Genomic DNA, 70,603 nt, shown 5'->3' with positions numbered 1-70,603 from the left:
AGTGCGCGAGTGAGGCGCAGAGGGTGCTCAGGGAGCGCGCAGTTGGAGAGCTGGGGACGCGGAGAGCGCAGTAGGGGGACCCCGGCGCCAGGGCATGTGAGGCATGCCCGCGGCGCAGTTTGGAGTCTTGGAGTGGGGTGGAGGTGCAGGGGACCCAGCTGGGGGGTCTGGGAGTAGGTGGGGGACTCTGAGTGCGAGGCTGGATGGGACTGAGGTTCGGACGGGCTGCACTCGGACCTTGCGCAGCTCGCCTGGCTGTGGGCAGACAGACCGATGACGGGGGTGGGAGGGTGCGGGGGTGAGGGGGGCGGCCGGGAGGGGGCCGTAGCCTTCCCGCACCCTACCCATGTAGGCGGTGGCCTCGCCTCGGCTGGTTCTCCCGACGTCAGCAGCAGCAGCAGCAGCCGAAGCTGGAGGCAGCGGTTTAATTGGCAGGATTTTGGGTTAAGGACAGATGTGGCTTCGCTGGGTTTGGAGGCTGGGCGTGCGGGGGCGGAGGAGGATGCTAATCGGAGCGGGCAAAGCAGACTGAGAGAGACTCCGGCTAGGCGCCCCTGAAGAGAGGAGACAAGATAGGGGTGGCCCAAGATTGGGAGAGAGAAGCAGATGAAGAGGGACAGAAAATACAGCTGGGCAGAAACAGGCAAGATGGACTCTGGAGAGACGGCTGGAAGAGGGGCGCTGCGAGCCTGGCTTCTGCCCTCTGCTAGGTGGAGGCCCTCCCCCTTCTTGCCCGGGACCACCCCCTCCCTGTATTAGCACAGCCCCATCCCAGGCAGCAGTCTTCACTGGGGGGGACAGGGGGCTAACTTGGGGACATTTATTCATTGAATTTTATTATTGGTACTGTGTGTACAGTGTCTGCCAACTCCCAGGCCTTGTTGGTGTCAACCTAAAAATTGTCCTCTGGACTGGAGTTGCAGTTTAATAAAACCCAGGGTACTGTGCCCCTCCCCCCATAAAGACTGGTTTAAAGCAGCTGTGCAGGGGCCTTTTGGGTCCCTCTTCTGAGCTGCACTGGGCCAAGTGCATTTCTCCCTGTGAACACGGCTGAGGTAGGTATGGTGATTTTCCAGATGGGCAAACAGGGTCTCTGAGAGGTGAAGTGACTCCCATAGCTAGTGACAAGCAGAAGCTAGAAGGAGCGGCCAGCCCAGAAGCTCTACCCAGGGCCAAACCTCTGATTGCTGATGGCTATAATTTCATCAAGCTTCTGGCCCCAAGGGATGTTGAGGTGGCCACAGAGCTTTCCGGAACTGAACCCGGTCGATCTGCCTGGTTGGTGGTTGCTTGAGGCTCCGGGCTTGCTCTGTGCTCTGCACGTTCACCAGATGCCCAGAGCTCATTTCTCCAACCCTGGACCAGATGTGGTCATGCTAGATGCTGCCGCCTGAACGCTGGGAGTCTTATGCCCCATGGGGAAGAGTCCTTGTCTCCAGGAGAGCTGACACAACCTCATGGGGGCTGAGAGTGGGATAGGGGCACCACCCTTTCATCCTGGAATGTTCTGGAGTCTGGAATCAGGATGTTAAACTCACCAGCCTCAGAGGTGGCGGGAACCTTGAGACCTATCCAGTCCACCACATTCATTTAACAAATGGGGAAACTGAGGCCCAGAGAGAGGAAGGGACTTACCTAGGGGCACGCAGTCTGTGCACCTGAAATGACCTCTGCCCTCACTGAATGATTGCTGGGAGGTGTGGATGGCCCCGACCCCATCTTATTTCAGCATCGGGGGTGTGGATTTTACTACAGAATTGGGAGAGCGGCAAGATTTGTTTTCTGTGTGTGCCAGCCTTCTTTCCAGCCCTTGCTCCCCCTCACCCAGTGCTCTCTGCTGCCCTAGGACCCGACTTCCCCGGCCTAAGTATCTAGCTTGTAGGTATTACCTCTCCGAAGTCACCTATCTCTAGTCCTTACCTACACACATGTATTTTCCCAGGGGCCTTCTAATGACATCGCCTTAGAGTAGCTGTAGTGTGGGATCTTTAGACCCAACAAGGGCAGGTTTTAGGGGACCTGAGTGACCTTGGTCCAGGCCCTGTCCCTCCTGGGCCTCAGTGTCTCCGTCTGTAAAGTGGGGGTGCTGCGGACATTTGGAGGTTCCTAGCATCCTTTCCAGCTCTGACATGTCAGGACTGCCCACAGAAGGAGCAGCTGGGACCTGGGTCCCAGGCCAGGGCCCATCTGCTGCTTCCCCTCCTTGGGGCAGGAGTAGGAGAGGGTAATGGGGCAAAAAGAGTGGAGAAAAGGCAAAGGTCTCTGGGCCCCGGTAAGCAGCGTCTGAAGAAGAGAGAAAGGCAGGAGGATTTGTCACCCATTCTCCTCCTGTGTCTTAAGCCCCCTGGCCCCTGACTGCCTTTCTGGGGAGGGACAGGAAGAGGGGGCCTATATTTGCCTTCTGGGGATGATGTGGGGCGGAGCGGACTTGGTGGGCACAGGGGCAGTGAGCCTGCAGTCCCAGGACCTGAGCATGGCAGGGCAGTTCTTTGTCTAATGCGGGAGGAATGTAACGCTCAGTAACAAACACTCCCCTCCCCTACTTAGCCTGGTTAGCCTAGCCTTGCAGTACCCGGCACACAGTAGACATGGGGTGAATTCACAGGTGGAGTGAATGAATGAATGAATGTCTTGAATTAAAGAGGCCTGGCCCTAGAGTTGGGCCGACCTGGGTTTGGATCCTGCCCCACCAATTTCTGGCTGGCTGACCTCAAGCAGATTTCTTCATGTCTCTGAACTTCGGTTTCCTCATCTATAACATCGAAAAGATACTTCCTCGAGTTGTGAGGAGCAAACGAGATGAATCAGTGGGAAGGCCTTAGAATCGTGTCTGACATTTAGGACTCCCCAGATTAGAACTTCTGATTATTTTCACTGAAGAGAGAGTGACTGGGTCACCCTCTAACCTTGCACTTCAGCATGCGTTTACTGAGCCTCTACAATGGTCCAGGCGCCACAGGGGGCCTAGAGGTGATTGAAGCCCAGTCTCTGCTCTCAGATTGCTTATAGTCTGAGAGGGGAGACACCTGACCACCCAGCCTTGAAATACCCCTGAGAAGTTCTCATAATAGCTGTTACCTGGAGTATAAAGGGCTGTGGGAGAGGTCCAGTCTGCCCTGGGGCGGGGGTGCAGGTCAGGGAAGGCTTCCTGGAGGAGGTGAGCTCCACACTGAACTCTGAAGGACTTTGTTCCTGGTAAACACCTACCATACATGGAGAAAACATGGCAGACATGAACGGCTTGCTTGGGGAGCACTCAGAATCCAGTCTCGGCTCCTATGTCACTTTCTCAGGAAGTCTTCTCTAACTGCTCTCGGATACATAGCATCTTCCCTACTCTTTTTTTTTTCTTTTTGCGGTATGCGGGCCTCTCACTGTTGTGGCCTCTCCCATTGCGGAGCACAGGCTCCGGACGCACAGGCTCAGTGGCCATGGCTCACGGGCCTAGCCGCTCTGCTGCATGTGGGATCTTCCCGGACCGGGGCACGAACCCGTGTCCCCTGCATTGGCAGGCGGACTCTCAACCGCTGCGCCACCAGGGCAGCCCCTCCCTACTCTTTTATCCCCTTCCCCTATAACTGCGTCATTTTTCAGCTTTACCTTTTACCCCAATATATATTTATTTGCATTTGTGTTTCTTGTTTCTCTTTCCACTAGGGCATCAGCCCCATGAGTGCAGTATTATGGATTTAATTGAATCTCCCCCTGCCAAAAACGTCTTTGTATGTTGAATTCCTAACCCCTAGTACCTCATGATGTGACCATATTTGGAGACAGGCTCTTTACAGAGGTAATCAAGTTAAAATGAGGTCATTGTGGTGGGCCCTGATCCAATACGGTTGGTGTCCTTATTAAAAGGGGAAATTTGGAGACAGGGAGCATGCCATGTGAGGATGGGGATTATGCTGCTCCATGCCAAGGAACCACCAGAAGCTGGGAGAGAGGACTGGAACAGATCCTTCGCTCAGCCCTCAGAAGGCGTCAATGCTGCCGACATCTTGACGCCGGACTTCTAGCCTCCTGAACTGTGAGACAATACATTTCTGTTCTTTAAGTTCCTGGTCTGTGGTACTCTGTTATGGCAGCCCGAGCAAACTGATACAGGCCGAGACTTTGTTCTGTTCACTGCTGTATCCCCAGTCTAGAATAGGGCCAGCATTTAGCAGGCAACACAATTCATGTTTCTTGAAGGAACGAACCTTGGTTGTGATGTGCAGCAAGGAGGACCAGATCCTGGGTGACCCTGCAGGTTGAAGAGCAGAGCTGCAGGAGCAGAGCAGAGGTGTGGTGCAGACAAGGGGGGGCTGGTGGCTTCAGTCCCTTACAAGTCTCATCCACCCACTTTCTGTTCTTCTTTCCCAAAGTGGTGATCTTTGGCCTGATCAAATCCCATCTTTCTCTTACCCAGTGTGCAAAGCTCATGGGACTTGGGGGCAACTCAGATCCCCCCTTGGGGGAGTGGGGAAGAGAGCTGTCCTCATCCGATCACCGTCTGTGTACAGAGTCCTAAAACACGTGTACAGGAGCCACACAAGACTTGCCGCCGAGAGTGTACAGTCTGTTGGAGGAGACAGAGCCCTATTTGAGAAAACCCCTGGTCTGCTGGAGGAGGTAAGATATGTGCCCTTGGAGAGCCTCCAGTCTGGTGTGGGTACACAGCCCCTGCCCTGCGGGGAGAGATTGCCAGTCGTGATTGGGAGCTTCCAGTCTGATGGGGGAGACATACACACATACGTACACTAATAAAATATCCCATAAGAAGCTGCTCCTGGAAGGCCTGGAAAGACTTCCTGAAAGAAGTGGGTTTTCACGGAGTTGGGGGAAGGAAGGGGGGGGTTCTATATGGTGGGGGGAGGAGGCGTGGGCAGAGCAGGGAGGGACTAGGTAGTTATCTCTCCTTTCCAGTCCCAGGTGAGCTAGCCTGGTATCTGGACACACGGGTGAATACGTGACTGGCACAGCCTTTCAGTGGGCTTCCTAGCCATCACGAATCACCCATTTTTAGGAGAGAAAAAAGACTGTTGACAGGGGACGGGAATAGCTTCTAAAACCTCCCTTCATCCCTGCTGCTCCTGTTTTCCCAAATGTTGTCTCCCCAGGCCCTGGATCTGGAAGGCAGTGCATGCCCACAGCGCCCCCTGCTGGACGGCATCAGAACCGGCTGAGTGCCAAGGCATTTGTGCAGGCAGCCCCCGGGTTTCCTGCCAGGGAAAAGAGATTTGGAAATCAGGAATGAAGGAGAGACAGGCCGTGAGTCCGTGTCTGGGAGGGTCCATATCTGCAACCTGGAGGATTTGGAGCTTAAGAGTAGTGTAGGGGAAGGTTAGTTCTGCTTGTGGTGACTGAGGGAGCCATGAGAGTTAACTTGCCCCCCAGATCTTATCAAGGGCTCAGGAGCTGGGGGTGGCCACCACCCTGGGTAACCAGGACCTCTCCTCCACCCCAGCGCATGGGAGGACCCCCTCCTAGCAGATTACCGACGTCTCATTATATCCTAGAGGATGTGTGTCCCTCTCTTCCTCCAACCTGGCATCTGGGGTGGCTGGAATCGGAGTGGGTGGTCCGGATGCTTCCAAGAGGGGTTGATGGTTGAGAGACTCGAGGTGATGCTCAGATGGCAACAAGGCCCACTGTGCTGGATGGCAGAAGAAGAGAGCTTGGCAGAGCTAGGCTGGGACTCAACTTAGTATTTTCTCCCTTTTTCAGACCAGAATAAAGATGAATTGAGTCTAAGGGAGCTCAGGGGGCCAGCAGTGCCTTGGAGTGGACAGGCAGCCATAGGACAGAGGACCCAGGAGGACCAGAGACCCGCTGGGCTCACTTCCTTCTCTCCTTCTACAGAGCTCCTGGGGAGAACCTGAGTCCCTGCTTTCCTGTGCACGTTTTTCATGGTGTGAGAGACAAGGAGACCCTTACTGCCATCCCAGCAGGATGCGCACGCGCACACCCGCCCCACCCCCAGCTTTCGCAGGATGCACAATGCGAGACGAGGACAAAGCAGCAAGTTGGAAGTTTCTTAGAAAGGTGGAGGTAGTGCCCAGCTCAGGTAAGTCAGTGAGGTGCTAAAGGGACCTTGGGTCCCCCGGCAGCTTGGAGCTGTGGTGGGGATCAGAGAAAGGGCTTGTCTGTCTTAGTGAAGGCCATTACCTGGCTGAAAATCACCAATGAAGGCTGCCCGCGAACAGTATTTCTGTTGACCCTTTAATCTCAGCTTGTTGGCTCCTGGAATTTTTTCTATTAGAGGCTGTTAGCATGTTGTGGTGATGCTTTTGGCCTGTTGGGAATTCCTGTTTTAGTCCCTGTTTTCCCTGACTGCTGCAAAGGGATGAATGATTTTGAGGAAACAAGGCAGGCTGCTAGAGGATTTCCAGATGAACCTTGTGTTTGGTTTTGGGGTCAGTCTGTGTAGATTCCAAGACGAAATGGTGGCTGGTGACGATTTTCAAAGAAATATATTTCGTGGAACCACTGATGGCTTCTGAGAAAAATCTGAAACGGGGCAAACAGCTCTGCAGAGATATTGCAGCAGGTGCTCTCAGTGTCTGGCTGTATCCCCTCAGCTCCATTCAGCTCAGCACACAGGGGCTGAACACCTGCTGGCACCTGTCCTTTGCCAGTGGCTTTCTCTAGCTGCGGAAGTCAGCGTGGCTGGTGCACCTGTGGCCAGCCTCAAGTAATGCCCTTGGGAGGGAGGGACCCTCAACCAGTGGCTGAATGGAGCTGATGCACATACACTCCATTCCTTCCCTGTGAGCTTCGAGATGCATCTACTCTTGTTCCTAGAGTTCCCCAGGGGGATGAGGGTCCACACGCATCGTAGTAACCAGGTTCGTAACATCCCCTTTCTGCGTGTCCTTCCTGCAGCTATTCAATTCCTCACTCGCCTAGGGTGTTTCCTAGAATCACGCAAATACATTATTTGCACTGAATCCTTATCTCAGGCTCTGCTTCTGGGGGAACTACTGTGACCAGCTTGTCCCAATTTTCTTGGGATTGTCCCAGTTTTAAAACTCAAAGTCCCATGTCCTGGGACTCCCTCCCCCACCAAGTTCCAGGCAAACTGGGGGACAGTTGGTCATCTGAGAGAGACAGACATACGGCAGATGTAATCATACTAAGTGAGGTAAGAGGATCACTGAACCACTATTTTGAGAGCCAAGCACTGGCTTCGAGAGCAAAAGAGCAGACACAAGTATCATTTCGTCATATCATCAGGTTCAACAGTTTTTATGAGCTAAAAGCCTTTAAGAGAACAGTAGCCACCATTTACAAAGAAGCCATTCCTTTGAGAACAGGCACACTCATACAGCCCCAGGGTATGCTTTGCTAATTATTGGTGAACATTAGACGCTGGTGTCCAGGATTCCACAATGTCTACATAACTGGCTACCAGGCAGAAAGGCGATGTGTATTCCAAGAACAAGAAGTGTCACAGGCACCATGGGGACGTTACAGGTGAGCAGGCAAGGGGATGGGGTAGCCCGTTGTAGGCACTTGAGGCTCTGAGGGGGACGAGCACCGGCCATGCCACTTGAGCCAAAGCCATCTGGGCAAATAGTGAAACTATGCCGCGGGTGTGCCCACATTCGGCCACAGTGAGATGAGGCGCTTTGCCTCGAAAGCGGCTGTAAGCTCAAGGTCGCTGGCTCTGAGCCAAGGAGATTTGCAGCATGAACAGGAGAAATCCCACTTTGTCAGGCTACCTGGGAGGCAGTGCTGTCGAAAGGCTGGGGGCCGGGTGAACACGTGGGTCAGGGAGCTCCACAGTGGGGACTGGAGGCCTGGCCAGGAGATGCCGCCAAGCTCCTGACCTTGGGACGGATCTCTGCGGATCAGATTATCCAGCTGCAAAATGCCGCCCGCGCCCCTGCCCTGTTTATTTTTACACTGACGCTGCAGAGCGTGCTACAGCTGAGGAGTGTGCCCATTTTCGTTGTTTTCTCTAGTCCTTGCTAGATTGGTGGGGAATAAAGATCTTCCAAATGCCATGGCAGTGAACACACAACCTATTTCCTGGGGGTAGCAGAGCCCTTCTCTTTCCCTTCCCAGGGCACTAAGGATGCAGAATGCATTTGTGTCTGGGCACCACCTATATTCCAATATGAAAGTAATGAGAGGCAGCATTTGGACGCTGCTACGGCAGGTGCTGCAGTGTCACACAGGTTCCAGCCAGGCAGGTGAAGGAGGTGACAAGTCCCTTGGGGTAGGCTGCACACAGATCTCGGGAGACTCCTCCAAATAGGAAACTTGAGAGGTCTTTTCTGACAGCTGTTCCACGTGAACAGCTGGAAGGGAAGAAGAGGAACCCTTGCTTTCTCAAATGTCTGAGGAGCAGGTGAAAACCCACCAGCAGCTAGTCTTGGGACCAGCTACTCCATTCATCAGCCCTAGCAGTGGAGGATAGTGGATGCCATTGGTTTGGTCCACAGGCAAGGGACAGGTTGAGAAAACAACAGTGCCGGCTGGAAACTTATGCTGCTTATTTCCACGTCCAGTGTAAGTCTGCCTACGTGTGGGGTCCAGTTTTCCTGGGATCTGGAGTTGGTCTCCTCAGCTGAGGGGTCTGAGAGCGAGGGCTTTGCCTCTGGGTGTAGCCGCAGGTTGGACCCTTGAGGCAGGGACTCCCCCCGCCCCCGCCCTGCTTCCCTGGACACGGAGGCCCACAGCTACCTCCGCCCTGGCTGAAGTGGTCAGTTTTATTCACACACCAATGAGTGTCAGAAAGCTTAGGGCGGTCTTCAGTGCCAATGGTGCCTGAGGCCACACCCACAGAGGGCAGGACCACAGGGTGGGGGTGTGGCCAGTGAAGACACACCCACCTGGGTGGCCAGGAAGTGAGGAAACAGTTCATGGAGCAGACATCCTTCAAATGCTTCTCACCAAGCTCCAAAAAGCACAGGAACACCACCTAATATGTTCACTATGCCACCCCAGTGTGCCTGGCATACAGTAGGCTCTCAATAAAGGATTTTTGAATGTCAGTGCCTGAAGAACCCAAAGGGAGATCTAGACCAGCATTTTCCCTACTGAATAACTCGGGGAGAGAGACCTGAATCACCCGTTGGAGACTGACAATGCATATTTACATATTCATGGGACTGAGTTGTCCTGACTTCAAGAAATCTGTTTTCCTAGTGTTTTCCCAACATATTTGCCCGCCAGACAGTTTCTCATGAATTGCTAATTCATATATCAACCAAGAAATAGTGCTGAAAATGCTGATCTAGTGTCACCTCATCCTTCTACAAAATATGAAATGGGGCCCAGAGAAAGCAAGCAACTTGCCAGAAGTCACACAGCAAAGTAGTGGCGGAGTTTAGACCAACATGTAAATTCCCCAGCTTTTAGCTCCACGTTCTTTCCACTAAAGGCTGGGCTCTTTTGGACAATGCCATTAAGCATTTGTACCCTCCTGATTCTTCAGCCAGGCAGGGCATCAAGGTCCTTCTGCATGACCTAGAAAGCAAGGGCCAGGTTAACAAAGACTCCAGATTAATCCAAATCCATCCCGATGTCTGGGGCATCGGTTCACCTACTCAGGAACCCTTGGAACCACTTTAGCTTCAATATATGTGCTAATTACCTAAGATTCTTCTCTCTTCCTTAAAGCAAGTCCCTTTGGTCCTCTGCTTGGCAATCCTGGGGCAGATTCCTGAGACCCATGTCCTCTCAATACCACTGGAGTTTTTAAACAATGTCTCTTACCCAGATGTCCCCCAAAGCCCTTGGGTTATCTGAAATCAAGGAGCATTTGTTCCTCTGCACCTTTGGGTGCGGAGCAGGGGAATCAGGGAGTGCACAAGTCAGCAACTTGCTTGTGTATCAGAGTCATCCAGGGCTCCAGCAACTGCTACTGGGGCAGGGTCTGAGACAGGTCCCTGGAGAAGGGGGTGGTGTGCCCATCGCTCTGCTGGGCTTCTCAGTTCCTCCTTCCAGGGGTCTTGCAGCACTGGTTTTACACTGGGAAGGTACTGGGCAGGTACTGGACCACCTGAGCTCCGGTCAGTGTCCACACTGAGCTTGGAGACCCAGAAGCAGGTTAAGCAGGAGGCTGGCCAGCTCAGTCCCACCTGGTTACCTTAAGGGGGAAAGAGGCCCAGAAAGCACATGGGACTTGTTCAAGGTCACACAGACAGTCAAGCAAGTCCATGGTCACTAAGAGGGAAACACCTCAGAGGCAGAGATCTGGGAATATCAAAGCAGGGGGAACCCCCCAGCCAACCCCGGCTCCAGGGCACCCAGAGAGGGATAGCCACTTGCCCAAACCAGTGCCAGCCATTTCAGCTCTCAGCCTGACAATATTTCCATTCCTGGGGGGCCAAGAAGGGGATGCCATGCCCCTTCCTCCTTCCCCTGAAGCTGGGGCTGCTGGCTGCATAGCTGCACAAGTGTTATTTTGTGGGGGAGGACGCATGCAGGGAGATGACAAGGTCTGGAGCCAGAGCCTCGAGCCCTCATCCCTCTGTGTGGGCGGCTGCCCGGCTGGCTTCCTCCCCAGGGCGGGGGTGTGGGGGGGTCTGAAGCAGAACAGTCAGTCAAGCAGCAGATGGGACTTGGTCTGAAATCTCCAGCCCCTTCCCCTCCACGTGGGATGGGTCACCGGCTTTTTGAGGAGAGCCTCGGAAGGGCTGGGGAGGTGGAATCCCCTCGTGGGAGGTTTTGCAGCACAGCAGGAGGGTTGGGCAGGGCTGTGCCTTGGGGGTGGGTGGCGTGCGGGGTAGGGTACCGCATCCTGGTGGGGCTGCCTTTTCTCCATACGTGATGGGTGTTCTGCTGAAACACCCCTCTCTCTCACCCGCTGCTGAAGACTGGGCATTTCTCTTTTCTTTCTTTCTTTCTTTTTTTTTGCAGTACACGGGCCTCTGACTGTTGTGGCCTCTCCCGTTGTGGAGCACAGGCTCAGGACGCGCAGGCTCAGCGGCCATGGCTCACGGGCCCAGCCGCTCTGCAGCATGTGGGATCTTCCCGGACCGGGGCACGAACCCGTGTCCCCTGCATCGGCAGGCGGACTCTCAACCACTGCGCCACCAGGGAAGCCCAAGACTGGGCATTTCTTGAGTCTTCATGAGTCTTCATGAAGGTGTTTGATCCATGGGGTCCTCCACATATCCCTGAAGGGGGACCTCTGGGAGGAGGGTGCTTCTCGCCAGGGCCCTGAGCCAGAAGGGAATCCTTTCCTTGGTTAGGAAAGGTTAAGGCCCTGGAGAGGGGGCTGGGCAAGGGCATGGATTCAGTGTGGAGTCCCAAGCTGATGGACTTCCTTGGTGAGGTCCAGACCCACTTCCAAGGGAGTCTGCAGGACAGAGGTGATGGGGCCCCAGCCACGAGGGAATCTGAGGCTGGGACACACCTGTCCCCACATGGTACACATGGTGGGCCTGAGAGAGGGATGTCCCCAGGGGGTCTCTGCTTTGAAGCTTCAAGAGTCTTTCATTTCATCGAATAAATCACGGCTCCCAGTGGAAGCTGCACTGCAGATGCACTGCAGCCAAGCAAGGTTCTCTGTTGCAGACAAAGCGCCTCCGTCTCACAGTGCGCTGTGGCCACTATCCCAAAACGCAGCCGACACAGGGCGGCTCTCTAGCCCCTCAACACAAGGGGATAGAGCTTGCATTACGCAATCCCTGAAAGTGTGTAAAATGACTTCAGGTGTCGTCTGGTTTCTCCACTGGCTTCTGTGACCGTGGCTCAGAATTCTTCGGGGACTGGTTTTGCACAGGCTGCAGCTTAATGCTAACACCTTGGCTTGCAGGGTGCCTCCCCTTGTCCTGTCCATCTCCTCTTTTTAGATAGGAAGTCACAAATAGTCTGCAAACCAACACTAAAATACATGAAGGGCTTCCAAGCCAAAATAAAAGTTCCCCGGGTGACTCTTTTAAAGTGCTGGGAAGGACGGTTCTCCGGGCAGTTTGTAAGTGGGATATAGGGTCTGTCACCATGGAGACAAATGCTCATCCCACAACGCAGCTGGCAGAGGGGGTCTCCCTCTGCCTGGACGCAGGCTTGCGGGTCTGGTTACTTTCAGGCTTTGGGGCCGCTCACCCACCCTTTATTTGAGGGGGTCATTGCCCATGTGACCCTCCTCCAGAGAGATCTCAGACTTAAACTGTATTCTCTCTCCCCCTACCCCCCAGTGGCAGTAAATTCCACGGCTCTCCGGATGTCCGGGCAGAAAGGAACCTTTGAATGTTCTGGGGTTCTAGTCCAGCTCCCTCACCTCACCCACTTATTTTACAGGTGGCGAAAGCGAGGCCCAGAAGGGAGGGAGGGAGGAGCTGGCCTAAAGTTGCACAATTAGGTGGTAGCAAAGTTGGCACTGAACTCAGGCCTCCTGATTGCCAATCCAGGGCTCTTTCTAGCAACCAGTATATTGGCTACAGTTTCAAGAGTCCCCCTACCAGGCCCACGTGGTCTCCTCCCTCCCCGCCACTGCCCCAGCCCCCTTCTCCCCCTCTACACATAATTCGGGTTATAGCAGAGCATATTGAAACCTAGGCTCTCATCCCAGTGCCGCAGGAGCACGAACAGCTGGCGGGCAGCAGCCTTGAGCGCGCCCCGCGTGCGGCCCTCGGGCACCTCCTGCTGCTCCAGCCACGAGTTGGCCTTGGCGGCCACCAGCTCCCACTCAACGAAGTAGGAGGCGGAGCTGTGCTCCAGCCACGCCAGCGCCACCACTGTGGCCCACAGCTGCCCTGTGTGCTCTACCGCAGCCCTGGGCTCCCAGCCCGGCGTGCCCTCGGCCAGAGGCTCCAGGGAGAAGCTGTCACAGGAGGGGTGCCGAGGTGAGGGGCTGGTGCACGTCTGGGGACTCGGGGGCTGGCGGGCGGTGAGGGACACTCGGTGGCAGGTGAAGGGTGAGGTCCACTTGAGCTTCTCCATGGGGATGTGGGTGGCCTCGCAGAAGGCTTGGTTGAGAAGGAAGGCTCCGGAGGCCAGCTGCAGAGACACCTGTGTGTGTGGGAGCCCCTCAGTCGGCCTCAAACTTTTTAGCCCACGGAGCCCCAGGCCATGCCCAAATCTGGGTGCACACAGCCCGCTGGTTCACACCTCCCCCCGCCAGCTCGCCCCACCTACCCAGGGGATTTGCGGGATACCCAGCCCAGCCGAGCACCGCCATGCTTTATCCCACTGGTACTTCACGCTGATGACTTTCCAGGCCCAGCTCAACATCCTCACTCCAGACCTGCTTCTTGTCCTGGGCAGGTGGACCCAGCTCGGCCACTGGGACCATCCACTGCCATCCAACAGACTCTGGGCAGCTAACTACCCTCTTCCTCCCTCCATGTCAATCGGTTACCAAGTCCCAACGGGTCCCACTTTCTGAACAGCTCTGCAGCCCACCATCTGCCACTTCATGTTGTCCCTGCCTCTACTTCCCTCCCCTGTCCCCCCACCTTCACTCCATCTTTCCTGCATCCTGAGGGGTCTTTGTAAGGCAGAGGCCTTGTCACTTCTTGGAGGCCACCAGCTCAGTAGTTTCAATTTTCTCCTAGAATAAATCCAAGCTATGATTTCCAAAGCGCTGGTTCGTCCCTGACTCCTTCCCCTCCACCCACTCTCCAGCCCCCAAGCTCGCTCTCTCGTGTGTAAACTGTCGGCTTAACCATGTAACTCCAGCATGTAAACTATGGGCTTAAGCATTACATCCTTCCAGAAGCCATGCGTCATTCCTCCCTGACCTCAAGCCTGGAGTAGGTTTCTCCCTCCCTCCCCATCTCCCCCACCAAACCCAACTGCTCCCTCACAGCACCTAACCATCAGAATTGCCCGGTTTCCGTGGCAGTGCCGTGAGCGCAGGGACCATGTTCACCTAGTTCAAGGTTGTCTCCCTGGGGCTAGCGCTGTGCCTGGCTCGACAAATCCTTGCTGAGTGAATACATGCCTCCTGCTCTATTGCCCGGGATATTTGGAAACTCCAAGTGACACTAGGCACTTGGGTGTGCAGGGTCTGCAGCGGGGCAGTGAAGCTCTAACCGTTTCCCTCCTTTCAGCACCTCTCGCTCCCCAAACTTACTGAGCCCCAGACGTGGCAGGACCAGGCTCCCTTTCTCCTCGATTCAGAGACACCCACCCCCGACCTGGGTTTCTCTCCCTGCCCCACATGCTGGGGCATCTGCAGAGCCACTTGCTAAACACGTTGCATGTCCCTGGGGTGTTCATTTTACTTGCATGTGAATCATTTCAAGGCTTATTTTTATGTATTGAAAAACAGACACACAGAGGTGGTGGAGTGGAGTGCAAGATTCCCATGAATTTTTAAAGCGAAGGTGGCAGATTGCAAAGAATTTTCACGGTGCTGGTGCTGGCTTTTAGCAACACTCCTAAACCCCAGATGGAAGACTCAGGCAAACTCCCTCTGCCCGGCTGCTACGTGGGTGGGAAGGTCTAGGTCTTCTTCCCTTGGTGGAAGGGGAGCAGGGCAGCCCCTCTGCTGAGTGTGGGCCTGGGGTCTGGGGTCTGGGGCACTCACCAGCGGGATGTAGTCCAAGCTCTGGCTCCCTGGGGCTGACTCTGGAGCCTTGGTCAGCGGCTTGCCCAGGAAGCCCTTGGCCGCTCGCGTCAGCAGCCTGGACTTGTTGAGATTCAGCCTGTGTGGGTGGAGCCGGGGAAGAGTGACCACCGCTGCCCCAGTGGTGTCCCTGGTCATCCCACCCCCCCGACAGCCCACTCAACAGCTTCTGAAAGTCAGGGCTGCGAGGGGCAAGGTAGTGTTCTTTTTAGGACCCTCTTTTGATAGCATGTTCTTGTTCAGCCCAGTGGTCAGAGAGTCTCATGCTAGCCCTCTCAGGGGGACTTGCATTTGCGAAGACACCGTGAACCCGTTGGAAGTGAACTTGGGGCGGAGGTGGTTTCAGCAGGGTGATACCTGAAGACAGTGCTATCTCTGGGCAGGGGTCCTTCTTGGCATCCTTAAGATTGTTCATTTCTGTGTAAATGTCAGCCTGGGCCTGCCTTTGGCCTTCCAAGCTAGGGACAGTCCTGGGAAAACGGGTGGCGGTAGAGTGAACCCCCAGTGGAACTCCCATGTACCTGGATCCAAAGAGAGCCTCTGAGGCCTTCAAGGAAGAAAGGGTGTTGGTGGCCAGACTGCGCAGGGGACCTGGAGAACCACAGAATGACAGTTAGGGCTTGACAGATGACCCTGTCCAGCTGTTCACTACCCAGATGGGGAAACAGAGGCCCAGAGAGGGCCAGGGACTTGCCTACACCCCTAGGGATCTGAGCTAATGATCGGGCTGCAGGGCTGTTTCTGATGCAGTTGGTATGGGGAGGGGAGAAATATGTGGATCCGTGTGTAAAGAAGCAGGCCTCCAAGTTCCCTTGGCTGGTGGCCCCTGGCATCTTCTGGAAGGTTACCTGTGGGGACAGTGACAACTTCACATCAACCCCCTTCAGCCCCGAGTAGGGACATTGAGCTTCCTCAATGGGCACATTGCTTGAAGATTCTCAGCAGAGTGAGGTGGTATAATGGTCCCTCCGCTGGGAATTGGGATGCCTGATTCCTGGCCTAGCTCTGTCACCAACTTGCTGTGTGACCTTGGGCAAGTCACTTCACCTCTCTGGGTCTCAGTTTTCTTCCTTTAAAGTGCGGATACTCCTATTTATCGTACATGGAACTGTTTTGAGGAATAAAAGAACCAACAAGGACTTTGTTGGGTTAAGACACTCTCTTGGCCCAAAGATCTATCACTATTTTAATTAAAGGGAGAGCTGGCAGACTGCCCACTCACCTTCAGGAGTAGCGTACTTCTCGCGGCCCGGGGATGTGTTCTCACTGAAGGACGCAGTGGGGCTTTCCTCCACATCTACAATAGAGGAAGCCAGTGAGGCCTGAGCTCCCAGCCCTCCCCCTTACCTCCCATCCTCCCAAGGAGAGTGCTGGTCTGAATTCACAGTACCTGGGGATGGGCTGGGAGAGCAAGGTCAAGGTTCCCATCCCTGTCTGGATGGGCCTTCATCTCCCAAAGATACCACCTGCGCTCCACTGTAAGGGTCGGACATGCCTGGGTTCAAATCCCAACTCTCCCAATGATTAGCTGTGTAAACCCAGGGAAAGTTACTTGCTTTATAAGTTTCAATTGCAAATCGGGGATAATAGTATTGATCTGTGTTTTTGTAAAGATTAAATGAGATAATACACAGATAGTGCTTAGTGCCTGGTCCATGGTAAGTGCTCAATAAAGCCGCGAGCTACAGACCCAGCAGGGAAGCAGGAGCAGGTCAGAGGCCTGAGCATGGTGTTTGGAGGTGGGCGGAAAGGTGGGTTCATGCCAGCTCTCCAGGAGGGATCAGAACATGGCATTGAAATGTCAGAGGGCTCTGAGCCTCAGTTTCCCCATCTTTAAAATGGGGATAATACTTGCACATCGTTTGTTCAAAGTATATAATCAGGATGATTATTCTTACGACTATTATAATATTTCAATGGCTGGAGAGTGACGGGCATATATACTATATAGGAATGATCCAAATTATGGAAAAATGCACAGATTCATTCTGCAAAGCCTCTGTCTCCCTTATGAGACCATTAGTAGCTTTGTGAGAAGCTCTGATTATCACTGGGTGCTCGGGGGGCAGCACAAGAGTGAACCAGTGACTGAATGAATGAGGCAACCAGCAGGCAGAGAGCATGGTGGTTAATTAACCTCACGGACTCTGGAGCCAGACACGGCTTGTTCAAATCTCGGTTCTCTCGTGCATCTGTGGTGTGACCTTGTGTAAGTCAATTAATCTCTCTGAGCCTCGGTTTCCTCATCTCTTAATGTGGAAAATAAAAGAAACACTCTCAGATGGGTGTGAGGAGTCATGGATAATTAAAGCAGTGCCCAGCACATAGAAAACCCTCAGTGAGTGTTAGCCATTGGCATCCTTGGGGAGGGAAAGGGCTTGGGATAGACTAAGAGTTTAGATGTCCTACACACTGTGCGTGAACCAGAGGACAATTCAAAAGAAGGGATTTGTGACTTTGATGGAAGCCATGGGCCACCAGTAGCTGAGCTACAGAGAAAGGAAAGGGTAGACCAGAAGTTTCCTCTAGACTGGTAACCCAGCTTGGCTCAGCGGTAGAGCAGGTTCCCCTTGGTTTTGGAGGCTCTGAGGGACCAAGGAGCTGCAGAACTCCTTAATTCTGAAGAGATCCTCCTCGGGATGTTCACCTCCTTACAAACTGTTCCTTTTTTAACCCATCAAAGTCTGTGAGCACTTTCTAATCCGTCACGTAAAACATCGTTATGATCTGGGGGTCGGGGCTAGTGGCCAGGTGGGACCTCTGATGTCCTTCCCATGCACAGAAGAAGGCAGGAGATGCTCATCGTACATGTGAGGGCACGTAGGAAGGGGTTAGGACTAGTGCAGCAGTTAGGCTGTCTTTAATGGGACAAAAAGACACGCAGACATCCGAGACACAGAGGATTAAGGCAATCCTGTGAATTAGTGCAAGGCCACCAAATGGTCGAACCATGGATCTTCAAGGACCCAAGCTGCAGGCATAATGAAATCAGGTGAAGGTGGAAAGGATGCTTCTGGGAATCCTGGAAGAAGCAGAAGGTGGGATGGAACCGCCTTTTTGCTTTTTCCTTTATTAGGTTTCCTGGCATTCAGTGCCTGGGAGGGCTCAGAGGTTGGAGGCGGGAAACAGCCACTGGGGTTGGTGGACCTTGAAAAGGGAGAGGTGGGGAATGGTGTGGGCACGTGGGCAGGGAGGCCAGACTGCTCTCTGGCTCCCGGTGGCTCTCTCAGCAAAGCTGTGTAAACGACGTATGCCTGGGCCATGCTGAGCCCCGCTGCCCATCTCAGGCCTCAGAGAATCCAGGAAACCTGGCCTTGCTCTCGCCCCATAAGGCCCAGAGTGAAGACTCAGAGAGAGTCCTTCGGGGCCTCGGACATGAGGGTGCGGTGGCTCAGGGGCCCAGGCTTCAGAGTACACCGGAGGCGGCTCTTACTTAGGTTCTGAAATTTGCCATCTCTGGCAGCCGAGTCTTCCCCAGGCATCGTCTGGGACCGCCGGAAACCAGCAGAAGTGCCCCTCGACTGTCGGGTCAGCACCCGAGAGCGGACCATCCGCAACACAGCACCTTCATGAGGACAAGGAGAAGGGGTCAGATGGGTACAACTGTGCCAGTCTTTTGCCTCTTCCCCAAGGAAGATGGGCTGGGAGAGCAAGGTCAAGGTTCTGGCTTCACTCTGTCAATTATCTAAAGGCAGGGAGGCATTGCAGAAGGTAAGACCATGAGCTCCGAGCCAGAATGACCTGGGTTTAAACCCCAGCCCCATCTCTGACTAGCTGGATGAGGTACTGACCACTCTGAGCCTCAGTTTCTTTACCTGGAAAATGGGGAGAATAATACTTACCTTGCCAGGTAAATTCTATTGCTGAGATAATGTTCAGAAAGCACCAATGTTTTCTAGTTAGTTAAAAGGCTCGTTTTCTCAGAAACACCCCATTTCCCTTCTCTCTCAATTTTCTGTCTCAGAAACTGAGGTCCCAGTTTCCTCTCCCACAGGGCAGGGCCCTGAGTCCCAGAGCATCACCATCAGGGTATGAAGATGAAGCTACAGCACCCAACAGTGTGTTTTGGGAAACTCCATTCTCAGAGAACACTAGTTTTGAAGTTGTTCCTTAAAAAATGAAGAGTTCCATTGGAAAATAAGTCTTGAAGAAGCTTCATACTGTAGTCCATTCTCTGAGCCTCTTGATGTATACTAACACCCTAAAGGCTCTGAGAAGTCCTGCAGTAAAGAAAGCTTTTAAGGTTTATTTAATCCAGTCATTCAGAAATGCTTTTTCCTAATCTGGTATTTCCTATTTTTGTGCTGAATGGTCATTAACAAGACACGGAACCAGGGTTCTAGTTTCCTGGAACACACTCTGGGAAGTGCTGATCCAAATCTTAGGGGGCTGTGGGACTTAGGTTAAGATATGTGCCTGGTCCTTAAAACTCCCAGACTGTGGCTACAGAAGCTAAAAAAAGATGGTCAGAGACGAGTGGGAGGGGGGTGACGTCCTTCAGGGTGACAGTGCCCAGTGGGTGAGAAGACCCGGTGGAGTGACAGCCTGGGCTGCTGGCCAGAGCCTGAAATCAGAGGAACTGAGGCAGAGAGGGAGGGAGGGAGTGGGTCGTTGAATATTTTGGTACCGAATTTTTAAAAAGCAGGGTGGGGGGAGGGCAGAGGAATCAGAAAAGGCATATTTTGTTTCCAAACACAATTCTTTCAGGAGGTCTGCTTTAAAAAGAAAAAAGAAAAAGCCGCTGTAAAGAACAGAAAATGTATTGATAATTCAGGAAAGAAAAAGTGCTTATAGTCCATAAACATACGAAAAGTTTTCAACAAAGAAGCTAAAGAAATTCCCCGAAGGTACTTTTCTCCCCTCTCAGTTTAGTAGGTTTAGAAAGATAAACAATTTTCAGTGGTGGTGAGGATAGAAAACCTTCCTCATGATAACCTTTGGGGGCAGGGTCAGTTTGGTAACATACATCACAATAATTTAAAATGGGCCAACTCTTTGATATGCAATCTTAGTTCTGAATGTCAGCCCTGAGGAGATTACCAGACAGGTGCACAGGGATATTCTTTGCAGCACAATTTACAATAATCAAAAGGGGAATAAACAGGGCTTCCCTGGTGGCGCAGTGGTTGAGAGTCCGCCTGCCGATGCAGGGGACACGGGTTCGTGCCCCGGTCCCGGAAGATCCCACATGCTGCGGAGTGGCTGGGCCCGTGAGCCATGGCTGCTGAGCCTGCGCGTCCTGAGCCTGTGCTCCGCAACGGGAGAGGCCACAGCAGTGAGAGGCTCGCGTACCGAGAAAAAAAAAAAAAAAAAAAAAAAGGGAATAAACAAAAGGTCTAATAATAGGGGGCTACATTCTGATAAACCTTAAGAGGCGGTGGAGGGACTTCCCTGGTGGTCCAGTGGTAAAGAATCCTCCTTCCAATGCAGGGGATGTGGGTTCGATCCCTGGTTGGGGAACTAAGATCCCACATGCCGCGGGGCACAACTACTGAGCCCACATGCCTCGGCTAGAGAGCCTGCCTGCCGCAAACTACAGAGCCCAGGCGCTCTGGAGCCTGTGCACCACAACTAGAGAGAAGCCTGCACGCCACAACAAAGAGCCCATGTGCTGCAACTGAGACCTGATGCAGCCAAAAATAATCAATCAATAAATTAATTAAACATTAAAAAAAAAAGAGGCAGTGGAGAGGAGTAGGAGGGAGCATAGACTCTGAAACCAGGCTACTGGGAGTCAAAGCCTGACTCTGCCCTTCACTGCTGTGTGACCGTGGGCAAGTTACTTACCCCCTCTGCCTCTGCTTCCCCACCTGTAAAATGGGGGAAACAGTATCTTCTTTGCAGAGCTGTTTTGAGGATTAAATGATTTAATGTATATAAAGGGCTATGGAACACTGTCTAATTGGCTGCTATGATGATGATCGCTCCCTGCAGTGGGGTACCTGCTGCTATTAAAATGAAAAGACGGAAAGATATTTCCCACACCCAGAGTTTGTAAGATATAGCACATATTGGTATGATCCAATTTATGCAAAATGATCTGTCTTTTGATTTCTCTACATGTAGACACCTGTAGAAAGAAGTCTGGCAGGATGATCACACCAAGGGATTAATTAGTACTCATTTCTGGATGATTGACAGTCCCAGTCACTTTTGTTTATTTTATGTCTTTCTATATTTAATTTAAAATTTTAATTTATTTTTTAATTGAAGTATAGTTGAGTTACAATAGTGTGTTAGTTTCAGGTATACAGCAAAGTGATTCAGATTTATATATATATATATATACACACACACCCACATATATATTCTTTTTCAGATTCTTTTCCCTTATAGGTTATTATAAGATATTGAGTAGAGTTCCCTGTGCTATACAGTAGGTCCTTCTTGGTTACCTGTTTTATATATGTGTGTATATGTTGATCCCAAACTCCTAATTTATCTCTCTCCCCCTTTCCCCTTTGGTAACCATAAGTTTGTTTTCTATGTCTGTGGGTCTATTTCTGTTTTGTAAATAAGTTCATTTGTATCTTTTTTTTTTTTTTAGATTCTACATGTAAGTGATATCCTATGATATTTGTCTTTCTCTGGCTTATTTCACTTCATATGATAATCTCGAGGTCCATCCACATCTTTCTATATTTTAGAATTTTCTACAGTGAGCACATACCAACTGGAAAAATACAATCAAGTCATATTCATTTAGTGGGAAAAGGGGAGTGGGATGGTTTCACAGCTCTGTGCAGAGCAGTGGGGTGGGGATTCATGTGCCCCCTACTCCCTGGCGGCCAAACCATCTGCTGGGGCGCCTTTTAGCTTCAAGGCCCTTCCCTGAACCCCTCCCCACCAGTCTAGGCTGCTTTGTATCCCAGTCCCCCTCCTCTGGCCCACTTGGGAATTGCTTGGCCCTCAGAAGAGCCCTGGCCGCGCACCTGGCTTACCAGAGTTGGGGTATCCCACGACGGTGGGCAGGTAACGGCTCTTGCTTCTGTCCACAGGCACGAAGGCTGTGTACTTGCTGATGACGTTGCAGGCCTTGCTGGTGTGCACGGCGTTCACTTGGTAGCGGCGGCTGGACCCTGCAGAGGGAGAAGGGGGGTGTCACTGTGTGGAGTGGGAAAGTCCTCCCTGACATGGAAGCTCTGGAAGCTAAAAGGAGGGCTAGATCCATGGTCCCATCTTTGGAATTAAATAAGCCCTTAAAATTAAGGAGTTACCAACTTGCCATTAAGGTCATTTAAAAGAAACCCTCAAGATTATTAAAACCTCCACCATCACTTCATAAAATAAGGATATTTTAATGCAAAAGAAGTAAGACATCTAATAAAAAATGACAGTTACTTTCCTTAAATAACTTTAGTGTTATTAAAAAAAAAACCAAATCTCTGTGTTGTCAGTATCTTCTATTTTCATTTTGCAGCTCTCTGATGAGAATCTTGCTGCAGGATTTCACAGGTCTCCTGGCTGTGTGGGGACCATTGGGACAACCTTGCAGAGACAGACCAGAGAGGGAGAGTGGTGAGCATAGGGTCACACAGCAAGTTAGGAATGGACCTGAGATCAGGACTCAGGATGGTCCCCAAAGCCCAGACTCTTCCTATTGAGCAGGTGAGCAGTCTCCTTGACGTGAAGGATGGACAAATGTCCTGTAAACTGTAAGGTAAAGTGCTCATTGGAAGAAAAAAAAAATTTATAAAAATACAAATAATATAAAATATAAACCATGTAGTATTGTTATATAAATAAAGCATAAACTATAACAAATAATAGAAATATTCTCTATTTATGTCTCTATTTATCTGTTCTCCAGGTGTGTTCCCTCAAGATCCCACAAATCACTGTCTTGAAAGTTTGCCCCAATTCCTGGACTAAATTAGTCTCCCCACCATCCCTGTTATACAATTTCTTGGATCCCTGTGTTTCTTCTTAATGGCATTAGGACAAATGCACTCAATTAATTGTGTTTATTTGATTAATGTCGGCTGGCTTCCCTGCTAATCTGTGTCAAGCACTCATAAGTAAGGACGGGGATGGTGGTGGTCACTGCACTGCTCAGCCCTGAGCCTGGCCCCCAGCTGATCCATACTCAATAAACGGCCTTGATTGGTTACTGGGTGGACCGATTAGATCTAGGGGTTCTGTGGGAAGATAGGTGTGGTCCCAGAAGAGCAAGGCAGGTGGAATAGGGCGATCCCCACGGTTCTGTCTCGGGAGCCCTACAGGGGCGCTGCAGGGAGATGCCCTGGGAAGTGAGGAGGAGTGAGGGGCGTGTAGCAGAGGAAAAGGAGGGAGGAGAGGACTGGTTACCGGGTGGGTGTGGGAAGTGTGGAGGAGCATGGGGCTGGGAGGGGGCAGATCAAGCAGGGGGTGGAGCCCTGGGCCGGTGTGTGTGTGTGTGTGTGTGTGTGTGTGTGTGTGTGTGTGTGTGTGTGTGTGTGTGTGGAGGGGGACTGTGGGGGTCAAGGGAGGCACCTGGGGGCAGAGATGGGGAGGGGAGGCGGAGCATTGGGCGGTGGCAGGGCAGTGGGGAGAAGGAAGGGGGTGGAGCCAGGGGGAGGAGGGCAGTCCCTGGGGGAGAGGCAGGGGCGGGGCATGGGCGGGGCTGCGAGGAGGGGGCGGGCCCGCGGCCCTCACCTTGCTCGATCTCTCGCTCGCGCTCCGCCAGCTGTTCGAAGTCGCGGATGATGGCGCGGGCCGCCAGGTGGTGGAAGGTCTCGCCCCACAGGTCGGGCTCGCGCGCGTCGCCCCTCTTGGGGCCGGGAGGCCCCAGCTCAAAGCTCACCTCCCACTGCAAAGGCTGGCTGTCGCGCAGGCCCTTGACCACGGCCTTGCCCAGCACGGGTCCTGGGCTGGCGGGCCTGCGGGGACTGGCCTGCTCCTCGGACTCGGCTAGGGTCTCCCAGTCCGAGGACGTCTCGGTCTCGAAGGCGGAGGGGTGATGGGACAGCTCTGGGGGCGGAGGGACAAGCGGGCTGTGATCTGAGCTGCAGGACAGGGGTTCCATTCCCAGGCGACATCATCCCTCCCCAGGATGCAGACACCGCTAAGCAAGGACAGTCCCCTCCCCCCTCCCGCCCCCAGGGAACACACAACTCTTTCCTTAGGAGAGCAGGGGTGGCACTGGCTTGTCCCCAAGAGTAGGGCAGACCCACCTCTCAGGAAGCCAGTACCTGAGGGGGCCAGATAGGGTGGCGGGTCACTCCACAGGTAGGACACCTGGGAGCCTCACAGGCAGCCCAAGGGCCAGGTTGATTGGGAGAGAGGGATTGGTGAGGTCGTCTGGGAGGGATGGGCCACAGCAGATGCCCCCCTCCCAGGCTGGGCTACAGCCTAGGATTCCTCCCTATCCCCAGTCAGGTCTTGGACCCTGTGGGCACTTACCCAGGTCCCCAGGGCTGCAGCTGTCTGAGGCAGGCTTCAGACCAGACCCAAGATCCAGCTCGTTCATGGCGCTCCAAGCCTGGGTCTCCTGGCCAGAGGGCAGGAAGGGCCGGCAGCCTTGGGGCAGCAGAGAGGGCCTGCGGGCCACTGGACCCCAGAGTCTGGGGCCCTGGCTCAGGTCCGGGCCACTGTTCAGCAAGGGCTAAGAATGCAAGAGGAAGGGAAGGAGACTGAGCTCCTGGTGGCTGGCCCCCTTCCCTCCACTCCCAGCCACAGCTCTTTCCCTGGCTGCCCCAGCTCCTCCTGGGGGACTGCCCCTGTAGTACCCAAGGACACATGACCTGCTCTCCATTACCCATAAGAAACATCAACACAAATAATCCCAAACCATGGATAAAGTCCAAACCAGGAAAACCATGGAAAATCACATACCATGGATAATATTCTAAACCCACCTTTTTTGGGTTTGGCCATAAAGTTTAAAACTCTGTGTGTGTTTGTAGTTATAATTACCAGCCTTTTCCCTTATGTCTTCTCATTTGTCATGCTTAAAAAGTCTTTCCTACTAAAAAAAATTCTAGAATTTTTGTGATTCTATTTTTGTTTGTTTAAATCTTTGATTCACAAAAAAAATTTATTTTGATGTAAGGAAATAGAAAACAGCCTTTTCTTTGATTTTATGAAGAGTACAAACGTCATCACCATTTACTGAATACAGTTCATTCACTGAGTCCCTACGGCTTATCAGTTCTCTACCTCTATCCTGACAAAGCTGTCATGTATATTTGGTTTTATTTCTGGACTTTCTGTTCTGTTTTGTGGATTTAATCTGTTTAATGCTAGTCCAAAACACTTCAAAAGGCAAGGAGTAAACTGGGAAATATATTTGCAACACGCATGACAAAGATCGTTTTCAAGAAAATGCTCTTTAAATCACTGGAGTGGAGGAGAAGGGAGATAAACTCAATAGAGTAATGGGTTAAGGGCATCTGCAGGCAGTTCATAGGAAGAGGATTCTATAAACCCATGAAAAAATGCTCAGTCTCATGAGCATTGCTCTAAATTGAAATAAGTTATGATTTTTTTAATCTTCTGGATTAGCAAATATTTAAATGTTTGATGACAACCATAGTTGTCCACAAGGAGACAGTTTCTCATGGACTGTTGGTGGGACTCTGCACCGAAGCACACTTGTAAAAGAATGATTTAGCTGTGTGCTATCTCTCAACAAGATGCACAATCTCCTTTGACCCAGCGATTCCACTTTTAGGAATTTAATTCTGTGGTAATACACAAGGATGCAAATATCCGTGTGCCCGTATTGTATATTTATTACGGTACTGTTTGTAAAAGTGAAAATCTGGAAACTGTCTAAATGTCCATCGCTAGGGGTTGGTAAATACGTTATGGTACATCCACACAGTGGAACACCATACAACGGTGAAATGAAAGAGGCAGATTTTTTCCAAACCAATATGGCAAGATGTTCAAGATAGAGTTCATTTCAAAAAAGTAAATTGCAACTGTTCTATAGTTTGATTGTGGGGAGAGTTACATGACTACATGCATTTGTCAGAACTCATAGAGCTGTTCACTGAAAAGAATAATGTTACTGCATATAAAAAGTGAATTAAAAAGACATTTAAAAAGTAAATTGGAGAGCAGTTTGTATATGTGATTGTTCAAAACATATATGTGTGTCGCATATGTGTGTTTTTTAGTGTGTGTAGTATTTCTGGAAGGGAACACCCAAAACCAAGTGAGTCAGGGCACAGGGGAGGGGGACTTTTATTTTTACTTTATATTCAACTGAACTGTTCGAGAGTTTTTTTGATTGAAAACTCTGGGTACGTATTACTTTTGTAATTAAAGAATATTAAATTAGTTAAAAATGAATTTTGCACCTCTGGGAACACATATATCTGCCTGGAAGGAGGAGGGGATGGGGGGACAAAGGCACTTTTAGGTGTAACAGAGAGAAAAAATGCCTCTTAGTTTTTAGGCTAACAGTTAACCATGGGGTCTTTTTCATCTCTATCAAATATTTACTGGAATGAGGCCTGTGCGTCCCCATTAGATGGGGTCTCCTTGGGGCAGGGGCTAGATTCATCCTTCCTGTTTCCTCTGGGCCTGAGGTCCTGGGGATGGTACAAGGGTGTGGGAGATGAAAGGGACTGCTCCATCTTAGGACGGCCTCAGTGGGAACTGGTACCCAGCCAAGGCTGCTGGGTCCCAGGGCATCCCTAACTTCTTTACCACAGCAGAGACTGGGATTCCCCCTACCCCTGCCCCACCATCACCAGCACACTGAGAAACAGAAGCTGCTACAGTTTCCATAGCAACAAGTTAGTCTAAGATTCAGCCCCCTTCACCCAGCCATAGGCTGCAGGGAGTGTATATGTGTGTGTGTGTGTGTGTGTGTGTGTGTGTGTGTGTGTGTGTGTGCATGCATATACATTCACACAAGTGTATTGGAGATAGATTGTGGAAGAAGCCAAGCAGGGAATGGGGAGAGATGAACAAAGATGGGCCAGAAGTGAGGAGGAGAGCTGCCCAGCTGCCCAGAGCTCTCACCAAGTAGAGTTGCATTTAAAGGACACCTACTGTGCGCCAGGTGCTGCACTAGACACTTCATATTTTATCAGCCAGTGCTGCAAGAGTCCTCCACCTGCAGTTGGCTCCCAGTAAACATCTGTTGATGACTGTTAGCTCAATCATCTGACAAGCTATTCTCGTCATGTCATAGATGAAGAAATTGGGGGCTCAGAGAGGCTAAGCAACATGCTTGAGGGGCAGAGTCTGCCTGACTCCAAGATCAGTATCTTCCAACTGCATCGAGTGGCTCCTGGCTAAGCACAGAGGAGAGCCTTCAGGGCAAGGTGGCAGCATCCCCGCTGTTGGGGAGCATAGGGGGCTTATGTGTATTTGGAGGTGGGGAGAGATGGGGGTTATGGGTGGGAATGGGAGAGCGAAAAGCTACTTTTACGGAACCACAGACTCACAATGACAAAGCTACATAAAGCCCGTTCTTAAGAAAATGGGATGAGGCATACAGATAATAGCAAATACCAATTTGGTTTGGACAGTGATTCTCCACCTGGTTATTTTGCCCCCCTCCCCGGGGACATCTGGCAGAGTCTGCAGACATTTTTGGCTGTCCTGACCGGGGATGGTATTGTACCTGGAATCCAGTGGGTAGAGGCCAGGGAGGCTGCCCAACATTCCACAGTGCACAGGACAGCCTCCACAGAAAAGAATTCCCGTGTCGATAGTGTGGGAGCTGAGAAACCCTGGTCTGGCTGGACACTGGATGACTGGTCCTGTTGTGCTTCTAACTCTGAGATGATCTCTGCCCTGGGTGAATGTACAGCCTTGGGATTTTCAGAAGGTGCAGAAGGTGACAGTGAGGGGAAAAGAAGGGCTTTTCAGGAAGCAGGTCCTTCGCTGCAATCCCCTGACTGGCTGTGTGACCCTGGGTAAAGTCACTTTACCTCTCTGACCCTCAATTTCCACATCTGTACGGAGTGGGGGTGGCCGGCCCCCACATTCCCTCCTTTCCAAGGGGTGCTGTAAAATCAAATGAGAGTGTAGATGGGGGTGCTCCTTGCCAACTGGGAAGTTCTATGAGCAGAGAATGGGTGATGTCATTGACCAATGGGTACCATTATTAGGAAGTTGTCATTGGAGGCCAGGCAAGTGAAGATCCAGAAAAAGGAGGAAGAAGTGACTCACTTCACTGTAAATTGCGGTCAAGCTCCATCCTTATGGCTGAAGCAGGAGACACAGCTCTTCCCCATCTATGGCCACCCCCAACTCCAATATGCCCTGCTTGGGTACCTGCAAATCAATCTGCCACCGCGGAGCATCCAGGCTGGTCTGCTTGGTGAGGTCCTGCAGCTTGGCTTTCCTCAGTGGGTATCTCCTGGCAGCTGTTGTGGGGTCGCTGGCCGTAAGGGCCCTTGGAGAGGGCTTGTGGGTGGTGATCTGGTTGGTGCTGTATGCCCGCCGTCGCTGGGAGAAGTCTAGACCTGGGCAGGAGTGGTGACAGGGAAGCCATCAGGGTGGAGGACAGTGGGGAAAGAGAGAGGAGCTTGCATACCCCTTTCTTGCTTGGAAACTTCTTGAGTTTTCCACCACTTACCTACTGAAATATGTGCAGATGCCTCACCTCACCTGGCATTCAAAGCCTTGCCTAACCTAGCTCTAATCTAGCCACCCAGCTACTCTCCTTTCTGCTCATTTTTCAAGGTATTATGTGCTCCAAATATACCAGTTGTGTATACGTTTTCTAGGTGTGACACCTCCACATCTTTGCTCAGGCAGTTTCTGCTGCCTGGAATCTCCTCTCCCTTCCCACTTCTAAGAACCAGTGCCCTCGTTATGTCTTTGTTAATATCCTCTACCAGATGTTCCTTTCCCTGGGATCCTTACAGTCTGTTAAACTTTCTTGTGGTCCATGTCATTCTGCTTTCTAAGAGAGTTAAGGCCAGTTGTATCTCTCTCACTAGATGGAGAACTTCTGAGGGACAAGTGCCACGTTTGAGTCATCTTTGCTTCCCACACTGCGCTCAGCACCTAGCCTTAGTAGGTCATCAGTAATTACCCTCTGAATGGAAACTAAAACCATAAAGAGGTTTTGGAGGAAGACAGGTCTAAACTCTTTATCTGTACTCTACCTCTTTCAAGTTCCATGAGCTTAGTCACATTGCTAAAATTCTCCAAGTTTCAGTTCCCTCATCTGTAAAGTTGGTATTATAGTACCCACCTCCACAGCTGCTAACCGTTCAATGAGATTGTAAAAAGTGCTTAACACGTAATAAGTGTTCAGTAAAAATGTAGCAATCATGGCCTCCCTGGAGAAGGGAGTAAAGCTCAAAGAACAACTGACTGACCGGGACTGGTGGCGGAGTCTCCGCTGGATGGCTGGGCATCTTTGGCCTGCCTCAGGTAGAAGGGTGTCCCCAAGCTCTTGGCACAGTCTCCAGTGTCTGGGCTAGGTCCCTCATCCTGTGAGTGGTAGAAGACAGAGCTGCCGGACTCCTGAGAGTGTAGCATGCTGTATCGTCTTCTCTTGTCCTGGAGGGAGGGAGAGAAAAGAGGGCTTAGAGTGAGGCTGGATGTCAGGAAGGACATCCAAAGGGCAGCAAGGGGTGTGAGAGGAGATGGTGGAGGTTCTACCTTTGAAGAACTGAAATAATAAGAAAATTTTTTGCTTGCTTGGGGAATTTAGGCAGACTCCTGCCTAAATTTAAGGGATGGTGAATGGAGGTGGTTTTTCATATCACTTATGCTGTTTATATTTTTCATTATATTCTTTATTAAATGTTAAAAAAAAGCGTAATTCTAAATGCTACTGCTGTCTCCAAATAGATAACCAAAAATAACAGCATGAACCATCTGTTCCTTTTGTTTCATTCTCCATGATATAAACATATATAAAAATATAAGGGCTTATTGGGGTCATCTTGTGTTACAAAAGCTGGACCATATTACTTACATTTATCAGTAGCTTGAACTTTGCACTTAAAACATTTTGGGAATCTTTCACGTCAACTATTCTTTTAAACATTTGGCTGTACGATATTCTACCACCCCTTTTTATTAAGCATTCGCTTTGTGGCCATTTATTTTTTGCCACCGTAAAAAATGCTACAATAAATCCTTGACCATGAATCTATTACATCACTTTTATTTCTATGTGTTTGATTCTTAGGAGGTTTTTCTGGGTTGAAAAGGTATATATTTCTAATTTTATTAGTTATTTCTAGATCACCTTCCGGGAGGGTAAGTCACAATTATACCCTTACCCAACAACTCTTCTAGTAGTAGGAGAAAGCATTGCCAGTCTCACGGGTAAGGAAAGGAGAATAGATTTGACAGTCCCTGCTAGTAGTAAGGTCTGTGGCTGATCTGCTACCTCTCAGACCTCCAAGAAAGGGCTGGATTGTGCAGAGTCTTGACCAGCATTTTGTTTAGCACGTTCTCCCTGCAGTTGAACACTCTACTCTCCAAAACACTTTTACCATTACTGACCATGGTTCTTAAGAGATTCCATAACATTTTAAAATCTGGAAATTTCAAATAAACTTCTAACTCCTCTTGAAAGATTGGAAACACATTTAACATAGGGTCCACATTCTTGCATGGTAACTGTTTGTCAGGGCCGAGTAGGGGCTGAGCATTTAGACAGAGTGTGTGCTCTCCAGTTTGCTGTATTCCTCACCACCCCTTATTTCCTCTTATGGGGAATGTCTGCTATCTCTCATGACATTTGTCCCTTTGATTTTTACAACAAGCCCATTTCGTTCATTTTATACCTGCCCAATCCCCCTAGGCATTGGGTTTGTGTGACTCCTGCTTAAAAACTAAACAAGATGACAAATCCTTTAAAGGGGAGTGGAGAGACTTACTAACGAGGGAAGCTAGATGAGAAAATAGCATCTCAGGCAATCTTCTACATTTTAGCATGGATTCCACCTCCCTTTGAGAAGTTCCTCACTGTTATTCCACTTCTGCCACCACATACAGGAGAATTATCCATGTAAATGAATAAAACACAAATTCATCTAAGGAGATATGATCTGTCTAGAGTGTTCAGGGAAAGAAATCTGAGTGCCATTGTTCTGAATTGAACTACTCACCAAAATCACTTGGAGTAGACTATGCAAAATGCAGGTTCCTGGGCCTTATCTTCAGAGATTTTTATTCAGGGGACCTGGGTTGGAGCTAGCGTTCTGCATTTTAAACACGTTCCCCAAGTTCTCCTCTTGCAGGGGATCTTGAGGACCACATATTGAGATGGTAGCATTTACCCAAGCAGTGTCACCATGACTGAATGTCCACGGCCTGACAACTATACCCCACAAGAGTAAACCCAGATCCAATTGGCTCCTAGCTGCCACAAATAAATCGTCTTTCCAGCCAAGGATGGCTTTGTGGGAAGGGTTCTGGACCCCCACTGACCCCTGGAATTTCTAAAGTACTTACTGTTCTGGGATTGGAGATGTATAAGGAGGCATCACATACAATGCCATACCCCACCAGCCGTTCTCCAGGGAAGAGGGAGCTGGTGCTGACAGGTGAGATCAGGACCTCGGTAGTCTCAGGGAAGACCCACTCCACAGTCACATCACTCAGGACTGGGGCCATGGCCTTCTTCAGGGATTTGACCATCTGTTGCACAGGGTCAGAACACAGGTTGGGGGGATGTGTGAACGGGGGTGTGCACAAATGAGGAGCCTGAAGACTATGTGGGTGTGAGCATGGGAAGAGGTAGCAGGGAAGAAGTGACAGTAGACTTTGGGCGGCTTGCCCAGCAGCAAACATGCCTCTGCGTTTCTTAGACTCCTAGAACATCAGAGTTGGAGCAGATCTTTGCTTTCACCTTCTCTAAGCTTAGCATTTTATAAATGAAAAAAACCCAAGACTCAGAGTAGGGCTGTGATGAACCTGGGACACACAGAAAGTTTGTCTCAAAACATGGACTGAATAGTGACCTTGAGCAACTCAATTTACCTCCCTGGGCCACCGTGTCCCCTTCTGTTAAAGGGAGTTAGTAATTCTCAACTTTCAGTGTAGTTGGGAAGATACTGCATTTGAAGTATCTGCCACGTGATAGGCATTCAATGAATGTCAGCTGGTTTAGCGCTTGGACAGTGGTTTAACATCCCCTAGCATGATTTCCTCAATGGACTGCAAAGCTGGGGAAAAATGATTTGAGGATTGTGGCAGCCATAGAGGAGCACTCTCAAATTTCCCTTGAGAAAGACTGTGTTCTTTTTTTTTTTTTGGCTTAAAACAACAGCAGTGTATTTTTTTTACAAGCTCTCGAGGCCAGTAGTCTGAAATGAGTCTTCTGGGGCTAAACCCAAGCATTTGGCAGTGCTGCTTTCCCCTGGAGGCTCTAGGAGAGAATCCCTTCCTTGCCTCTTCCAGCTTCTGGTAGCCAGTGGCATTCCCTAGCTTGCAGCTGCATCACTCCAATCTTGGCTTCTGATGTCACACTGTCTTCTCTTTATCTGAAGTCAAACCTCCCTCTGCTTTATTCTTTTTTTTTTTTTTAACATCTTTATCGGAGTATAATGGCTTTACAATGGTGTGTTAGTTTCTGCTTTATAACAAAGTGAATCAGTTATACATATGTTTCCATATCTCTTCCCTCTTGCGTCTCCCTCCCTCCCACCCTACCTATCCCACCCCTCCAGGAGACACGGACCTGCTAGAGAATGGACTTGAGGATATGGGGAGGGCGAAGGGTAAGATGTGACAAGACTGTGTTCTTTTGCTGCAAGGAATGCAGTTAGATGACAGTCTCCATGTGCAATGCCTCAGCTTTCAAACCAAGTTCACACCTCTCCCTGGAAGCCCCCAGGCAACAAATGAGCATGGCAGGGATATTAGTGCCTGGTCTTTCCACCCAACAGAGACAACCTAATGGGCAATTCTTGCTCCAGAGACCCCTGGTGGGTTGGATGAGACCCTGTCAGACCTGCACTGCAGTCTGAGGCTCTCCCTGACCAGTCCTGCTTCCCTCCTTCCCTTTCACAAGTGTTGCATCTGCACATGGACTAAAAAGTTTTCCCTCCTGTTTCCTCCTCTTTTCCCTTCTACAGATTTTATCCCTCAAGAAACCTCTTGCACTCTTAACTTCAGCTCTGTTTCTTGTTCTTGGAAGATCTGGACTGACACAGGGATTTTCTAAGTGCTGGATTATTTGTGCCAATTATGCAAGACATGGAGAGAAGACTATAATTGCCTTGATTTCTGGGTCCTTTAGATTCTTCTGAGCCATCATTTGTCATCGTCAGGAACATGGCCAGAAATGACCCCAAGCGCAACTCCTATCCATAGAGGCAGTGACTCCTTTGGGAACCCCAATCCTGCCCAGCCAGTGGCTGGAGTATATGAGCCAGTGGCTGGAGACCAGGGGATCTAGTGTCCTGTACTAGCTCCAGGAAATGTCCACTCTGTGGCCTCCAACTCTGATTTTCACTGGGGTGCAGTGGAGTGCTCAGACTTGGGGTGAAATCCCAGCTCCACCACTGAGTTGCTGTGTGACCAGTGTGGGCCTCTGAGGTCCCAGCACCAGAAGAGATGGAGGCCCTTCTGCCTACCTTGGGTTGCAGCCGCTCCCCCTCCACCAGGAACTCAGCACTGCCCTTGGACACAGTTGCCAGCCCTTTCACCAGTCTGTGGCAGACGTTGGGTCCAATTCCAAAACTATAGCACCTGGAGGAGGGGGACAAGAGAGGCTGCTACTTCCCATCCTCTCTGCCATTTTTGTCCCCTGATGGGGACAGGGGCAGATCATGATCCAGCAGAGCTATCTCAGAGCTGGCCCCAGCTTCAGGTAGAGGGTGAGGGAGAAGAAAGAGGGCCATCAGTGGGCACTCACATTCACACATGGACAGCCCATCCCCTCCCACCCCAGCGCAGAGTCGAAGCAGGTAGGACTTCCTCTGCCTAGACTGCTCTTTGAGACCTGGATGCAGAGGTGTGGGCATCTTATCCCTCCTGAACCACTGTGGGGAAAAGGCAAACTTTGAGGTTGGCCACACCATCCTGGAAGCAAAGCTCTGTAGGAATTGTGGGTCCCCTCTTCTCCTCCTGGCACTTTCCACGTTGCCCCAGTTCTGACATCCCCAGCCCAGGGCAGCCCAGAGTAACCGAGCCCTAAACCTTCAGCCCTGTGCCCACCTGGTGGAGAAGGCATGGTTTCGCAGCAGCTCCAGCACCTTCCCGGTGTTGCTCACGGCACCATCTGTGATGACGAAGAGCAGCCTGGGGTGGCCTCGGGGCACTGGCTGCCGGATGACCCACTTGAGCGGGGAGAGAATGTTGGTGCCACCCATGTCAGCTTGCATTCTCTGGATGTTGTCACAGGCCTTGGCCAAACTCTCCTGCAGAGAAGGGTCATGGGCAGGGAGATCGTCCCCAGGGTCATTATACGGTGTGGAGACTCTAAGCCCCTTGGAGGATGAATCCTTTGTTTCCCAGGATCTTAGTTCAGCCTCACTGGAGCTGACTCATGTCCCCAGTTTCATCTCTGCCCCACGCGCAGGAAGAATAGGTGGCCACTTTTCGGTGTGAGTCTGCCCAATAACACCACCTACCAATGCCCCAAATGCCACCATTCATGATGTACTAACCTACTGTTGTCCTTTCTTTGTTCCTCTTTCAAAATATAAACACCCCTGGAAAAGGTAGCGCGTCAAGCCCTAACTGCCCAGTACAAATAAGGTTTCCTTTTCTGGTGAGTGAGGCAGGAGGTATGGTGGAAAGACCACAAGACTAGAAATCTTAAGACTTGTGTCCTGGCCTGACTGTGGCACTAAATCCCTATGATACTCTGAGGAAACCATTTCCCCAATCTGGGTTTCAGATTTCCTCCCTCCTGGACCAACACTGTGAGACCCAACTGGCCAAGGATTCCTGCCACTGGATGGATGTCCCTGTAGCAAGGACAGATTCTCACTGGATATCAGATGTTTTCCTGCTCCTGACTCAGGAAGATGCTCCTCCAACATCCACACTTGGAGTAATGGAATATAACAAAAGTCTTAAAAAACTGTGTATGTACCTTTGGAACCAGCAAGACTAGGCATTTATTCCAAGCGAATCATTAAGGATGTATGCAAAGTATTTGCTGCAAAGATAACTAAATAGAAAAAAATGGAGACAACTTAAATGCCCACCTGTAGCGGTTTAGTTAAATAAGTCGCAGCCTATCCGTGTAGTGAAATAGTGGCAGCTACTGAAAATTATGTTGCAGTTGAATACTTACTAGCATGGACACATGCTCATGATAGGCTGTCTTGTTAGAAAAATAGGTTACAGAAAGTATGGGAGGTCTGATCCTACCTTTATTGAAAATGTATGTAAATGTTTAGAGCAAGAAGGGATTTATCCTAAGCTCTTAACCATGGTTTTTCTTTTCTTCTGACTGATCATGGGAGATTTTCAAATTTTTCATTTTGATTATCTCGATTTAAAAACTGTGGGACAATCAGTATATATTATTTCTGTATTTAAAAAACTGACAAGTAAGTTATTTTTAATTGAAAAGTGGCTCCTATGCCCTTCTTTCCTCCCTTCCCACCCGCCGTCTCTCTCTCCCTCCCTTCCATTCTTCCCTCCCTTCCTTCCTTCCTTCCTGTTCCTAGACCTGGGTAAGATGTCCGCCACCCTCCCACCTTTATTTTTGCTGTGCTTCATGGCTTGTAGGATCTCAGTTCCCCGATCAGGGATTGAACCTGGGCCACAACAGTGAAAGCCCGGAATCCTAACCACTAGGCCACCAGGGAACTCCCTAGGATGCTCCCATTTTGAACATCCTATTGGGGCCAAGGGTCCTCTAGTTACAAACTGTTACCTTGAGCCATGCGAGCGTCATTTTTAGTCCACTCACTCACCTATTCACTCCTCTATCCCTTGTTATTCATTCCTTTAGCTCAACCTTGCATGAGTCTATCATTCTAATGAGATGGAGGCTTCAGTGAGTGGGAGGCCTGAGATATATCCTCTCCCTATCCCTTCCCTCTACCCCCTCCCAGCGTACATCCATACTTTGCCCCACATGATCTTTATTTTAAGGAGGGGGGAGGCCAGAAGACTGCCTACATGGAGATAGCCTCCCTTTGGTTCTCTGCTCCTGGCATCATCTAGGTTCTACATGTGTGAACAGGTTCTATGAGGGCAGGCCTCGGGGGTTCCTCCTCTTTCCTCTTCCTTCCTTGCCTCTGTTTCTCACCACCTGACCCCTTCTGGTCCCAGCCATGCCCCCTCCTTACCTCATTGTAGGTCTGACTGGAAGGGAAGAGGGTCTTAAACGTGGATCCAAACCCAATGACATTGAAGAGGCAGGCCGGCATGAGGCTCTTAAGAGCCACCAGCATGGCATCCTGACAGGCGAGAAAGGAATTTTTGGGATTCGGGAAGGAGTTCTTACCTTGGCCACCACGCAGCGTTGTTCTCATAGCAGCACGGAAGCAGCCTCCAAGTGCACCTTTCACCCTCTGTCTGCACCCAACACCACTTTCTCCCCCAGATAAAGAAATTCGCTGGTGTTGACCAGAGGCTGAGCCAAAGGCATCATCATAAAAGTCCTCATCTGTGTAGCAGGTCTGATTTCTCAAAGCCATTCTATTACAGTTTTCCAGTTTCGTTTCACCTCCTACTGACCCTGAGTGGTAAGGAGAGCAGGGAGCGCCCACCCCCTTCCACCAAAACAAAATTGATGTCTAAGGGAGGCACGTGGCCTGGTCCAAGTCCCACGGGTGATGAAGCAGCCCTCTGTTTCAAGGTCGTGAGCATTAAAGAGTCTTAACCTATCTAACTATGCAACACCAGGAGACTTTGATCAAGGTATATTCTAAAAAATAATGACAAAGAGAGAAGGTGGAGGATATGACAAGAGGGAGAATGATGATATTGATGATAATGATGATACAATGCAACGATAAATGTCAAGCAATTACTACATGCTAAGTACTTTGTATTCATTATCTCATTTAACCTCTGTAACATGTATGATAGCATAGTGGTTAAGGAGATACACTTTGAAGTTAAACGTATCTGGGCTTCAATCTCACCATACACTTTGAAGTTAAACATATCTGGGCTTCAATCTCACCTTTGCTTTTACTAACTTGACCTTGGGCTGGTTATATCACTCCTTTGAACCTCAGTGTGGCGCACAGTAAACATTCAGTACCAACTGAATGGTTATTATTGCCAACCCCATGAGACACATATTAGTATCAATGCCTCTGTTTTACAGATAAGGAAACTGAGGCTCAGAGGGTTAAGGAATTGCACTGGATCGTAAAACCTGAGAATAGAACTGAGGCTTTTGAAGCATAGCTCCGAGATCTTTATTTATGTTGGCCCTGCCTTGGCACAGAACTCAGGGATGAGTGGCTTTCCCTCATCCCTATAGAGTTTATCGATAGCACCCCAGGGATCTCAGCATAGCTTCAGAGAAACAAACTGTTACACTCCAAAATCTTGCAGGAAACAGCAGCAAGTAGATCCTGGCAACTTTTACACCGTGTGGCCTTCCAGGCTCTGCAGCCCTGCAGCCCCTCTTCCATTCCCCTCTGTAAATATTGACATTAATGTTCTGTCCATCTCCTTTTGTTGCTTGTGTCAATATGTTTTGTTTTTCTGCAAAAGAAGTCAATACCTGTTTATTTTTCATTAGCTCCTGACGTGTGTTGCTGCTAGGAGGAGACCCTGCTGGTCCATACAGATTGTCTCTGCTCGCACCTATTAGAACTTTAAAGCCATGTTTCTGGCAGCTACTGGCAGCTGAAGAGTGAGACCAGCTGCAGGAAATTAAATTGGCCGAACTTTCCCCTTTGGCATGGCTGTTTGGATTTCTATTCTCTCCTACCTCCCTAAGCCTAGTTTTTCCTCCACCTTCAACCCAATGAGCCACGTGATGACTCAAGCAACCCCTCAATGGCCTCATTGTCAGTGGGGAAAGGGATGTGTGGCCTGAGTAATTTCTGTGACTTTTTCTAAAAGGGACGCGTTTAGCAGAATGGATCGTGCCAATGCAAAGCCATTTGTGAAAGGATGACCTCGAGCTCACTGAGCTGAACTGGAAGAGAAAGCAAGAGCGACTCCAAGGGGAAAGGGACCGAGACGTGAACCAAGTTATTGTCAGAGAATCCTGACAATAGGTCTCTAGTTCAGGAACTGGATTTCTACTCATAAACCAGCTTCATTTCACTGGTGGTAACTGCCTGGAACACCAAGATGGGAAGGAGGTAGAGACTGAATCCAGGCTCAGCACTGAAAAAAAAGTGTCATGGTCAATTACTGATGTCTGTCTGGGCTTGGAGGAGGGGAACAGAGGGATGTGTGACGTATGTTTGCCCTCCTTGAATGAATCCTTCTTTCTTATTTTACAGAAAGAATAAATGAAGCCAGAGTTGAGAATCAACTTGTCCAAAGCCACATAGCAAGTCAGTGGTAGAATTGACTCTGGAACCCAGGCATTGTTTTTCTCAGAGCCATGTAGCAGGAATGACAATCAGAGAAGAGAGGTTGTCTCAGTGGAAAAGTCTGTATAATTCTCTATTGGCAATGGAAGGAAAATGAGCACTGAATACAGAAGGTTCAGGTTCCCGCACCAGCTCTGTGATGTTGGGAAGAACATTTAGCGTCCTGGGGACTGAGTTTCCTTACCTGGAAAATGGCAGGGAAAATGGATTAAATGCTCTCTGAGAGATGTTTTAGGTCTGTGATCCTATGATACGTTGGAGTAACTGAAGAGATGTCGTGCAAATTGGTACAGCTGTGGAATGGAATACACATGGCCACACAGTCCTGGAGCATGCTTCAGCACTCCAGCACTGTGGACAGCTCCTTACTTCAATGCCTGCCTTTGATGGTGGGCGGGGGTGGGGGAAAGGTACCAAGCAGTCCTGCATCCCAATGTCAAGAGGCTCAAACAAGAACTTGGATCTCATGTATGACTGCTCTGTCATACTTCAAGACCAGACCCAGTCATAGCAAGGCTTAGGAGATAGCTGTCGTCACTGATCCCACTTAAGCCCATTCCTCCTGGCTCATTCTGTTGCTCTGGAAATAAGAGAGACAAAGTCGGGAGAAGGACAAAATTTCAGGTGACAGCAGAGCCCTCTCCTTGTTCTCTCATCCCTTGCTCTCTTGAACTACGATCCTTTACTGAGTTCAGTAAACAGCAACCAAGGGCTTTTTACACATAAACACAGAGCTAGACCCCATGGGGAGGGACAGATGAGAAAGAGCTGGTCCTTTTCCTTAATGAGTGCATAGTTCCAGAGGAGGAGACAGACATCTGCACAACTAAAAATACAAGGAAGTGTTGGGTAATGCCGTAATTGTGGTGAATAATCTCCTCATGGAGATGGAATGCTTCTGGATGTGGGGGGAGGGTTTTATCACTCTTTCCCCTGAACTCCTTCAGAACCCTCCAAAGCATCAAGACCATGCTCGCAGGCAGGCTTGGCTAACAGGGCTATGCCCCCCACTTGACTGTGAGCTCCTTGGGGCAGGAACTATGTTTCCAAACTACCGTCTTTCCAGGTGGCCAAGCACAGGGCTTTGCACATATGAGGCATTTGAAAAAAAAAAACAAAAAAAAGGATGAACCACGTCATTTCTACTGGATTCTACACATCCCTTGATGGCAGGGGCCATGTCCAATGAATCTCCAATGTCACGTGGGTATCCCTCTCCACCTAGTACCTAGTGAGGTGTTTTAGCCAGAACAGGGACACAACAAAGGCGTGTAGAATGCCGAGGGAAGCTACTGATCACTTCATCCCTTGTAAATGGACAGCAGTTAACCTCTGCTCAGATCACTTCAGGGGTTTATTTTGGGAGCGAGTTGAGTTTGGGTGGGGTTTCTGTTTAAACTGACATACCAAAAAGTTGTTTGTCATTTCTCTTAGCCAGGGATAGTCATTTAAGGAACGGGTTCAGGTGTGGAAGGAGGGATGCTTGGGGCAGAAAGTGCTGAGAAGCTGGGCACCCTGGGACCCTAGATCCTGGGGGTAGGGATCCTCTTAGAGGTACCTTGACTCGGTGCATGTTGGTCCCATTCATGCTGCCACTCCTGTCGATGAGGAAGATAAACTCGCCATGGGTCTTTCTTAGGTTCGGCTGGACTGACTGGAGGTCAGGACAGAAGTTGAGCATGATGACGGAATGGTGGGGAATGTCCTTGTGGAGGCGTTTCCGGATGATTTCTGTCTGGAGGAGAAAGGGAAACTCTCTCACTTGGGCGTTCACGGGGTCCAGAGCTACTCCTGGGGGTCGTGCTGGTCCCCCATTACTCTCCAAGTCTTGTCAGGATCCCACTCGTCCTCTGTGTGAAAGACTTCCAGGTTGACCCTACCTGGCTCTTCTGCTAGACATTCACAGGTTGCAACAACAGAAAGGCCTAGGTTTGCATCCCAGCTCTGTCACCGTCCAGCTGTGTGATATTGGGCAAGACCCTCCTCTGGGTCTGACTCTTCTTTGTAAAACAGGGCAAACAATGTCCATTTCTCAGGGTGGTTCTGAGGATGAACTGAGCTGGCACGCAAATGGGAAGGTCCTGGCACACATGCAGGTCCTCAGTTGAATAGTGGTTTCTTGCCCTCTCACACCCAGGGGATAAGCCACTCTCTGGCTCGTTTTGGCTGTGAACTTGGATTCTCTCCCACTGATAACTTCCTACTCACGCTTCAAATTTTACCTCTTTGGAAAACCTGCCCCCATCTTCCTGGTGGACTTAGTTTCCTCATCCATGAAATGAGGACAAGAGCACATACCTCACTGAGTTGTATGGACTAAATGCAATGCCTGTGAGACGGCTTCCCAGCAGAGAGATTGTCTGCACAGCAACCATCTACGCTCTTGCTGCCGCCGTTGGTATTTGTCATGGGGACCCAGGCATGTCTCACACTGTGAGTTTTTGCTCCTCTCTCTGCCTCCCCTCTAGCTCGGGGGCTACTTGAAGGCAGGTCGTGCTCGAGTCTCTTGCATCGCCAGGACTTAACATAGAGCTTGGTGCAGAGCTGGGCTCAGTAAACATTAAAGGAAGGACAGCACCAGAGTTCTGTATCTTTTCATGTGTCCTCTTAGTTGGCCTTGTCACACCACTACTGAACTGTCCTCGACTCTCCGGTCACTTTGCACCGAATCTCATTTCCTCTCTCCTCACTCTGCCGCCCTCTCTCTCCACCTCTACTTTCTCTGTCTCTGTATCTGACTGTCTCTGCGTGTACATATCTCTCTTTGTCTATTTCTCAATTTCTGTCTATTTGGGTCCCTTTCTCAATTCAGTAGATGACATCATCACCTGCTCAGGTGTTCAAACCAAAGACCTAAGAGTTGCCCTCGATTTGTCTCTTTTCCTCACCCCACGCATCCACTCCTTCAGCAGAGGGCTGCCTGTTCTGCAGCTAAGATACATTCTGAACTTGTCCTCTTCTCTCTGTCTCCGCTGCAATCACCCAAGCGCAGGACAGTACCATCTCTTGCCTGGATCTTTGCAATAGCTTCCTCCTGGCCTGATTCCTCTACTTTTATTTCCCCGTGGTCCCTTCTATAGAGAGAAGGCAGTGTGATCTTTCTTGTTACTCTCTTGCTTAAGCAATAGTTTCCCCTCACACCTTGTACCAGGGCTCATGAAGCCCCCCTAAGGACTGACCCCTGCCTACCTGTCCACCTCACGTTTGCCCTACATTTCAGCCATTCTGGGCATCTTTCTGTTTTCCAGACGCATCGCCATTATTCTGCTTCCAGCTCTTTGCGTGCTCTTCCAATGCCTCACAATCCACCGGGTCTCACATTCAAACAGGCTTTCTCTACACACCTGGCTGAACAGCACCCGGTACTCATCACTCATTAGCATATCGTCCTGCTTTGTGTTTCACAGTCCCCGGCCCTCACCTAAACAGATCTTTCTCATGCGTTTGCTTCTTGTCTGTTTCCCTGTGTTTTCCCTGTGCGCCATCAGGAAAGGATGTGTCATTTTCAGTGCTTTCGTCCTAGTGCCTAGAACCTATTGGGCACTTAGTGTTTGTTGAATGAATAAATGAGAGGATGAATCTGTGTGGGTCTTTTTGTCTGCTACTGACCTATGTGCATCAGTTTTTTTGTCTTTCTGTCTCTATTTGTCTCTGCTTCTCTCTGCATCTCCATCTCTCATACATAATGTCTCTCCCTGTGTCATTTGCCCCCTCTTTGCTAAGTCGCAGTTTTTGACAGCTCGTCCCACTCACTCTTCCTGATTGATGCCTCTGGATGCCCTCCTCCCTCCTACCGGGAGCTCCTTTGCCAAAAGCCACTGCCCAGCCTGGCCCTTTTGACGACAGAGCCCAAGGCAGCAACAGCCACATCTGGTAGTGACAGGAGCCCGATTTTTGCCTCTCCGAGGCATGGGGTGGGGGTCCGGGCTCAGGATCCTCTGATGTCTTGAGCTCCCATTATCCAGTTACAATAAACTCATCACTTCTTAGCAGCTGTGGGTTGAGGGCTGTCATCCCTGGAGCTCATGAGGATACAGGGTATTTGCATAACCAACCCAAGGTGGCAAATTAATTCTCATTTGCCTCAGTGGTCCCAGAGCTAATTGATTTAAGGCTTGGCAGGCACGCCTGGGAGGCTCACTGCCAACACCCCTTGCCCACGTGCTGCAGTTCTCAGAGCTGAGCGGGCACCTCCGGCATTCCCACCACCACTATGGGAGCCTGTCTCCAGCCTCTTCTCCCAACTGACTCATCTGGGTGAGGGGGCACCTCTGGGAGGACAGGTGTTTCCAGTGGGGTCTCTAACGTGGGGATGGGCATTGAGCCACCTACACCTTCTCTTCGCCAACTCCCCTACCCCCCACCAAGCAGGGGCTTCCAGTGGGATCTCTACCAAAGGGAATGGTGTCATCAGCTGTAAGTTATCTCCGCGTTCTTGTCTGTTCCTCTGCCAATCAGGCCAGCAGGAACGGGGGGCCCTTACATCCAGCACAATTGCCCCACATGAGCAAGGCAAAGTCCTTAGCCTCTTTGTCACCAAAGCCAACTCCCTTTTCCCAGCTCACCAGTTATTTCGGGTGCTAAACCTCAGTTTTCTCATCTCAAAAGGGGAGACAATAGAAAGAAGTATCCCGCGATTCTTAAGCCTACCTTGGCACTCAGGACCCGGCTCGATGTGCAGGGTCACGAGCAGGAGGGAGACTGCGGTGGTGGCTTGTGGCTGTGGTTCAGCATCCTCCTCCCCCCCTTCCCCACCCCCAACCCCTTGCTGATGGAGCCCTTGTCCTTTCACTTTGTGGGGGAGGGGTGGGCAGAGGGAAAGGATCTTTCTCAGGCTTTCCCTGCTCTGCCTTTATTCTTTACCTAATAGCAAGCAGGGATACCAGAGGCAGGAGGAGCAAGAGACCCATTCAGCAGGTGGGAAAAGGGAGGCCCAGGAGTAGAGGTGGAGCCGGGAGGGCATCCAGCTGTAGGGTCCTTGGTGCCTCTTGGGGGTGGATTAGCCTGGAGGAGACCAAGGTTGTTTCTGCCACCAGCCTAGAATTTTGCCTGGCTTAGGCACCTTGGTGGCACTAGGAGCAGGTGACCTGACAGGAAGCAGGAGGGCAGTGCCAGGGTGACTGCTGCATCTGGACGTCCACTTTCCCTCTGCCACCAGCTTGCTGTGTGACCTCGGGCAAGTCACACCCACCCCCAACCTCAGGTTCAGGCTCCTCATTGGTCCAGCAAAGACCAAGTCCCCAGTGCCACCCCAGTTCTGCCACCACTGATGTTGCTTCAGTCACCCTCACCTTTCGCTCTGCACTGCTGTCCTTCTTCATCCCTTTAATGAAATCTGTTCTTCCCTTCAAGTGCTGGTCAAACTCTCCCAGGGTCATGTCCCCTTTCTCCATCAGGACATGTGGCATGTAGGGCTCTGCAGAGATGAGATCAACTCTTGGCACTTGCCCGAGGGTGAGGGTGATGCTGGGGGCCTTGGTGGAGTGGCAGATCTTCACAGTGCGGAGGATTCCCAGTTGGAAGAGGGGGATGGGATTCCTGGCTGCTTGAGGCAGTGTGGGACCCTGAGAAGACTCCTTAGCTGGGAGGCAGGAGAGCCTAGTGGCTGTGGGTGATTCACTGCCCCTCCCTGGGCCTCAGTTTACCCATCTGTAAAATGGGAGTGATTCTGGGCTCTGATCTTTTTGCATCTAAACATTCGATGAATTCTTAAAGAGACAAAAGAGTTGCTCCCTGAGAGTTCTGAGCTGCCAGGGTCTCATGGAGCTTAGGGCTTCAAAGATCTCTGCTCAGCTGGCCTGGGGGCAAAGTGCACCACTGGGTGGATGAGACCCTGGGGTCTCAGGAGCTAGAATGGGGCAGGAGACACTCAATTCTGCCAGTTAGCACTAAGTTTTCCAGGAGGCAAGTAGCTGGTCTCCTCCTCTGTCACGCGCCCCTACCCTCTCACTGGTACTGGGTGCAGGGCCATGTGTCTGTGCCCCATGGGATCAGCACCTCCTCCCTCCCACAGGCATCCTGGGGGCCCCGCCTGGTGCACAGTACCGCTGGGGTGGATGAGGATCTCCACGGGTCGGTCGAAGGTGTGCCTGTTGGCCAGAGTGATAATGATACTCTCGGCGGAGCGTGCGGACGGGGAGGCGTCAGCTCGGATCTCGTGGGTGGGACTCTCCACCCCTGAGTGGCACAGAAAAGTGGGATAGGCTCAGGAGTCCCCGGAGAGAGAGGAGCTTGGTGGGGGACCCTGAGACTCAGGCCAGAGATGACTGGCACTCCAGCCCCCTCAGGGGCTCCTGACCTGCTGTGTAAAACCGTGGACAGGCCTCCTCAATTTCCCCGTCTGCAAAAGGGGGGCTTAGCTAGATGGGGTCTAATGGCCTTTCCTGCCCTGACCTCAGGATCCAGTGGGGGTCAAAGGAATGGCTTCCTCACAGGGCACAGAAAGACAGAAAGAGCTCCATGCTCCATCGGTGGGCACTGCATAAATGCCTCTTGTGTTGGGATGTCCTGTTGCTCTGGGAGAACCCTTGTTGACAAGAAACCACATCCTAGTGTCTCTTTAAAACCTTGACTGGGTGGGGGAGGGGACCCATCAGAACAATGGTACCCGCCCCTGGCTGCTTGTTAGAATCACCTGGGAACTTTTAAATGTTCCAATGTCCAGGACTCACCCCAGACCAATGTCATCAGAAGCTCTGCGGGGGGGAATCGCCTGGGAACTGTTTTTTTTTTTTTTTTTTTTTTTTGCGGTATGCGGGCCTCTCACTGCTGTGGCCTCTCCCGTTGCGGAGCACAGGCTCTGGACGCGCAGGCTCAGCGGCCATGGCTCACGGGCCCAGCCGCTCCGCGGCATGTGGGATCTTCCCGGACCGGGGCACGAACCCATGTCCGCTACATCGGCAGGCGAACTCTCAACCACTGCGCCACCAGGGAAGCCCTGCCTGGGAACTTTTAAATGTTCCAATGCCCAGGACTCACCCCAGACCAATGTCATCAGAAGCTCTGGGGTGGGGTCTAGGGGGTGGGATTTGGAAAGTTCCCCAGCTGATTCTGCCATGCAAGGGGAAGAGCAGGAAGCAGCTTTGTGGCTATGGCTCCAGAAGAAGACCGAGGACCGCGGACTTCGGACGGCCATGCCCTCGTGGACATTTCCCCGGGGAAGCCATTGAGGTGAGGGTGGGGACAGCCTTGAAACCTGTCCTTGGGAAAGACTCATCTTAGGCTGCATGCTGGGGAGCAGGAAACGGGGGCGAGGGGCATGAGCTTCAGGCTGTCTTCCATCTGGGCTGGCCAGCTTTCCCTCCCTCCCCTTCCTTTCCCCACCCCGCCGTGGCCTCGAATCTTCTTTCCAGCCCCATCTGGGTCTAGGCAGCTCCCTCTCACCTGCGAGCAGGCAGGGCCCACGGATCTCCAACTGGAAGTTGAAGTCATATTCCGTGGGGTTGGACACATCGGTGTCCAGGAGAGTCGCCAAGCTCAATTTGTTCCAGGAGTCCAGGGCCCGGGGGCCGAAGCAATGCTTGTCTTTGCTGGGAAGGGGGCCGAGAGGCGGAGGAGGCTGCCAGTCAGGGCTGAGGCAGGGGGCCAGCAAGAGAAGACATGGAGAAAACGGCAAGTCCCAGGCAGCCCTGGCACCCCTGCAGCCCCACCCAAAAAGGGACTGAGGGGCTTCCTTCCACTCCAGATGCTGACAGTCTCACTCAGCCTGCCTGCAGGGAGAGCCTGGATTCAGACCTAAGGTACCACTACCTACGATGGATGGGCCAGGCACCAGGCATGGGAGCTAACACTGTTCTCGCCACGCCCCCAGAGGAAGGCCTCAGAGCCCTCATCCCCCCCCACCCCCACGTGGGGAAACCGAGGCTCAGCTACATGAGGTCACTAGCCTAAGTTGCCACCACTGGCATGCGGCAGAGTGTGCATCCTCACCCGGGTCTCTGTGGCTCGGCCGTGAAACATTTTACATACGTCACATCACTTCTGGAATACCTGCTCTGTCTCTGCAAGCTGGGAACCCTTGCATAAAGCCACTTCTCTGAGTCTTGGTTTTCTCATCATTGAATGGGGATAATAATGACACAGCTGTCTTGAGCAAGCGCTTAGCAAAGTGTCACTGCTGAACGCTCACGTCTCTATCTTTGTCATCCCTCACCCTGTCTCTGATTCTGCTCTATTTCCCTCCCCTCTACGGTCCTGCCTTCTGAGGTCTTTGATACACGTTCTGAATGTGCACATATTTTTGTAAAACACACCGTGACTTTTGGTTGAAAAGAAAGCATTGTATTAGGAATCTCATCCAATTGCTCCCCTTTCTTTCACCCAACACTGTGTCTGTAAGCTCTGTCTAGGTGGCCGTCTGCAAAGCAAAGTCTTTCCTGCTGATGTGCTGTGGCTTGGGGCCATCTGCTATATTGTACATATTCCTTCCTGCCTTCACCTCCCTGTGTTCACAGACTCCAGCACCATGAACATCTTCATCCGTGTGTTATGTTTGGATGTATAAAAGGATTTCTCTGGGATCCCTGGGTCAAAGGGCACACACCGAGTATTGCCCCAGATTGCTTTCCAGAGTGGCTGGGCCAGTTTCCACTTCCACAAGCAATGAACGAGACTTTCCTTCTCTCATCCTCACCAACACTTGGTATTATCTATTTTTCTTATTTTTTCCCATGTCCCTCTATCTAAGCAACTTTGAGGTTCATCAGAATTGGATGCAGGCGTCTCCCAAGAGCATCTCTGTTAACTCTGCCTGCTGGAACAGGCAGGAATTAGCTTATCAGGGCCACCTCAGGGGCACCGGGGACTGCTTGGCCTCTTGTTCCCTGATCCACCGAGGTCTTGAATGTCCCCAGGTCTGCTAGGTCCTGCCTCTCCCAAGCACCTGGCTTGGCGCCTCTGGCAGCATTTATATAGATGACACACGAGCTGGTGTTCCCTGGCCTGAGACTGGCTGGTGCCACCAGCTTCTCTGTTGTACCAACAAGTGTCCTCACTCTAGATTTCGAGGCCCTACACAGGCTGACTCTCCCACTTTGCTAGAGTCTTACTAGCCTTGCAGCTGCTCTTCCAACATACCCAGTCTGTTGCTGCCTCAGGGCCTTTGCACTTACTGCCCGCTCTGCCCCCTGTCCCGAATGTTCTTCTTCCACTATACTTCCACGGCCAGCCCCCCTTCATTCAGATCAGGCCTCAAGTGTTGCCTAAGCCCTGTCTATTCTAGCGAAACTAGCGCCCACCCCATCCTGTCCCCCTCTAGCCTCTGTAACATCTATCTCCATAGAGCTCATCACCCAACAAATGACATGTTTGTGGGCTTATTACTTTATTGTCTGTCTCCCCCCTTAGAATGCTAGCCCCACGAGGGCAGGGACCTTGTCTGTCTAGTTTACTGCTGTATTCCCAGCACCCAAAACAGTACCTGCCCCATGGTAGGTGTTTAATTACTATTTGTGGTGTGGTTGAGGAGTGCCCTCTGGGCTGGCCCCACGTGGGAGGCTAAAATAACCCCTCCCCGTCAGGACACCTTGAGGTGAGCACTTTAACTGGTGGTGTCCAGGGGTTTGCTGTCACTGTCCTCTGTGTTCCAGTGGGCACGTGCTCCCAGCTGTCCCCATAGCCCAACCAGGGTATGTATGAAACTCCTAGATACATACGGTACATCTTCCCAGATTTCAACTTGGCTCAAAGATTCAGGCTCAAAGCTGGGGAGGGGGAGTTAAGCAGTTTAACTGGTAATTAATTCAAGTGTTGTTTTTCTACCACAGTGGTGCTAATATATTGTGGAACAGATTTTTTTTTTTAATGACGCGAGTTGAATGATAAGATACAGGACTTCAAAAGACATCTCCTGTATGCATCAGGCTACTTTCAAACTGGCATCCTCTCTCCCTGCAGAGGAACCACTAGTCCCCCTGGACTTATAGGTGGGAAAATGGGAGGAGCCTCGATCTCAGCTGCAGGTGCCTCAGGCTGTGACCCACCCCCTTTTCCCTCCTCCCCCACGGGGGGAGTACAGAGAAACTGTCCTGGAGTGTACCCTCCCGGCCCTGCAAAGCAGAAACTAGCGCACCATTGTAAAGCAATTATACTTCAATAAAGATGTAAAAAAAAATCAAGAAGCTACAGTATATTACCAAAAAAAAAAGAAAAAATGACTTCTTGTTGCTTCGGGGAGAAATCCAAAGTCTGCCAGGGCCACCGGGTGTCCTGTATCTCTGCAGCCTCATCTCATGTCACCCGTCCTTCAGTCCCCCTCTGTGGCCCTGTCCTTGCTGCCTCAGGGTCTTTGCCCCTGCTGTTCTCACATATAGGAACGCTTCTCTCTGTGCCTATATACACCCCCCTCCTGGCTCAGCCCTCAGCTGAAATACCACTCCTCAGAGAAGCCTGACCAGGGCCCCAGACCCCCCACTCCCCGGTTGGGTCCCTCTTTTATACTCTTAGCCAATGAACCTCTCCTTTACTGCACTTTTCACATAATTAATTATGCATGCAAGTTCATAAACAGTTCACATTTGTTGTGTTATCTGTTGGATAATGATCTCTCCCACCAAGTTCCAAAAAGGCAAGGGACCATGTGGGTTTCATGTCCTCTGGGTCCCTAACACCCCCTCCCCAGTGTCTAGCACCTAGGTGCTCTGAAAATACCTCTTGAGTGCATTAAAGAAAAAAGCCTGGAAATTCTGATACCAAGCTGTCCAAATCCTAACACTTCTGACCCGCACCAACACAGAGCATTTCAGGGAGATTCTTAAGTGCTCGAAATGTGAGACGGGGGCAGCTACAGAGCTCAGCCTCACCTCCTATCCTTCCCGCCGGCCCATCTCCCTGCTGCACCCGGGACTCTGGCCCTGTTTGGGCAGGGGCTCCTCACCCATGGGTCTGTTGGTTGGAGGGGCCAGTGCTCTCGGTGCAGAACTGAGGCACGGTTGGGGCGCAGACAGCAGGTAGCAGGACTCTCACAGCCCCGCTGGGCAGCGTCAGGAGCTCCGAGGAGGTGCTGACAAAGATGGTGACGTTCTCCATCGGGGCGATTGTCCCCAGGTTGACCACAAAGAGGATCCGCTCCAAATCCTCATCCAGAGCCACCTTTCCTGGTGTGCAGGAGGAGGGATGATGCAGAATGTTTCCTCAGTGCCGGGCCTGGCGTCAGGTACCGTGCACACATTCTCTCCCATCCCCTCTAAGCTTGCTGTGTGTTAGGGTAGAGCAGCCTGTTCTGCTGATGGGAAAACTGAGGCTCAGCGTGTGGGCGCAACTTGCTCAAATTACTCAACAAATAACTAATTTATTGAACCAGGATCAGAACCTACATGGGTCTGATGCCAGGCCTGTGTACTTTCCACTGTATCCTGCAGGGATTGGGAGACTGGGACCCACAAATCCCCAACAGAGGGTCACATCTCTATCCGCAGACTCTATGTCCCCCCGAGAATCACGTTGGAGCATTGCCCCCTCCCCCAGGATCCATGCTCTCTCCTTTCATCTGAAAGACCCAGCCCTCATTCCTCCTTAGCCCATCCTACCCATCCATCCAACCCCTCCACGAAAACCTCCCTGGTCCCACCTGGACTGCTCCTTCCCTCCTCTGACATTATCTGGACCGCTTTTGGCATAGCCACTGTCAACTTCCTATCGTGGTCCCTACCAGGCATGTCCTAGCTATTCTTCCAGGCTGGGAGAAGTCCTAAAATCTTGGGGGAAACTTTGCATCTCACATCGTGAGTGTTCATTAAAAGATTCTTGAACATCTCAATGATCAGGTGAACAAACTTCACCTCCATCATAAATCCAATGGTAAGAATCTCATATCATATGATCCTTGGTCTGGACTCAAGCCTTGGCTCTGCCACTAACATGCTGTGTGACCTTGGGCCAGTCACTCACCCTCTCTGAGACGCAGTATCCTCAATAGCAGGCATCAGTAGCCATGCTGTGAGTACCTACTCTGCACCAGGGACTGTGATGAGTGTTCTGCATGCTCTTTGTTGAGATTTGGATGCATGGGATTATTAGTTACAGTTTACAAATGAGGCTTAATTTCTTATCTGAGCTTGCAAGCAACAGGATAGGCAGTCAAATCCTGGTGTGACTCATTCTACAACCTCTGAGCTTAAATGACATGCTCTTCTGTTTTTTAGAGATATCTCAACAATCCTTCTGTTGCCTCCTTTGAGCCTTACCGCTCTTTCCAGGTGAGAACAGAAACAATTACCTCTATTTTCCAAATAGTAAGGTGAGGTTCAGAGAGGTTCATTATTGGCCTGAGGTCACACAGGATTCCTGACTCTTAGTGTAGTGCTCTCTTTACCCTATCCCATTGCTGCCCTTTCAGTCTGTCTGAGACTCCAGCCATGCCCAGGCCCTGCCACAGCCTTTCTGGACTTCTTACCTGTGACAGTTGCAGCTCGGAGGCCAGTGGCATCTAAGCGGCCACCCTCCATCTTGGCTTTGTCCTTGATCTGTACTGTCACGACTCGGTCGGCAATGACTGCCTCAAAGCCGATCACCGTGGTGTACTCATCCAGTGGGTATACAAAGAGACCTGCCAGAGCAGGGCCCAGCATCGCGGGGTGCCCCAGACCCGCTCTGCATGCCCCACCCCGGAGGAGGAACTGGAGCCTTTGGCCTGCCATCCGAGTGGATGGTACTCCCTGCCACTTGGAGGACTCCAGAGAGAACTCGGGCTGGGGCCCCCTGGTTCTGGGGGCTGGGCAGGAGAGGCACAGCAGCAGGCTCTGTGTCAGCTGCAGGGCAGCTGGAAAGGGACGGCTGCTCCCCTGTCCCAGCCAACTCTGACTCTGCTGGCCTGTGAGGCCGGTGTGACCAGGGCTTCTGATATTTTTTTGTTTTGTTTTGGTTTGTTTTTCATTTTTTTTTTTGTGGTATGCGGGCCTCTCACTGTTGTGGCCCCTCCCGTTGCGGAGCACAGACGCCAGACGCGCAGGCTCAGCGGCCATGGCTCACGGGTCCAGCCCCTCCGCGGCATGTGGGATCCTCCCAGACCGGGGCACGAACCCGTGTCCCCTGCATCGGCAGGCAGACTCTCAATCACTGCGCCACCAGGGAAGCCCGGGGCTTCTGATTTTTCAAGAGAGAGTGGAGATCTGGATTTTTATGTGACCTGATGTGTGGGACAAATAAGACACCTCTGTGTGGTGGTCCCGTGCGTGGCACCTAGGAGCTGGGGCTTTGGAGGAATAGGGCTAGGGTTCTAATCTGGGCCCTGCCCCCTTCCCCAGTCTGGTGACCTTGGATAAAAACATTTAGCATCTCTACGCCTCACAGCCCCATCTGTAAAATGGGGATAATAGAGCCAAACTCAGGGTCGTTATGAAAATGGAAAAGCCAGCCACCACTTATTAAACCATATCCCCCATAGTGCGCGCCCTACATCTTTATATCTCAGTGCTTCTCGAACTTCAAGAGCACGTGAATCACCTGGGGGTCTGGTTAAAATGCAGATTCTGACTTAGTGGTCCTGGGACAGGGCCTGAGATTCTGCATTTCTAACCATCTCTGGGTGATGCCGATGGCTGGGGTACCACACTCAGAGGATCAAGGTCGTATCTCATTTTATCTGCCCACTAACATGAGGGCAGCACAGTGCTGGGCCCATGGTGAACTCTCCACAAATCCCAGCTTCCCATCCCTCAGTTTCCGCATCTATAAAATGGGGGGACTGTCCTTTCTGCACATGGAAAGCCAAAGGACTGTCCCAGAGCTGTTCGGTAATTTAGTCCCTGGGTTCCTCGCGGGTCTCACTTTAGGCCACCCTCTATAGGTTTCCTTAAACGGAGGAAAAGTGTCATTTGCTCTGCCCAGGAGATTTCCTCAGGGAGGAGACTTTCCCTTGCAGGTTTCTTTTGGGAATTGAAAGACTTTCAGAAGCTCAGGTCAGGCTGGAGGGTGGTGCCCCAAGACATGAAGTTTGGGGGTTAGGAGGCCCCCATCACTCTGGATGAGAAGGAATGCTAACCATAACAAGCCTTTACGCAGAACCCTCCTGGCCAGCCTTCCCATAACTCCCTTCCTTAAGTGCAAGGAGAGGAGTGTAATTTACAAACATCTCTTGCAGGGGAACGCCGGTCCACACTCCTGACTGCCTTGCACTGATGACTCATTTGCAGACTGTTTTCCATTCCACGCTGTCCTTCCTCATGTATTACCTCATCTGTTCCTCCTGCAAACCCTGGCGTCCAAACAGGTGCAGGAGCACCCTGATGTCGAGAAGGACAGTGGCTTCCCCAAGGTCACGGGGACGAGAGCCACACCTATGACCGGGAGCTCCTGGCTTCCACTGAGTCTGGATGCCTCTCCTACTGTGAGGCTCACTGGGGAAAGTGGAGGACTGACTATCTGACACAGGTGGGCATGTCTCGTGAACATAAATAGGGCTGGGGCCAAGCCCCAACCTGCGTTCGAATCCTGAGCTGACTTGCTACCAGCTTTAAGACCTGCAGGGCAGAAGTGGTATTCCTGTTTCACAGATGCGGAAACTTGAGACTCAGAGAGGTGACGTGACTTGTCCGGTGTCAATCAGCTAATACATGTCAGGATGGGGATTCTGCTTGGAGGAGCAGGTGGTCCTGGGGAAGCGCCAACAGGGATCCTTACCCTGGAAGGGCTGGGCTTCCAGGTTGCCATAGGTGAGGGAGGCGGTGAGACCCAGGGCGTAACCACTGACAAAGGAGGTGACGTCGGATGCGGTGAGGGGCAGGGCTGCCCCTGTGATCTGGTTCAGCAGACCAGGCATCTTGATGGCTACTCAGCCTTCAGGGCCTGCAAGAGACAGGGAGGCAGGAAGTGGGGAGAGACCCCCCCATCCCTCCCCAACTCAGTTCTCCCACTTCAGCCCCCACAGGAAGTCAAAGCATTGTTCTCGTCACTTCCCCCAACTACTTCCTACTCAGGGACCCACAGTGACTCTTGACCACCCCTCAGAAGAGAAGGCGTGGTCATTCCATTTCACAGTAGAGAGACTGAGGCCTAAAGACACGTGACCTGCCCGGATTCACTCAGTGGGTGGGAGCGCAGGCAGGGTTAGAGCCCAGGCAGCCTCGTGTCCAACCTGAGCTCCTCCATGGCAGTGCTCTCCTAGCTCCGGATGGGAGTTCAGGGGCTCTGATCCCGTCCCTTTGTCAGTCCTGTGATCTCTGAGCCTCAGATGCTTCCTCTGCAGAATGAGACAATTGGAATAGCTCACCAAGCCCCTCGTTCGCTGACTTCAGTGAAGCTACCCACTACAGTCAACACTTGGGGTGTAAGGGAAGTGAGAAACACCCACCCCCACCCCTCCAAAGACACTAAAGTGAAAAAAGCCACCGTCCCTCCAGGTGTGCAGACCAAAAGCCTGGGGGCCGCTCTCGGCACCTCTTTTTCCCACCCCCACACCTAAGCTATTGCCAAAGATCATGATTTATCTCTGGGAAGACCCTGGCATCCATCCACGCCTTTGCTCCTCTGCCACCAGCATCCCTGCCCCAGCCATCACCATCTCCACCTGGGCCGCAGCTCCTACCTGGCCTCTTGAATATACTCCTCCCCCCCGAACCCCGGAATCCATTCTCTACCCAGTGGCCAGAATGAACAGACCAACACACAAGTTGGACAGATTTCCATCACCCCCGCCTCCCTCTCTCACCCACCAATGGTTTCCTATTTCTCCTAGAATAGAGACCAAACTCTTTTAAAGTTTTGGCCTAGAGCCCTGTGTGATCTGGCCCTGCCTGCCTCTCTAGCTGATCTGTCATCATGTTCCCAACCACACTGTGTGTCTCCCAGCTTCCATGCCTTCCCTCAGATGTGTCCTGTGCTCTCTCCACCTTTGCACTTGCCGCACTCTACCTGGAAGGCTCACCCCATGACCCACTGTAAACTAGTAACTTCCTATTGTCCTTCAGTGTCAACTCAGGGCCCCCCTTTGCCGGGAAGCCAGTCCACGCATGCCCAGCATCCTTTCTCTGCCTGTTACAGAGCCGAGCTTCTCTCCCTCTGAGCACTTCCATTAGTTTGTAAGGATGCATCTTGTTCCCGTGAGATTATTTGATTCACGTCCGTCATCCCGTTTGGAGTGCACGCCCCTGGAGGCCAGGTCTATTTTTGCTGCTCATGGCATCCTCAGTGCTGATTGAATACATAAAAGAATGTATGACTGTCATTATTCCAACACCAAAGACTTCGGAGCGCTCCTCAGGGCAGGGTATCGATTCTCTATGAGGTTCCTGAGACCCTCCCAGGCAATCACCTGCCTTCATGAGGTAGGGTGGGAGTGGGAAGCAAAGTCAAACAGAGGGTGTGAAATACGAATTTGAGATTCTTTCTGGATCTTTCTCTCGGTGATGTACGTGCCAGGCTGGTAGCCTGTTGCCATTTATTTGCAAAAGGCTGTTCAGTGAGTGCTGTTTACTCTGCCTTTGCCCTGAGAAGGGAACTCTTTGCTTCTATGTCCTCCTTGTGTCCCCAAGCAAGGATCCTCAGGTAGGCCAGCAGCGTCTTTTTAATTATGTTCTCTCTGCGGCTCCGGCCCAGACAGCTCTCAGCCCTGGCGTATCTGCAGTGGGCTGACTGACAGTAGGAGGAAGGTAAGGGGCTGGGAGGGAGCGGCTGTATCCCCAGCTGCCTTCTTTCAGGAGTTCTCGGTCTCAGGGGCCTGGCCAAACCCAGAACAAGACGGCGGAGGTCATTTCCTGACAGAACCTCACTCCCTGCCATCCACACTCCCGCCCTCCTTCTCCTGGTTCCCTCCTGTCCAGAATGCTGACTGGGAACCAGCACCCAGACGTGTGGTGGACTTGAACTTAAGCTTCAGTTCAACTCGAGGGAGAGTTTTGCCCAGGGCGTCTCAGCCGGCCCACTCATCCTACACTGGCCCTGTGCCCACCCCAGCTTCCTGGGGTGACTCTCACCCAGAGAGTAGGGCTTGGGTGAGCGATGTTGATAACACAGGCAGACTCACTCCGCACTGACCCTTTAACAATGTCAGCCCTCTTGGGAAGAGTAAACTTGAAATTCTGCAGGGCCTACTTCATGCAGTCTCCATCGATTCATCCAGCACCGATAAGCACCTACTGCGTTCCAGGCCCTGAATTAGCCACTAGGCACACAAAGATAAGATACAACTCCATCCTTAAGGAACTTACAATCCAGAGGCAGAGGAGCTGGGGAGTGGGGGAAGATAATGGTAACAGCAGGTGGAATTTGTTGAAAACTGAAACTGTGCCAGGCACACATATTATCTCATTTAATTCTCACAACCTTATAAAATGTATTGTTTTGCAGGTGATGACATCGAGACCTCAGACACATTTGGTTTCGTGCATGAGTTTGGGCCGCCCCAAGGACATACTGGTACCCAGGGTGTGTGTGTGGGACTTTCTCCTGGAGGAGCCCAGGGGCGTCCCTGCAAGAGATGATGGGGACCAGAGCAAGGAATGCTGAGCACCCTCCCTCCAACCATCCCAAGCTGGGCCTCCAGTGGGCGTCAGGCCACAGAAACTCCTACGAGAGACCTAACAGGGAGGAAGCCACCAGACAGTGGAAGCCCAAGACAGTGTGAGAAGCCAGGCTCGGCCTCAGGAACCGTGTGGTGTGAGCGGGGCTGAGGTGGTGACAGGGGCTGATCTTAGTGTGTCAGGGTCAATATTTCACTAGGCGTTTACCCGCCTCACCTCCTTCCTGATCGGCCAGACCACCTGTCTTTTCCCAGGTCCTTGACTTTTGGGATGCAGAATCTGGGCTGGTGAAGTGAGAGACAAGAGAAAGGGGAGTGAATGCGCTGGGAGAAGGGATGGAAGGGGCCACTAGACCTTAGAGCAGCCAAGGGGAGAGTGAGGGGGCGGGCAGGAAAGAGGATTTCTAAGAAGTGAGCGAGCCACTGTAATCCCTGGATATTCGTCCCCTCCTTTATAAAACCAGGTGAGTGGAGGGGCCAATAGCTCCCATCTCATCAGCACTGTGAAGATTAAATTGAATAATGTGTACAAAGTACCCGGCACAGTGCCTGGCACATAGTAGGAGCTCAATAAATATTTGTAACGTGAAATGAATGAATGAATGAATGAATGAATGCCGGCAGACTCCCAGGGACACTAACTTTTAGCGGTCACCTAGGCGCTGGGAGACAGGCAAACAAGGCAGAAGTGACATAAAAACTAATGGAGGTGACAGATATCACATGAAGCTGCAAAAGCCAACAGATTCAAAACCTGACCCCTTCCTGTCACCTCCACTGCTGCCACCCTCTTGTCCCCCTACAGTTTATCCCCAATGGAGTAGCCAGGGTGATCCTTTGAAGACATGGATCCAGTCATGTGGTTCTAGAGTTCAAACCCTTGCCAGCTCCCCTCGCCCCTCAAGACCCCCTGATCTGGGCCCCACGCCCTTTCCTTTCTCATCTCCCCATTGGTGACTCTGCCCTGGCTCTCATGCCATAGAGCTTTTGCACGGGCTGCTCCCACTTCCTGGAACGTTTTCCCCTCACTATCCACGTGGCTCTCACCCTCACTCCTTCAAGTCTTTGCTCAAATGACACCTTCTCAGGGCGGCCTATCCTTAATACCGCATTTCAACTTGCAACCTGTTCCCCCAGCTTCACTTCCAATCCCTCATCCTGCTCTTTTATTTTTCCCAGAGCACATATTACTAACATACTCTATATAAAGCATTTATTATGTTTATTGCTTATCACCTGTCTCCCCTCCACAAGGGCAAGGATTTGGGACCTGTTTTTCTCAAGATATATCCCAAGTGCCTTGAGGAGCGCTTGCATTATTAGCAGGTGGTGAATAAATATTGCTGAATGAATGAATGGATCAATACATATAATCACAGTGCAAAGCTGGCCATTTCTGGGTTTCCCATTTTTCTAGCTGAGGACAGCTCCCCAGGGAAGATGTCGGAGTTAAATCCATCATTTAGGTTTTCATCCCAGTATTTATCAGTCAGCAGCCCAGATACACCCTCCCCGCCAGCACGGAGGGCCCACCCGTCTTCGAACAGACCATCCATCCATAGGGTATGCTCTGTGGTTCTGCGCCCCTGAGCCAGCCCCTGGCCCACTTCCTGCTCTGCTAACCTCCCACTATGCCTTCTGCAACCACCACTCGGCAGCCAGCAGGCTCCCTGAGAGGCTCTCTGTGTCCTTGCCTGAGGACCTTCTTCCCCTTCTTCCAGGAGGGGCTGCTATTCCTTGCACCCCTCAGGTTGGGAGGCTGATGTCTTTTAGCTACACCCCACCCCCGCTTTGCTGCTTGCCATCTTCGAGGTCCCAACCACACCCTCCTTTTAGCAAACACTTGGCACCTGACTCCTGGCTTCCCTGTTCCCCAAGCCCTGCCATCAGCTGGGGTGACTTTAGCATCCGTGGGAAGGGTGCACCCAACTCACTGAGCTGCTGTCCCCAAACCCCCGCATCTCAATAACCTCTGCTACCCTCCGGCTCAGCCTCCAATTTCCACTCATTCCTTGAACTTGAGATGCCATTTATGATTGCTCCATCTCCAAAACCTGAGTCACTCAGGCACTTAGGTCGCTCTTAAAATTGCAACCTCTCAACGCTTCCTAGCTCTCTTTTCCTGTTTTTTCCTTACCAGTTACCACCATCTGATAGACTGTATATTCTGCTTATGTATCTTGTTTGATGTGTCTCCCCAACTCTCTAGATAGAGTATAATCCCCTGTGAAGGCAAGAATTTTTAGTTTGTTTCTCGGCTATATCTGCCACCCATAGAATAATACTGGGGTATAGTAGATGCTCAATAAATACTTGTCAAATAGATGAAACATCATTCCAAGTGCTTTACGTATAAAATTGGGTAGCACCCCTCAGATGTAGGTACTCTTACTATCCATGTACTACAGATGAAAACACCAAAGCTCAGAGAGGTGAAGTAACTTATCCAAGGCCACCCAGCCAGTAGGTGATGGGGCTGGGAGTTAACTCAAGCAGGAGGACCACAGAGCCCATGTCCTTAACCATGAGGCTACATTGCTTCCCGTATTAAGCTTCTCCCCAAGCCTGGACATTTCTGCCCATACGCTCTCCCGAAATCCGCCTCTGCTCTCCATCCCCGTTGGGGCTGCTGCTTTGCTCTCTCCTGGGCCACCTCTACCAGCTCGTACCTGGTCCTCCAACCTCCAGGCTGTTTCCCTTCCCGTCCCCTCTGTCACCCCATGTGTGGGCACATGCGTGCACAGACACACACAGCAGCGTCCCTTTCCCCTGAGCTTAATGGCTCCCAGTGTTTTTGTCCAACAGGGCAGGTTAAACTCCTGGCATGGCATTCAAGGTTCTTCCCCATCCGTTCCCTATCACCGTTCCGTGTCACTTCCTGCCATGTCCTACATGTTCACTTTGCTCCAAACACATTGACCTCACTATGCCTTTCCCACACTGGAGCCTTTTCCTGTAATGATTGTGGACTTCTTCTCTGCCTTTCAAAGTCCTATTCACCACTTAAGACCCAGTTCCACTGTCACCTCCTCCATGAAGCCTTCCCTGATACCCCAGCCCATCAGACACGCCCTCCTCGGGACCTCCACAGCCTCTTGTCTGCCACATCACACATCACAAAGCTCCGTAACTGCCCATCTGTGATGGCTTGTGTCCTCCGCAGGGCTGTGAGTGACGTAAGGACAGGGGGTGCCCCTCCTCCTTTGCCTGTGCCCCAGCTCCCTGCCAGGGCTCAGTTCAGAGGAGGGATTTGAAGTGGAGGCACCTACCAGTGTCTAGTGTTTTGCAGTCATTGCTAATGCTCACACTCCCTCATGTTACAGGTAGGGAAACTGAGGGGGACATCTGGAAGCCAGGATCACATAACTGGTGAGTGGTCAGGCTGGCTGGGATAGGAAGCAGCCTTCCTCCAAAGCCTGTACTTTCCCTTCCCCAGCTGCTTCCTGGTCCGTGCTGAGCACAGGAGAAAGGGAAAGAAGGGAGGGAGGGATGGAGGGAGAGGGGGAGGGGGAGGGAGGACCAGAACCCTGGTGAACTAGGGCTGTGAGCCTCAGGGACCCTGGGCTTCCCCTGCTCTGATGCCCCTCAAGGTGGGGCTGTGATCCCAATTGCACCATGAACCCTGCCAGCCCCCGTCCATCCTCCAGGCTCCAGAGATGCCTCTGGGGAAGCCTGTGGCTCAGGCCCCAGTTTGTCCTGGAACAGCCTGGGGTGCAGTGTTCCAGGCTGAGCACAGAGGCTGGGTGACAGGTGCCTGCAGCAGGCGCAGTGTGACCTGATTTAGATGCAATGAGGGAAGGATGTGCAGAGATAAAGCAAGGAAAAGGGTGCCGGGCCCTGCCTGGCTTCGGTCTTCCTGGCAGCAGCATAGAACTCCTGCACTGAGGTCCTGGGGTCAAGGACCTCACGCCTCCCTTGCCAGGGGATATTTGCTTTTCAGAAAGGGATTTAGAAAGGGAGAAACTTGCTTGTGGGGTAGCAGCTAGGTCCCAGGATCTAGAGTACTGCCTGAGGATAGATTCTCCGGACAGCCACTTCCTGGTGGCCTTGGGCCAATTACTCGGCTGTGCTCTGCCACGTACATACTGTGTAACCCTGAGCAAGTTATTAACTTCTTTGTGCCTTAGCTTCCACATCTGTAAAATGGGACCGTGATGGCACCTGCCTCCTAGGAAACTGGGCGGGAAGCGGACGAGTCCTGATGGGGCTGGGCTCTTCTCCTCTCTGCCCTCCTCCACTGGCCGTCCCTGTGAGGGCCACTTCCGGGGTTGTGCTGACCCCTGTGCAGACCACCCAGCTGGGAAGGTGCTTGGGTCTCTGCCCAAATGTCCGTCTCAGTAAGTCCTCGGATTCTGCCCTTGGAGCTGAAGTTCCCCATCTCCTTTCATTCCCAGGTCATTTTTGTCCCAGAGGCAGCATGGCAGGGACAAGCGAGGCCTGGGAAGCCATTCTGGAGGCCTCTCGCCCTCACCCTGGTCAGATCACCCTCAGATTGTATCCACAGAGCTGGAGACCCCCAGCCGAGTGGGCTCAGCCAGGCCTGGTCAAGATGCGGACGGTGAGCCGGCCAAGCAGTTCCGGCCTTGCCCCCCTCCCACTCACCTCGGGCTGGGGGGTCCTCATTCTCTTCCCGGTCGCTGACACTTCTAGGAAGTCCATGCTTTCATGCCCTCACTGGGAGCCTGTCCTCCAAGGACCACCCCACCCGCAGACCAACACTGACGCTCCCATCAAGCGGGGGCCGAGTCAACGGGCTCTCTGGATCCCAGCTGATTGTTCTAAGCGTCTAGAATTCCAGGGCTCTCAAATTCTGCTGTCCTTCCTCTAAACCTCCCCACTTTGGGCTCCTATCCAGCCGATGTGGGTAAACAAACCCACGCTTGTGACACCCCCTCCCTCCCCTCATTCACCCCATGCTCCAACCAGGTAAGATCACTTGAATTCCTCCAATCAGGCCTGATTTTTCCTGCTTCCACATCTCTTCTGATGCTGCTGGTGCTGGCGGGAACGCCATCCCCTCCTCCAGAGGAGATCTGACTCATTCTTTAAGGCGCAGCTCAAATGCCACCACCTCCATGAAGACTTCTCGGGGGTCCTATGCCGAATAGGACTGCTCCACACCCACCCTGCAGCACAATCAGCACCTGTCACCTTAGCCATCTCATCACCCGCGTGTTGTGTGTCCTTTCAACAAATGTACGCATGTCAGACACTGAGCCACACAGGTGAACAGGCAGACAAGGACTCTGCCCCGAGGAAGGGACTCCACCCACCCCAGCTGGGAGGCTGTCAGCTCCTAGAACTCAAAGCAAGAACTCTCTCTCCCCAGTGTCTGGCACCTAGTGGGCGCTCAGCAATGAACTCAGTGAATGACGGCATGCGCTCCGTTTGTGGAATAAATGAATGAGTGGGTGAATGAATGGCCAGGATGGATGCGGCAGGAATGGGAAGAGGCCCTGGCAATGGGTTCATTTAAAGAATCGAATAGTAGAGGAAATCCCCCTGTTTCAACCCAAAGCCTGGAGGATTCCATCCCAGAGACAGCTGCAGTCTCCTTTCGGGTGGGGATCTGGGGGGACAATCAGGACAGAACGGGAGCAGGCCTTTCAGCGCCCAGCCTGCCTGTGATGCCCGGGGGACCTGGAGCGCAGCCAGTCCGGCGTCCAGGACAGTCAGTCCGGCGCGTGGCTGAGGCGGAAGCCGCCCACGCCTTCTGAGGCTTCCAGCTAAGAGGCTGCGTCTGGACCTGCTGAAGGAGAGAGAAAGAGGCACATGGGGATTCAAAAACTCCAGGTCCATGAGGGCTGCCAGCAGAGTCACTGATAAGAGCCTTTTTGTATGACATTCGGGAGAGGATGCTTTAAATACACATGCGTGGTGCTGGTCGGCAGGTGGGCGGATGCCTGTGCTCTGGGGGTCCAGCAAGCTTCCAGCATTGGAGTCTCTACCCGCTGAGGCGGGGGTCACTCAGAAATGAGCTTCCACACCGCTGGGAAAACTAGACTCCATTTCCATAAATTCAGTTTATACCCATCCTTCCAGGGGCACATCTGCAAGATGAGCGCCCCTGGCTCACCGGCCAGCATCCTTGCAGCCCCCTTGAAAGGCACTAAATGGATTCTCCGTGTGGCTTCGGCCTCATCCATGTATCTCCAGGCCGTCGTTCCCTGTCTGCTGAGGAGCTCATGGGATGATGGCGTGGAGGGAAGGCTATTTTAGAACCCACCCTGTAAACCTCTCCCTTCTGGAGCTGCTCCCTTGCCGTAGGGACCTGTACCTAGGCATCCTTGTGGTGTGCCCTGCCCAAACACCTCTAAGTGGTGAAATGACAGGGAAGCTAATTCCTGCTCCCGGAACCTGCCTTTCCTCCTCTGGATCGACCACTTTCTCACTGGTAACGTCTTTGAAACTCAGTTTCACCCTCTGTATAATGGGCATGTAAAATGGTAGCTTATTCCCCAGGGTTATTGTGAGGATTACCAGTGAGATATTACACATACAGTGCTTGTCCCAGTGTATCTCCTTTTCTCTTTGGAATTTCCTCCTAGTCTTACTTTCCCACCAACTTAGACTGCGTCTGGGCACCTGTGTTTTTTGGCATTTCCCCATGGTGGCCATGGCCACCCATAACCCCCCTTTGGGATCTGCCATCCAGCCACCCCAGGGACCCCCTTTCCCAGGGCGCCCAGCCTAGGCATGGGCTGAAGAATTGCCTCATTGCCTTAGCCTCCCTCTGAGGTCCCAGGTCGGTTTATGCCGAGCTGCAAGACTGCACCCACACACACGCTGTCCCCTCAGACGGCACAGAGACGCTATGTAGGCTGAGGCCACTGGACAGGAGGTCAAGGCCCCCTGCCCTGAGTGCCAGCTCTGTCACCCACTCCACATGGGCCCCAGACTGGACCCTGCTGTCACACATACAGCCTGTGCCCACCTCTCAGGCCTGGCACACAGCACAGCCGGTGGGACGGAAAGACTGCTGGTTGCTGGCTTAGTGTCTGTCTTTGTCCAACACCCTGAGGGTGGATGCCCTGGGGGTAGGGACCAAAGCCATCTGGTTCCTTGTTATATTTCCCAGCACACAGAGCAGTGGCTGAAACAGTTCTTTAAAAAGAATAACAACTAACATATATTGAACAATGAACACCTACCAGGTGTTATTCTAAATGCTTTTCATTATTCGCTCAAGTAACCCTCGGGACAACCCTGTGAAGTAGGCATGATTATCATCCCCATTTTTCAGATGAGGAAACTGAGGCCAGAGTGGTTATATCCCTTGCCCAAGGTGATATACTCCTAAGTGGTAGAGCTGGGATTTGGACTCTAGCTTCAGAGATTGATGTCTTAACCATAAGGCTTTATCACCTCCTCAATATTTTTTTGCAGAATGAAATAAGAAGTCACCTCTCAACTCCACCTGGGTCTTGGGGTCTTCATCTAACAGCATGAAGAAGTGGGGCTAGAGATTTAATCCTGTCCCCCTTTCCCAAATTGACAGTCCAGAGTCCATTCCGGAAGGAATCAAGTACTCGCGGCTGTTCTAAGGCGACTGAAGCCGGTCATTGGTTCCTCATTTGAAGGAGGCCACATGTCTGACTGTTGAGTCCATGCCCAGAGGCAGCACTCCAGTGTTTCTGGAGTGCCTGGGAGGATTATCTCATTTAATCCCCATAAAGACCTTATGAAGCAGATCATCTTCACTTTACAGCAGAGGAAACCAAAGCTCAGAGAGGTTAAGTAAATCTCAAGGTCACACAGCAAGTCATAGTACAGTCAGGATTTGAACCCAAGCAGTCTGGTTCCAAAACCTGGGTTGTTAACGGAGTCCCCCTGCTGCCTGCTAGCCAGGTCCATGTGCCAAGGCCCAGTCAGTGCCGCTGGGAACTTGCTTGCTCTTACGCAGGGTCTGTGTTCCCTCTGTATGGATTGGGGAAAAACTCCCAGGTTCCACATCCCACTGGCTCCTGCTCTTCTGATGTTCCTTCCAGGAGTGGAGGGCGGGGATGGGAGTGGGGATGGAGCACATCCTTCCCCGTGCTTTGAGCACAGACGATGGATCCGCCCCATGGCTCTTCTCCTGCAGAGTCAGCACAATTGAGGTGACTCCCACTGGAAATCTCTGAACCAAGAGGCAAATGGACCATAGTGGCTGCACACAGAGGCCTCCAAATGGATCTCAAGGGGCAACTTACTGCAGGAGAACCTCGGAAGGCGTCTGCAGTGTCTCTTTTTTTGTTGGTGGTAAAGAGCCAGCTGACAGTTAACAGGGAGCAGGGAGACAGCTGACGAAGATGGGTCTGGGATACAGAGCTCCCCACTGCCACCCAGATTTAAGGAGAGAGAATTTAGAGGCTCCTGACACTTGTAACAAGCTGTCACCGAGTCAGGCACTGTGCTGAGTAATTTATGTCGATTATCACACTGATTCCTCCTAAACGTATTTTTTTTTTTTTAACAGATGATCTGGGTGAACCTAAGAGAGGTTAAGAAACTTGCCCAAAGTCACAAAGCTAGTAAGTGGTAGGTCTGGGACTTGAACCGCAGCAGTCTTGTTCTGGTGTCTCTGCATTTACCGTGCTGCCTTAGCCAAATCCACAGAAACCAGAGAAAAGCCCATCCAAGGTACAAAGTGGGATCGTCAGCAACAGAGATGAAACCAGCCAGAGGCAAGGAAGCAGGAGTCCCCCAGCCTGAGGGTCAAGAGCTCAGCCTCTGGAGTCCCAGCAGAGTTAGGTTTGAAGCCAGCCTCTAACTTGCATCTCTAAGTAACATGGACAAGTGACTTCACCTCTCGGAGCCTCAGTTTTCTGATTTGTAAAATGGACACATTAGAGGCCTACATCCTAGCGTCATTATGACAAAACGAAGCCATGTGTGTGACGTGCCAAGCACAGTGCCTGGCCTGGAGTAAAAGGGCTTCTCGAGTCTGGACAGTGTGTCTGACTCAGCTAGGGGCTCAGGGGCCAAGCTAAAGCTGTGTGAATGAAACGGGGCTGACTGTTAAAGTGGGCAGCTTTGTCCTGTGTTGGGGAAGACGGGATGAGGGACAAAGTTGGTCAAGGCCGGAGGAATCTTTTAGAAAGGGGATATCTTCGAAAACGCTTCAAGGTTCAAAGAATTGAAATGACAGAATTAAAAGTAGTGAGGGAGCTCTGATCCCTGACCAGCTTACCCTTTCAAATCCACCACCAAGCCTTAAAAGTAATAAGAAAGAGCATTCCTGCCTCGTATGAAGTGATTTATAATCAAAGCACGTTCACATCCATGAGTTAATTGGAGTTCTCTAAGTCGGGACAAAATAAAGATAATTATCCCCATTTTAAGGATTAGGCAACTGAGGCCCAGAGGGGAAGTAACAGAACAGAATTGGAGCTCCTGTAGCAGAGCTTCCTCTATACTATGGACTGAATGTGCCCCCTTTAAGTTCATATTCTGAGGCCCTAATCCCCAGTGTGATGGTGTTTGGAGGTGGGGCCTTCCATAATCAGATTTAGATGAGGTCATGAGGGTGGATCCCCCATGATGGGATGATACAAGAAGAGGAATAAACCAGAGCTCTCTTTCTCCACCCTGTTAGCACACAGCAAGAAAGTGCCCAGCTGTCTGTAAAGCAGGAAGAAGTCCTTCCCCAAGAACTTGACCTTGCTGGCATCCTGATCTCGGACAAGCAGCCTCCAGAACCATGAGAAGTAAATTGTTTAAGCCACTCAGTCTATGGTATTTTTGTTACAGCAGCACAAGCTAAGACCCTGTGAAAACCAACCTACTGCTTTGCTAAACTGGGGCTTGAGAGTGGCAAAAGCAAGCTCTGCTGGCCACAAGGTATTCATATCTGCTGCTCAGAGCTGGCAGCCAGGACCGGGAGCTAAGATGCTCAAAGGGATCCAACCCAAGATAACCTTTCCTCTTCCCCCAGTTTCCCGTTAACGTCCTCCTAGAGACCACGCCGCCCCTCTCTTGGAGAAGCCAGAGTGTGATCTTCACGCAGTTGGGCAGATCTTTCTGGTTCTCCTCCTCTGGGCACACAGCAGGCTGAACTTCCCTGCCCTTCTGAAGGTGTGGCTGTGTGTCTTGCTTCCGCCAGTGAACTGAGTGGAAGTGAAGTGGGTCACTTCCAGGTAGAAGATGTAAAAGCCAGTGTGCAATTGGCCATGTCTTGTTCCCTGCCAGGGTGATCATGGAGACACGTGTCCACGAGGAGCCTCTGTTATCCTGGACTGAAAAGTGACTGAGTTCTGTGACAACGTGCCTGACCCCAGGATGTGCGGCACAACCAAGAACGAAAACACTACTGCTTGTTACTATAGCATCACCTCGTCTAACTTACCGAGTCGATCCATACATGGGTCTCTGAGCAAATATGGTCCCAGGGACAGTAGCAGCACTATTGGGAAGGGAGTAAGAGGTGGGGGAAGGGGAGATTTGCCAGTGAGTCCACTAGAACATAAGCTCCATGAAGGCAGAGATTTTTGTCTATTTTGTAGACAGTTGTATGCCTAGTGCCTGGCAATCCACAGGAGCTAATTAAACGCTGAGTGAATGAAGGAATGACCTAAGGGGAGGCGGGCAATGCAGAAGCAGGAGGCTTGAAAAGCTAAGTGCATGGCATTCACTCACTCGTTCATTCATTCGTTCGTTCATTCATAAACTTTACAAATATTAAACACTGACCACATAAGGTCTCCATATTTCCACAACAATTGGAGCAGAAAGGGGCCAAGTGAATCCACTTAACACAGGGTAGAGGGTTTCCCTGGTGGCGCAGTGGTTGAGAGTCCGCCTGCCGATGCAGGGAACACGGGTTCGTGCCCCGGTCCGGGAAGATCCCACATGCCGCGGAGCGGCTGGGCCCGTGAGCCATGGCCGCTGAACCTGCGCGTCTGGAGCCTGTGCTCCATAACGGGAGAGGCCACAGCAGTGAGAGGCCCGCGTATCGCAAAAAAAAAACAACAAAGACAGGGTAGAAAATTTCATAGGAAATGGTGAGTGGAGAAAAGTTTTCAGCTGGGATTTTATTTTAAGAAATGAAACTAGAAATAAAAACGAACACTATTAAAGTAAGATTGTAAGTACAACCACATGCTCAAATTTTCAATGAACAAAGAACAAAGCAAGTATTGATTGGGTTGGGGTTGGTAATATTTTTGAACATTATATGCTAAAACATGATAAAACATGACGTTTTATCATTTCATATTTCACTGTCATGGCATAATGACTAAGTTTCCTATCATGAACTCATTGTGGCCAATTTTCTCTCCTTGTGTTATTAACTGGCCTACCTCTGCCAGGTTCTTGTTTGTCTATGACTTTGTGTGGGATTAGAAGAGTCCTCCATTGCCCCCTTTGATTGGTGTCATTAAAATCCACAACTTCTACAGGATTGCAATTTCACCGTGCAGTCCATTGGCATCGTATGGTCAACTGTTGACCCCACCCAACTACCAAAGAGAACCTGATGGACGTGGATGTTACGTGATGGGCGGGGATTGATGCTGGCATTGAGCAAGGAGAGCTGTTCATGTAGGGACTACTTTTTATTTTCTTATTTTTATTTTTTTACTGTACGCGGGCCTCTCACTGTTGTGGCCTCTCCCGCTGCGGAGCACAGGCTCCAGACGCACAGGCTCAGCGGCCATGGCTCACGGGCCCAGCCGCTCCGCGGCATGTGGGATCTTCCCGGACCGGGGCACGAACCTGTGTCCCCGGCATCGGCAGGCGGACTCTCAACCACTGCGCCACCAGGGAAGCCCCAGGACTACTTTTTAAGTGGTCAGTTCATTAAGGTTCTTCTAACATGGTGACTTTTTTTTTTAACTTACAGCCTCACATTTGTGGGGTCTCAGATAGTGATTACTCAGATTCCAGCATGAGGTCTGTACAAGCAAAGCAGGTAGACCGAGTCCTCACCCACGGCCCCCTTTCCGGCCGTGCTGGGAGCATGCCCCCCTGCTGCCCGTGCTGACCCTGTGTCTTTCACTATCTCCAGAGTGGCACTCGCTGAAAGAACCACTTAACCAGTGTCCTGGGTCCAACAGTTAGATCCCTAGTGTGGTTGTAGGAAGAGGGAGAAGAATCCAGCAAAGGGTTTTCAAACTAGGGACTGGGATGCCCCTGGATCCCGGTGAGGATTCGGGCAGTGAGATTTCAGCTCCTCGGGTTTGTCCATTTGTCCCCCCGAGGTTCAAACCTGATCCCTGTGCTCTCTGCTCCACACTGTCCACAGCCTTAACTGAAGGCCAACCGCATATCAAATCCAGCCTCCCTGATGGTTACCTGCAATCCACCTCTGAAACCTGGTCCCATATCACTCCTCCGCTCTCACCCTATGCTCCTGAAAAAACAGAATATTTGCTCTCCCTTCCCCTATTCCATGCCCTGGCTATGCTCTCCCCTCAACCCAGAGCACCCTTGTGCCATCTATGTGTTTCTAAACCTACTTATCCTCCTGGTCCTGTCAAGTCCCACCTCTTCCCTGAAGCCTTTCCTCATCCCTTTATCCGGGTATGACTGCTCCCTCCTCTGAGTCCCCTAGGACACAGCCTCACTCAGTCACATCCTGCTATGATAATCATCTGTGGGGTGGTCCTAACATCTCTTCTAAAGGATGGCACGAGGCCCGTCTCATGTCACTTCCTCTCAGGGCACCCAGGACATAGCACATAACTCAGAAACTGTCTGCTGGACCTGCCCACATCTCTCACTTCATTTCTGGTGAAATGACTCTGTCATTTGCTATGTGACCTTCAACTGAGCTCTTTGAGCTCTCCAAGACTCAGTTTCATCATCTGTAAAGTGGAGATGAAATAAAATACCATAGGGAAGGTGCCTGGTAAGGGGACTTCACAAGGCAGGGAGGACACTCAGTACTGGTCCCCTCCCTCCAGCTGCCTCTTCTCTGTTTCTTTTGGAGACTCATCCCTCAGGGCCAGGGCTAAAGTGAGGCAAGTGACTGGCCATTGGAGGCAAAAATTCCTCAAGGTCCAATCTCAGGGCTTCTCCTCTGCTCTCTGTTCCCTCCCAGTGGTTGACCCCTGCCCTGCTCCAGTGTGTGAGTGGATGTCTCCCAGCTGCCTCTGTCCGCCTGGCCCTCACCTCTGGGCTTCGGGTTCTTGTAAGGCCCCTAGGCATTCTCCTCGTGGCTGGCTTGAAGAGACCTCAAATCAAAGAGCTCTTGTCATGGGAGCTCTTTTATATCATCTTGGGTAATTGATTAACCTTGCTCTCCCCACTTGAGACCGCAATGCCCAGCACAGAGCCTGGCATAAAGTGGGCACCCAGCGATGAGTGATTTTTATTCCTTTCCCTCTTTCCACCTTAGGTTGTTTAGTTCATGCCAACCGACTTACTTGATACCAGCTGACCAAGACCTCCTGCCCATCCCGACCCTGCCTGTACTCACACCTCTGGCCAAGTATGAAAGCTCCTCTGCTCCTTTTATCCATCCATGTGTCCACATCCCTGCACCGCTTCTTCCGGGTCCCCACTGTAACATCACCTCCTCCAGGAAGCCTTCTCAGCTCCACACTGAACACCCCTAGCCCCAGCTCCCTCTTGCAGAGGGTTTCATGGGTCAGCCGTTCTGCTGGGTGCGTAACCCCAGAGAGCACAGGTTAGGGAAGGGTTCCAGCTGCATTTTCACCAGGCAGTGCCCGATGGGCACACACGCATGAAAAGATTTGTGCACTCCTGGTGACCTGGAGCCACATTCTGTCCACTGATCCCACTGGACTGTTCCCCATGCCTCAAGGGAAGTCTGTTGACTTCTTGTTTATGGTGACACTCTGCTTGGCATGGCCCAAGCCCCCTTCCCAGTCTGGCTGGACTGGGAACACGTATGAGACCACAAGAAACCTGTCAGCTTGGCCACTGGTTATGTAGCTAGAGGGAATGGGCCAGGGCGTGCTAAGAGAGACCCACTCACCCAGCAGAGAGGACAATTTGAATCTGAGCACGGGCCCAAGGCGAGGGTCCTGAAGGAGAGCTGACCTGGAGCACCTGGGTGCCTCTTCCGCTGTCCCCATTCCCCCAGGAGTGTCCATTTTCCCCGTGGAGCGGCCTCCCCCAGAACCGCAATCAGCATCATATGTTTGGTAGAGAGAGGCAGCCAGCGAACGAGCCCAGCTCAGTGAGGGAAACGCTGTTCTCCCCTCTGGGCCCAGGACCACTTTACTAGCAGCGCGTTCACCAGGTAGCAAACGAATGGCCAATGACTGGAGTCCCTTAGAGCTTTAACTAGCCCGGATTTGGGGCTGGTCTCCTACGACCCTAAGTTACCTAAGGCTGGAGAGAATGCTCCGCACCCCAGTCCCCCCTCCCAGCCCAGGACCCTTGGCCCGTCTCATGTCAGAAAAGCAGTGGGGTCTGCAGGCCACCCATCAGGACACAGTGCCCACCTCCCTGGGGCCCTGGATCATCAGCTGGGGTGGGGAGCTGGACTGGAAACGGCAGGACCACTGTCCCTGGGGAGGGGTGCTAACCAAGGCTGGGTGACAGGTATTGCATGCGGCCAACATGTCAGGCCTCGGGGATCCTGGCCGCCAACCTCTGGGTCAAGTTCCATCCACACCTGTCGGCATGTGTACATGTGTGTGCGTGTACACACACGCATGGCCCACACTCTTTGATCTTGGCACACCAGCAGACACAGGACACCCCATCCACGTACCCCTACACACGCCAGCACATTTACCCATGCACTACCAACCCCTGAGGCTCACTCCCTACCCTTCACACCCTCCAGGGACACACGGTGCCGGTACTCTTCTGGAGCACACATCCCACGGTCACCACACCCCCCGGCGCTCAGGCCCCCTGCCCCCAAGCCCCCCCCTCAATTCCAGCTAACGGAGGGAGCCTTTGTGCCCTCTGCCCTCCACCCCTGAGCAGGAAGGTGGGATTCATCCAGGGCCCTCCGAGCCTCTGCCCAGATCCCAGGTCAGGCGAATGCAGGGAACAGGTTTCTATGCCAGCAGAGGAGGAGAGGAAGGGCGCTCTGCTTGCTCTTAAGTCTTCTTCAAAAAAGAAAGGAAGACCGGGCGGTAGGAACAGAGACAGGAAGGTGCCTGGGGCTCTAGGAGGGGAGGTGGGGAAGGGGGAGATTCGTCCACTCCCCCCAGGCCCCGCCAAGCCCCGGTCTGCGCCTCTGCTGGGCGGGTGTTGCGGAGGGTGCCCCCGGCTGGGACTGTTGGCGCTGCTGCGGGAGATGTTATGACGGGACTTCCAGCCCGGGCTTGACGTGTTTGCAGACGC

General features: G+C 51.6%; 1 protein-coding gene across 1 annotated transcript; it reads right to left on the bottom strand.

Annotated features, from left to right (window-relative positions):
* Window positions 1-12,453: 12,453 nt before the first annotated feature.
* On the bottom strand, window positions 12,454-52,654 carry VWA5B1 (von Willebrand factor A domain containing 5B1). Its single transcript, XM_059995699.1, has 21 exons — window positions 52,516-52,654; window positions 50,291-50,443; window positions 48,773-49,028; window positions 45,283-45,428; window positions 43,945-44,076; window positions 43,191-43,315; window positions 39,458-39,634; window positions 35,680-35,790; window positions 33,587-33,789; window positions 33,004-33,118; window positions 30,878-31,063; window positions 28,783-28,966; window positions 27,728-27,918; window positions 23,891-24,092; window positions 23,144-23,458; window positions 21,451-21,588; window positions 17,961-18,074; window positions 15,732-15,806; window positions 15,031-15,100; window positions 14,471-14,588; window positions 12,454-12,948 (listed from the first exon to the last, which is right to left on the bottom strand). Exons 1-21 carry the CDS (start codon window positions 52,652-52,654, stop codon window positions 12,454-12,456), a joined length of 3,645 nt encoding a protein of 1,214 aa, XP_059851682.1.
* Between the last annotated feature and the right edge of the window lie 17,949 nt (window positions 52,655-70,603).

The sequence above is a fragment of the Delphinus delphis genome, chromosome 1 (genome assembly GCF_949987515.2).
Source record: "Delphinus delphis chromosome 1, mDelDel1.2, whole genome shotgun sequence".
Classification (NCBI taxonomy): Eukaryota; Metazoa; Chordata; class Mammalia; order Artiodactyla; family Delphinidae; genus Delphinus; species Delphinus delphis.
This window is presented reverse-complemented; position numbering and strand designations above follow the sequence as displayed.

Bases quoted from the DNA above. Each gene is read 5' to 3' on its own strand.
- VWA5B1 (XM_059995699.1), bottom strand. From the start codon at position 52,654: ATGCCTGGTCTGCTGAACCAGATCACAGGGGCAGCCCTGCCCCTCACC. The intron at 39,635-43,190 runs GTGAGGGTGACT...TTTCTCCTCCAG, and splicing joins ACAGCAGTGCAGAGCGAAAG to ACAGAAATCATCCGGAAACG. The intron at 15,807-17,960 runs GCAAATTTCAGA...CCTCTATTGTAG, and splicing joins AGACTCGGCTGCCAGAGATG to ATGTGGAGGAAAGCCCCACT.